This window comes from Helianthus annuus, chromosome 17 (assembly GCF_002127325.2).
Source record: "Helianthus annuus cultivar XRQ/B chromosome 17, HanXRQr2.0-SUNRISE, whole genome shotgun sequence".
In the NCBI taxonomy this organism is placed as follows: domain Eukaryota; kingdom Viridiplantae; phylum Streptophyta; class Magnoliopsida; order Asterales; family Asteraceae; genus Helianthus; species Helianthus annuus.
Genome location: NC_035449.2, coordinates 58,477,359 through 58,549,447, shown reverse-complemented (window position 1 = coordinate 58,549,447; position 72,089 = coordinate 58,477,359). Strand labels below are relative to the sequence as shown.

At 38.0% G+C, this 72,089-nt stretch overlaps 5 protein-coding genes and 1 long non-coding RNA gene across 10 annotated transcripts; 3 read left to right on the top strand and 3 right to left on the bottom strand.

The window, feature by feature from the left end:
• Positions 1-23,502: 23,502 nt before the first annotated feature.
• On the bottom strand, positions 23,503-30,550 carry LOC110926170 (RING finger protein 10). Its single transcript, XM_022169923.2, has 9 exons — positions 30,296-30,550; positions 29,989-30,035; positions 27,841-29,040; positions 26,923-27,011; positions 26,676-26,778; positions 25,259-25,363; positions 24,179-24,296; positions 23,934-24,077; positions 23,503-23,839 (listed from the first exon to the last, which is right to left on the bottom strand). The coding sequence occupies exons 1-9, from the start codon at positions 30,465-30,467 to the stop codon at positions 23,703-23,705; spliced, it is 2,115 nt and encodes a 704-aa protein (XP_022025615.1). The 5' UTR covers positions 30,468-30,550; the 3' UTR covers positions 23,503-23,702.
• Positions 30,551-31,170: 620 nt separating this feature from the next.
• LOC110922426 lies at positions 31,171-34,657 on the bottom strand. 3 transcript variants are annotated; one of them, XR_002583144.2, is made up of 8 exons: positions 34,523-34,657; positions 33,448-33,510; positions 33,286-33,371; positions 32,913-32,989; positions 32,734-32,826; positions 31,690-31,886; positions 31,493-31,543; positions 31,171-31,380 (listed from the first exon to the last, which is right to left on the bottom strand). It is a non-coding gene; the product is annotated as an uncharacterized LOC110922426 (long non-coding RNA). The 3 variants fall into 3 exon arrangements; XR_002583145.2 differs by having other exon boundaries at positions 33,286-33,359; XR_002583146.2 differs by having other exon boundaries at positions 33,620-34,632.
• A 1,853-nt stretch (positions 34,658-36,510) lies between these two features.
• LOC110924264 lies at positions 36,511-37,821 on the top strand. Its single transcript, XM_022168294.1, has one exon. The coding sequence runs from the start codon at positions 36,511-36,513 to the stop codon at positions 37,819-37,821; it is 1,311 nt and encodes a 436-aa protein (XP_022023986.1).
• Positions 37,822-46,956: 9,135 nt separating this feature from the next.
• Positions 46,957-49,124, top strand: LOC110921035 (nuclear polyadenylated RNA-binding protein 3). 3 transcript variants are annotated; one of them, XM_022165300.2, is made up of 3 exons: positions 46,958-47,472; positions 48,299-48,622; positions 48,731-49,124. In XM_022165300.2, the coding sequence occupies exons 1-3, from the start codon at positions 47,062-47,064 to the stop codon at positions 49,001-49,003; spliced, it is 1,008 nt and encodes a 335-aa protein (XP_022020992.1). In that variant the 5' UTR covers positions 46,958-47,061; the 3' UTR covers positions 49,004-49,124. The 3 variants fall into 3 exon arrangements, with proteins under 3 accessions (XP_022020990.1, XP_022020992.1, XP_022020991.1); XM_022165299.2 differs by having other exon boundaries at positions 48,728-49,124; XM_022165298.2 differs by having other exon boundaries at positions 46,957-47,472; positions 48,299-49,124.
• A 3,594-nt stretch (positions 49,125-52,718) lies between these two features.
• Positions 52,719-55,007, top strand: LOC110921036 (cytochrome b-c1 complex subunit Rieske-4, mitochondrial). Its single transcript, XM_022165301.2, has 2 exons — positions 52,719-52,993; positions 54,184-55,007. Exons 1-2 carry the CDS (start codon positions 52,813-52,815, stop codon positions 54,813-54,815), a joined length of 813 nt encoding a protein of 270 aa, XP_022020993.1. The 5' UTR covers positions 52,719-52,812; the 3' UTR covers positions 54,816-55,007.
• A 361-nt stretch (positions 55,008-55,368) lies between these two features.
• LOC110921274 (protein COFACTOR ASSEMBLY OF COMPLEX C SUBUNIT B CCB1, chloroplastic) lies at positions 55,369-57,439 on the bottom strand. The gene is made up of 4 exons (XM_022165566.2): positions 56,965-57,439; positions 56,002-56,132; positions 55,777-55,929; positions 55,369-55,704 (listed from the first exon to the last, which is right to left on the bottom strand). The coding sequence occupies exons 1-4, from the start codon at positions 57,274-57,276 to the stop codon at positions 55,518-55,520; spliced, it is 783 nt and encodes a 260-aa protein (XP_022021258.1). The 5' UTR covers positions 57,277-57,439; the 3' UTR covers positions 55,369-55,517.
• Between the last annotated feature and the right edge of the window lie 14,650 nt (positions 57,440-72,089).

Here is a 72,089-nt window from a genome sequence, read left to right as displayed (position 1 = left end):
ATGACCTAGGAAGCGCGTGCGTAATGCCCGAGTCTGAGACAAAAACACGACACCTAGAGTCGAAAATGACGAAAAGTCCACTGTGAATAGTTGAAATGTTTTGGTTAGTAAATGTCTAGTAGCCGCAGACGATCCATCTCGTGATTTTTACGTGTTGTATTGTTGATTTTATATGTTCTACCTGTTTACGTGTTTTATATTTCCGTTGGATATTCGATTTTGTTATCAATCTGCACGACATGTACTGCTATTTTATCTCAATTCAATTCCCAGCTAAAGCAATCTAGGCGATGACAGTGTATTATATTACGATGTACGACTAAGCTAGATGATATGATGTTACTCGATATACTATACGAACGACACTCGACTTGTGAATTATAGGTTTCTGTTTTCTGAATGCCTCTGTGCTGAAAGTGCGTATGTGCTTAGGAAATTATGTGCCCTACCTGCTTATGTGCTTATGTGCTTCTGTGATTACGTGAATTTTGTGTATTCTGTGCTTTTGTGCTTATACGTGCTACGTGATGTATGTTACGGCGTAATTCTAAGCTTTAGTAATCTAAGACGTGTGAGATGAGATTCGAATTCGTTGAGCCCATGGCGATGTCTATTGCAGACCATGTCGTCATCCATGTCTCCCCAACGTCTCACCCGTCAGGAGAAGAGAGACCGACGTCTTGCTGCGATTATCTCCAAAACTGTGGCGAAAGCTGTCAGTGACGTGTACGAGAACGCAAGCAAATCATCCGAGGAATCTCGAATTGTCGTCCCCAAAGATTCCAACAAGGCTGTTTTCAGCTTTAAACAATTCAAAGCGTGTGGACCAAAGGAGTTCACCGGCGTGGATGGCCCAACAGCCATGTTTCGTTGGTTTGACTCGGTGGAAGTCACCCTCCGACAAAGCGGATGCCCTGATCATCTTCGTACTCTCAGCGCTACCGGTGTCTTCCAGGCTCGTGCGTTGGACTGGTGGACCGCGGAGCGAAACAAGCGCGGGAACGACGCAGCATACGAGCTAACGTGGGAGGAACTGAAAGCAATCACTGCTGCTCCTCAGCAAGCCGTACCGGCTCTAGTTGCGCCAGTGGCAAGTGCACCGCCAGCCAAGCGTCCGTATACAGGACCCCACCCTGCATGTCCTACTTGCTCCTATCATCATCCGGTGGGTGTCGCCTGCCGTTACTGCGCTCACTGCTAGGTGTACAACCACTATACCACGCAATGTCGCTATGGTCCTCGCCAAGCCCCTACTCAAGCTGTTGCCAACCAAGCTCTACTTCTAGCCCCGCAAGGTCAGCCTGCAGCTCAAGCACCGGCAGCAAATGCTCGAGTCTGCTATAACTGTGGCGATCCCAATCATTTCGCCAACAGATGCCCGAACAGGGTTGTCAAGCAGGAGCTCCAACAGCAGCCTCAGCAACAGCAGCAGCAGCAGCAACAGCAACCAGCAGCCCGAGCAAGAACATTCAACATCAATGTGAACCAGGCTCAAGCAGACAACAATGTGGTTAATGGTACGTTCCTTGTGAATGGTATATATGCCTCATGCTTATTTGATACTGGAGCCGATAATAGTTTTGTATCGTTCGAATTCGAGAAGCTCCTTAGTCGTAAGCGCTCTTATCTATTGTCGTCGTTTGAAGTCGAAGTCGCTACTGGGAAATCTATCGTGGTTAATTCTATGCTCCGTGATTGTACCCTCGAGCTCAACAATCACATCTTCCCAATCGACCTTATTCCGATGCAACTCGGAAGTTTTGATGTCATAGTAGGCATGGACTTTCTTCGCGAAAACCATGCTGAAGTTGTGTGCTTCGAAAAGATGATTCGATTCTTACTCGCAAATGGTGATCAGCTGTGCGTTTATGGTGAAACTGCTACGAAAGGTCTCAAGCTCATGTCGTGTCTTCAAGCTAGCAAATACCTTCGCAAAGAATATCGAGCCTTCTTGGCCAATATTGTAGTAGCGGAGGAGGAAAAGAAAAAGAAAGTTGAAGTCAAAGATGTTCAAGTTGTCCGAGAGTTTCCTCAGGTGTTCCCTGATGATCTCCCCGGATTACCTCCAAGTCGTGATATCGACTTTCGAATCGACCTTATTCCTGGAGCTAACCCTGTAGCCAAAGCCCCTTACCGACTCGCTCCCTCTGAGATGCGAGAACTCTCGAACCAACTCCAGGAACTACTCGAGAAAGGCTTTATTCACCCGAGCACTTCTCCGTGGGGCGCACCAGTCCTTTTCGTCAAAAAGAAGGATGGGTCGTTCCGGATGTGCATCGATTACCGGGAGTTGAATAAGCTAACTATCAAGAACCGATACCCCTTACCCAGAATCGACGATTTGTTTGACCAGTTGCAAGGTGCTCAGTGTTTCTCCAAGATCGATCTACGCTCAGGATATCATCAGTTGCGGATTCAAGAGGATGACATACCTAAAACCGCTTTCCGTACCCGATATGGCCATTACGAATTTGTTGTCATGCCTTTTGGTTTGACGAACGCACCCGCGGTTTTCATGGATCTGATGAATCGCGTGTGTAAGCCCTTCCTAGACCGTTTTGTCATCGTGTTTATCGACGATGTCTTGATCTATTCCAAGTCGAGGGCCGAACATGCGCAGCATCTGCGTTTGGTTCTTGAGTTACTTCAGGGGAATCAACTCTACGCCAAGTTCTCCAAGTGTGAATTCTGGTTGGAGGAGGTTCAATTTCTGGGTCACATTGTGAATAGTCAAGGTATACACGTTAATCCCGCGAAGATCGAGGCAGTTAAAGGTTGGATTATATCACGGCTCCCCGACCCACCCTGGACGGAGTAGGGGGCCGTGAGGCAGTTCCCGGTGATACCCGTGGTATTTAATTTATGCGACAGCGGAAGTCTTTGATTAACAGGATCTTTTCACCGGAAATTACTTGTTTAGTATATTACCCAAAGTTTAAGGGATAAATCCCAAAATTTACAATAAGTTGATTTCACACAGAAATCTTTATTTTTCCAAAACATGTTTTATTTATTTACAATGAGCCACTTCCCTGAGCTTGATAGTGCTTTACTGCACTTTTCCTGGATCACACAGATCACCTGAAACATGTTTGAAAAAGGTTTTGTCAGCGGGGAAATACTGAGTGAATCATTTTGTTTTCTAAAACGACCCGTTAGTTATAAATTACAGTATTAAGAGCGATTACAATGTTTCTATCAACCAATTATCAAGAATGGGTATTTGTCACTCGACCGGATCTGTGACTGTGGTCATACCACTATTGGGTCCCGTCGCCCCAATAATGACGGTTTACTCACACAGAGTAATAATCACTCACATAGAGTAATACTCACTCACATAGAGTGATAGAAATAGTAATGTGCACAATACCCCACATACCAGTTGTAATTTGGTGATTACAAAGACTTAATCCCTGTAATTATAACCTTTGAAAATAATTTGAGGTATTGTAATACTTACTCACAAACTGTGAGAAAATAGTTAAAAAGAAGAATGACTCACATTGCAGATTAACGAGCAAATAGATAAGCCTACTGATTAGCCTTGATTAAACCTAATTTAACACAATGTACACACAGGCAGGTTAGTAACTAATACAGCAATTACGTCAATTCACGAGATTAAACCTTCACAACGATTAATCAGTGCAATACTCGATAATTCAATCGGATTCACAACGAATAACAGAGCATAGTCCGAATTCGAACAGCACTCTAATATTCAAGTCGAAATCACGACGAATAATCAAAGTACAAGCTCAATTGAGCAGCACCTGGACTATCATTGGATAGTTATAATCGATCGGACGTTGAATCGTAATAGCGATCGAGTTATTACCCTGATCGCGGCAGCGTTTTGATAATCGTGTGTGTTGTGAATCTGTTTCGACTATAACTCAGTGCATAAGGTGAGTTTGGACGTCGAAGTAACACCAAAATTCAAGTGCCAACGTCCCCTATTTATATCTGAAAAATGTGCTCCCTCGCGCCACGCGAAGAAGACATGTGTACCCGTCGCGTGGCGCGACGGGTCTATTTCTTAGCCTAGGTTGTTTCGTGTCCTAACTAGCCTTGCTGAGTAAGTTAAACGAACAATTTTCGTTTCTACAGCACATTTACAGGATAAATGTCTACTAGGGTTTAACCCACCTGAGTTTTAGGGGCCCTGATCCTGATTCCGATTGTTATGAAAATTTTAGGGTTTATGCAGAATCACTTGGGTTTCTCAATTAGGGTTTCCTTAATAGCTAATTACCATCCTAATTATGGATTTTAGTGGCAGTTGTTACATCCTCCCCACCTTGAGAAAAATCTCGTCCTCGAGATTTATTGGAATAAATGAGGATATTTGCGCTTCATTTCTGATTCTAGCTCCCAAGTGTATTCTGGTCCTCTCCTTGAATTCCATTTGACTTTGACCAACACCAGTCGTTTATGTTTGAGAAATTTGACTTTTCTATCTTCGATCTGTAGTGGTTTCTCTATAAACTTTAACTTTTCGTTTACCTCTACATCTTGAAGAGGTACTACCAGGGACTCATCTGATAGACATTTCCTGAGATTGGATACATGAAATACATCATGTACTCCAGATAATTCTTCTGGTAGTTATAAACGATACGTAACTGGTCCTATTCGTTGGCTTATTGGAAATGGTCCTACGTATCTGGGACTCAGCTTTCCTTTCTTACCGAATCGTACTACTCCTTTCCAAGGAGAGACTTTTAAAAGTACTTTATCTCCTACTTGTAATTCGAGCGGCTTGCGACGATTGTCTGCATAGCTTTTCTGGCGATCTCGAGCTGTTTTCAGTCTTTCCTTGATCTGAGTTATTTTGTCAGTAGTTTCTTGTACTATCTCAGGACCTGATAATTGACTTTCTCCGATTTCTGCCCAACATACTGGAGTTCTGCACTTACGTCCATACAGTGCTTCGAATGGTGCAGCTTCGATGCTTGAATGATAACTATTGTTATAGGAGAATTCAATTAATGGCAAATGGCTATCCCAATTACCACCAAAGTCAATTACACATGAGCGAAGCATGTCTTCTAACGTTTGGATTGTCCTTTCACTCTGTCCGTCTGTTTGTGGATGATATGCAGTACTTAGATTCAGTCGAGTTCCCATTGCTTTCTGAAAACTTTTCCAGAAATGAGAAGTAAATCGACTATCTCTATCCGATACGATGGAGAGTGGGACTCCATGTAGGGATACTACTTCGTCCACGTACAGTTGTGCTAACCTTTCCATGCTAAAGGTTTCCTTTATTGGTAGGAAATGAGCTGATTTGGTTAATCGATCGACAATTACCCAAATAGCATCATTACCTCTTTTGGTTTTGGGTAACTTAGTAACAAAATCCATTGTTATGAGTTCCCATTTCCATACAGGCATTTCTAACTGTTGTAGTAGTCCTGAAGGTTTCTGGTGTTCAGCTTTAACTTGTGAACAAGTTAAGCATTTGGATACGTATTCAGCTATATCCTTTTTCATTCCTATCCACCAGAAATTATTTCTTAAATCTTGGTACATCTTATTGTTTCCTGGGTGCATGGTATACCTAGATTTATGAGCTTCTTCTAAAATCTTATTTCTTAACTCTCCTTGCTTAGGTACCCAAATTCGTTTCTTATGGAATTTCCAAATTCCATCGTTTCCTTGTTCTAGTTCTTTTAGGTAACCTTTCATTCCTTCAGCATCATCTTGGATTACTGTTTTCTGAACTTCTTTAATTTGTGCCATTAAATCTACTTGTAGATTTAACCTCAGAGCACGGACTCGTTTCTGTTTCTCATGGTACTTACGACTTAAGGCATCTGCAACTACATTTGCCTTTCCTTCGTGATATTGGATATCACAGTCGTAATCGCTTAGCATCTCCATCCATCTTCTTTGCCTCATGTTTAATTCTTTTTGCCCAAATATATATCTTAAACTTTTATGATCTGTATAAACAGTAAACTTACTTCCATACAGATAATGTCTCCATATCTTAAGGGCAAAAATTATGGCTCCTAATTCTAAATCATGAGTCGTGTAATTTTCTTCGTGCTTTTTCAATTGTCTAGAAGCATACGCAATTACCTTCTTGCGTTGCATTAACACACATCCATAGCCTAATTTTGAAGCATCACAATATACTTCAAAGTCTTCTGTTCCTTCGGGTAAAGCTAAGATTGGTGCATTCGTCAATCTATGCTTTAAAATCTTAAAGGCTTCTTCTTGTCTAGGTCCCCATTCAAACTTAGCAGCTTTACAGGTTAACTTAGTTAAAGGTACGGCTATCTTAGAAAAATCTTTGATAAATCGTCTATAGTATCCAGCTAAGCCTAGAAAACTTCTTATCTCCATAGCTGTTTGTGGAACTTTCCATTTCGTAATGGCTTCTATCTTAGCAGGATCTACATGGATACCTTCATGATTTACCACATGACCTAAGAATTGTACTTCTTGCAGCCAAAATTCACACTTTGAGAATTTGGCATAAAGCCTTTCTTTTCTTAACAGAGTTAAGAGAACGTGTAAGTGTTCACAATGTTCCTTTTGGCTTTTGGAGTAAATAAGTATATCGTCGATGAAAACGATCACAAATTTATCCAAGTATGGTTTACAAATGCGATTCATCATGTCCATGAATGCTGCTGGGGCATTCGTTAATCCAAAGGGCATGACTGTAAACTCATAATGACCATACCTAGTTCTGAAAGCGGTTTTAGGTATGTCTTCTTCTTGTACTTTCAGCTGATGATATCCAGATCTTAAATCTATCTTAGAGAAATACCTAGCTCCTTGCAATTGATCAAAAAGATCATCAATCCTAGGTAGTGGGTATCGATTCTTAATTGTAACCTTATTCAATTCTCTATAATCAATACACATTCTCATCGATCCATCTTTCTTTTTCACAAACAGTATCGATGCACCCCAAGGGGATGAACTTGGTTGTATGAATCCTTTGCTTAATAATTCATCTAATTGCTTTTTCAATTCTAACATTTCGGTAGGTGCTAATCTATAAGGTGCTTTAGCTATTGGTGCAGTACCTGGAATTAAATGAATTCTAAACTCTACTTCCCTATCAGGTGGTAATCCAGGTAATTCTTCTGGAAAAACGTCTGGGTATTCTGAGACTATTGGAATATCCTGAAGTTCCTTATCTTTAGTGTTAATGATTACTGAAATCATATACACCATTTCCTGTTTCCTCGAATAACTAGCCAATTTCATTACTGAGATAAATTTCAGTGGCTTTCGAGGTTTATCTCCAGTGATTAAAATTACTTCTCCTGTAGGGGTTTGAATTTCTACTGCATTTTTGTCACATAGGATTCGTGCATGGTTGGCTACTAACCAATCCATTCCTAGTACCACATCGAATCCGGCTAAATTCATTGGTAACAGATTTGCAGAAAACTTATGGCCTAATAATTCTATTTTTCCTTCTTGCCAGATTTTATCTATGTTTACAGAGTTTCCTTCTGCGGTTTCAACTGTGAAAATTTTCCTAAGAGTGGTTAACGGTAACTTAAGATCTTGACAAAATGAAGTATTAATAAAACTTTGGTTTGCACCAGAGTCAAATAATACTTTTGCAAATACGTCATGTACTAGGAACGTACCGGCTATCACATCTGGAATGAGTTTGGCCTCTTGTGTGGTTAGCTGAAATGCCCGCGCATTTCTCTTGGTTGCTCCTTCAGCTGGTTTGGTTTGGTTGGCTACAGGTTTAGCTAATTTAGGACATTCGGATTGGAAATGACCTCTTTCTCTGCAATTATAGCAAATTCTTGTTTTCTTCCTGCAGTCTTCTTCCCGGTGTCCTTTGGTTTTGCAAAAATTGCAAATTATGTTGCATTGTCCATAATGCTTCTTTTTGCGATTTCTGCAGAAAGGAGGTGATGAGGATTGCCCTGTTCCTCTTTTCTTGATATTACCCACACGGAATCCTTGGGTAATCTTTTGAGTTAATTCTTTCTTGCGATCTTCCTCTCTTGTGCGTACCAACTCATCCGTCAGGGTATTAGCTAATTCTACCGCATCGTCAATGGTACGAGGTCTCGCAGCTTTAACGATGTTTCGGATTTCACTAATTAACCCCCAGATGTAACGAGAAATAAGTACCGGTTCTGGCGAAGCCAGTGTTGGCACCACCCTTGCGTATTCAAAGAATGTCGAAGTATAGCCTCGGCAGTCTACACCTAACATACGATGACTCAGGAACTTGTTTGCCATTTGTTCCTTCTCGTATTCGGGACAGAATTTTCTTTCAACAAGACTCTTAAATTCTTCCCAACTCATGGCATAAGCTATCCTTCTTCCTTTTGCCTGGAGGACCGTGTTCCACCATTCTAGTGCTCCTTCCTTGAACAGATTTGATGCATACATCACTTGATCCTCTTCGGCACATTTGCTTATTGCGATTACTGCTTCGGTTTTCTCTAACCAACGCAGTGTTGCAGTTGCCCCTTCGTTACCTGCAAATTCAGCGGGTTTGCAAGCAAGAAATTCTTTGTATGTGCAACCAGGCGTTGCAGCTTTTATTCTTTTAGGGAGTGGGGCCTGTTGCGGATCATGATCGTCATGATTGCCGCCTCCATTTATGCTGTTACTGCCGTTATCTTCTGGAATACGTTTACTAGGAATTAATTGTGGTTCGGCAGGTTTCTGAACGGCAGCCACAATTTCTGGAATAGCATGAGCTATCCCTTGGGCGATAAAGTGCTCAATATCTTGTCGGGTTATATATTGATCTTCATGTTCTTGCTCAGATTGATTTACTTCATTAATTGGTTCATTGTTAGCGTTTTCCATCTGCTAATTGGTAAAAATTATTAGTGTCTAACTTATCAATGACAAAATTCACATAGATAAACACATAGATTATCACAACATACAAGCATAACCAAAATTGTCGATTTCTCAACTTTTACTTTGTTATGGTATATTGTATATGCATCCATACACACCGTATTTTACAGAGTTTTATTGCCTATTTTACAGAATTTTAAGTTACTATCATACAATACGGCTTTCTGTGGTTTAACTGACGGTTCTAGTAACGATGCTCTCTCTCATCGTACTTCCAAGTTAGATGCTCTCCCATTTCCCTGATCCTATTACCTGTACCTATCAGTTCTTCACCGAACTGACGGAGTTCAGCTAGGTTTTCATTACTCATGGGAGGATTTGGGAGTGGTTCTGGGTCAAATTGTGGAAGAAAACTATAGGGACTATTAACTATATTTTGGAATTGCCAGTCATTAGTCCACCATTCCTCCATTTGGCCTAATGGTCTGGTGTGAACTACTGGGTCTGGAATAGCTAGTCCTAGGTTTAGTGGGAATTGAACTGTAGCCGGGTAAGAGAAGAGATTATCGTTGATAGGCTCTAAAACATCACAATTTTCCAGTAGGCGATCTATTTCGTCCTGGAATGTGATTTCCTCAGACCGTTTAGAGCTTTCGCCAATTTCTATTCCCTTTTGTTTCAGATCTATTCCTATTTCCTTTTCTGGTGGTTTCGAACTTTCTCCAGTTTCTATTTCTTTTCCCTTGTTCATGCTCACAGAATTTTCTATTTTAGGAAGTCTCCTAGTGGTTGGTTTCCTACGGCGTACTTTCCTCCACCCTACGTATCTTCTCTTCTTTTTAGGTTTGGCTTTTTCCAACGGTGGAGCTTTGAATTCCACAGGTTCTTCTATGTCAGCAATGTAACCAGTAAAGTCGTGAGAGACTTCGATAGGCACTGGATATAAGTTGAGATTCTGGAATGCTTCCGACATCTCATTCATGCTGCATAGCATATATGCAAAATACAAGAATGCAATGTTAAAACTTTGGAACAAAGTTTAACAAACAAACACTGAAGTTTTATTGCATACCAATTTATACAAAGGACAACAGAAATAAAACACACTAGGACTTTATTTATTTACTGGATTGTGATTTCTCTTACTAGACCCAACTTATCGAATATTTAGAAATTGGCATTTTCTGCTACAGTAGCTAGCATATAGAGATTTGCCCATTTCTTGTCTATTTTATCTTCCCAAGGTGTACTATGACCCAACTCTTGGACTTCTGGGTTAAACCTAACTCTCTTGGTTCAGGGTTTCTTTTTCTCCTGACTCTTTTTAAGTATCGAATCCCTATTTTCTCTGGGGAAAGAGGATTTTCATAGTTTGCCTTGCGGACAAAGATTCCTTCTTCTAAATTTACTGGGTTTTTAGAAGAAGATGCAACATCTAGTTTATGGTAGATAGCAGACAGCTTTTGTTTACCCATACTGTAATTATCAAATAATCAGTTAATAAAACAAATAATCACAGAATGGTAACTAGTAGGATTAAGTATTTTGTCAAATACTTAATTCCGTAATGGGCTTAAATCAGTGGCTCAATCAGTGGCTCAATAGTTATTAATTATTAGCTCTGATACCACCTTCACTGTCACGGCTCCCCGACCCACCCTGGACGGAGTAGGGGGCCGTGAGGCAGTTCCCGGTGATACCCGTGGTATTTAATTTATGCGACAGCGGAAGTCTTTGATTAACAGGATCTTTTCACCGGAAATTACTTGTTTAGTATATTACACAAAGTTTAAGGGATAAATCCCAAAATTTACAATAAGTTGATTTCACACATAAATCTTTATTTTTCCAAAACATGTTTTATTTATTTACAATGAGCCACTTCCCTGAGCTTGATAGTGCTTTACTGCACTTTTCCTGGATCACACAGATCACCTGAAACATGTTTGAAAAAGGTTTTGTCAGCGGGGAAATACTGAGTGAATCATTCTGTTTTCTAAAACGACCCGTTAGTTATAAATTACAGTATTAAGAGCGATTACAATGTTTCTATCAACCAATTATCAAGAATGGGTATTTGTCACTCGACCGGATCTGTGACTGTGGTCATACCACTATTGGGTCCCGTCGCCCCAATAATGACGGTTTACTCACACAGAGTAATAATCACTCACATAGAGTAATACTCACTCACATAGAGTGATAGAAATAGTAATGTGCACAATACCCCACATACCAGTTGTAATTTGGTGATTACAAAGACTTAATCCCTGTAATTATAACCTTTGAAAATAATTTGAGGTATTGTAATACTTACTCACAAACTGTGAGAAAATAGTTAAAAAGAAGAATGACTCACATTGCAGATTAACGAGCAAATAGATAAGCCTACTGATTAGCCTTGATTAAACCTAATTTAACACAATGCACACACAGGCAGGTTAGTAACTAATACAGCAATTACGTCAATTCACGAGATTAAACCTTCACAACGATTAATCAGTGCAATACTCGATAATTCAATCGGATTCACAACGAATAACAGAGCATAGTCCGAATTCGAACAGCACTCTAATATTCAAGTCGAAATCACGACGAATAATCAAAGTACAAGCTCAATTGAGCAGCACCTGGACTATCATTGGATAGTTATAATCGATCGGACGTTGAATCGTAATAGCGATCGAGTTATTACCCTGATTGCGGCAGCGTTTCGATAATCGTGTGTGTTGTGAATCTGTTTCGACTATAACTCAGTGCATAAGGTGAGTTTGGACATCGAAGTAACACCAAAATTCAAGTGCCAACGTCCCCTATTTATATCTGAAAAATGTGCTCCCTCGCGCCACGCGAAGAAGACATGTGTACCCGGCGCGACGGGTCTATTTCTTAGCCTAGGTTGTTTCGTGTCCTAACTAGCCTTGCTGAGTAAGTTAAACGAACAATTTTCGTTTCTACAGCACATTTACAGGATAAATGTCTACTAGGGTTTAACCCCCCTGAGTTTTAGGGGCCCTGATCCTGATTCTGATTGTTATGAAAATTTTAGGGTTTATGCGGAATCACTTGGGTTTCTCAATTAGGGTTTCCTTAATAGCTAATTACCATCCTAATTATGGATTTTAGTGGCAGTTGTTACAGATTACGCCTAAGAATCCGTCAGAAGTTCGCTCTTTTCTTGGATTAGCAGGTTATTACCGACGATTTATCGAAGGATTCTCCAAGATCGCAGTGCCGCTTACCACCCTTACTCACAAAGACAAGCCTTTTGTGTGGGGAACTGCACAAGAGACTGCCTTTCAAACCCTCAAACACATGCTGTGCAATGCACCAATTCTTACACTGCCCGACGGAAGCAACGACTTCGTTGTCTACTGTGATGCTTCGAACCTTGGTCTTGGCTGTGTTCTCATGCAACGAGACAAGGTTATAGCTTACGCATCTCGACAGCTCAAAATCCACGAGAAGAACTATACAACCCATGACCTTGAGCTAGGCGCAGTTATCTTTGCGTTAAAGATTTGGCGACACTGCCTGTATGGTACAAAGTGTACGATCTTCACCGATCACAAGAGCCTACAACACATCTTTAATCAGAGAGAACTCAATATGCGTCAACGCCGATGGGTAGAACTCCTCAACGATTACGACTGTGAGATTCGTTATCACCTAGGCAAGGCGAATGTAGTTGCTGACGCGCTCAGCAGGAAGAATTACGTGCTAGGTGTCCGAAACATCCAAGCGCAGTATAATCTCGAAGCTCTCATCCGTGAAGCTCAGCATGCTTGCTTTAATGAGCGTACATTGAAGAAAGAAAGAATCTATCACGATGGAGCTCACCTTGTGAACAAGGCTAATGGGATATTCTACTATCTGGACCGAATCTGGGTTCCGAGGAGGACAGATTTGCGAAAGATTATCATGAATGAAGCCCACAAATCCCGATACTCCATTCATCCCGGTGCAGACAAGATGTACCAGGATCTTCGCTACAAGTACTGGTGGCCTGGGATGAAACGAGATATCGCTCTCTATGTTGGTGGCTGCTTAACCTGTGCAAGAGTTAAGGCTGAACATCAAAGACCTTCCGGCTTACTCGAACAGCCGCCGATACCCGTATGGAAGTGGGAGAGCATAGCTATGGACTTCATAACTAAGCTCCCGACCACGCCATCAGGTCACGACAGCATTTGGGTTATAGTCGACCGCCTAACCAAATCAGCCCACTTTCTGCCAATACGAGAAGACTATAAGGTGGCCAAACTAGCCCAAATCTACACCGACGAGATCATTAAGAACCATGGTACGCCTCGAGACATCATCTCTGACCGTGACGCTCGGTTTACTTCAAGATTGTGGGAAACATTTCAAGCGGCTCTTGGTACGACGCTGAATTTGAGTACCGCATTCCATCCACAAACCGACGGGCAGACTGAAAGAACGATCCGTACTCTGGAAGACATGCTTCGTGCGGGTGTTATTGATTTTGGTGGTAGTTGGAGCAAACACCTGCCATTGGTCGAATTCTCGTACAATAATAGCTACCATTCCAGCATTCAAATGGCACCTTTCGAAGCCTTGTATGGTAGGAGATGTCGTTCGCCTATTGTATGGCACGAGATCGGTCATTCCCAATTAACCGGTCCCGAGATTCTACAAGAAACGACTGACAAGATCCACCAGATAAGGGAGAACTTGGAAAAGGCTCGGGAAAGACAGAAAAGTTACGCCGATAACCGACGCAAGCCTCTCGAATTCGAAGTTGGTGACTACGTACTCCTAAAGGTATCCCTTTGGAAGGGTGTAGTCCGATTCGGCAAACGAGGGAAACTTGCACCTCGATTTGTTGGACCGTTCAGAATCCTGGAAAGGATCGGAAGGGTGGCCTACAGACTCGAATTACCGGAGGAACTCAGTAACGTCCACCCGACTTTCCATGTGTCAAACCTTCGGAAGTGTATAGCCGATCCCGATACGGCCATACCACTTGACGATCTTCAGGTCAACGAAACATTGCACTTCGTGGAAAAGCCAGTCGAAATCATGGACCGCCAGACCAAGCAACTCAGACGCTCTCGCATCCCGATCGTGAAGGTCCGATAGGAAGGCAAGCGAGGCGCGGAGTTCACTTGGGAACTCGAAAGCGACATGAAGGCCAAGTACCCGCAGTTGTTCAGATAGATCTGAAGCATCAAATTGGTAAAATCACGGCGATGTACGGCTCTCAGCCTAGTTTCGGGACGAAATTCCCTAAAGGAGGGGAGGCTGTAACACCCCGTGTTTTCCAAAAATCAAAGTCAAAGTCAAGTGTTGACTGTTATTGGAATTAAAGATAATTTAAATTTATTTTATTTAGTTTTATTTTGATTTTCGTATTATGTTGAGTAAGTGTTGTATAAGCAAAGTAATCGATCGATAATCTAACCGCGAACCGACGATCGACTGTGAATAATAGGAAGTAACAATGCGATAAAGTTAATCAATCAATAATCAAGCTAATCGAATCAATCATCGAACTCAAGTGTGGGAATTTTTGGTACTTTATACGTGTGTGTGTGCCTTACGTGTTACTTGTGCATGTTTATTTTACATTGTTACGCGTGGTGAATCAAGCAAATCGAATCGAAACTCGAAGGATAATCAAACTCAATTGAAGCCGAACCCGAATCGTAGTGTAAGGATGCTTGTATGTTAGATATAGTAGTTGGGACTAAAAGTAATTTGAATAGAAACTCTATCATACTCAAATCATCGTTCATCGAAATCGAAATATCAAAAATCGTCGCGAAACGCTCAAAAAGGGACATTCTGATCGAACAGGACAACCTGATCGAACAGGCTAGCCGATCGAACAGGCTGTTCGATCGAGCAGCCCATTCGACCAGGAATGCTGTTCGAACGAATGGACCTTTCCTCTTTTGGAAGCCTATAAATAGGGCTGTCATTGTCATTCTTTCCACTTTTGGAAAAGCTCTGACCGACCAGCCTTTGTTCTTCACTATTTCTCAGATTTCTCTCAATCCGGTAAGTGTTTCACTCTAAATCTTGTACGTTATTGTTCATTTATCGATTCTACACCTTTCTATCTTTCAAAACTTGAATTCCAACCATGAAATCACCAAGATCTAAGTGTTCTTGGGTGGTGTCATCATGGTGTTCTTCAAGAACATCAAGTTTTGGCATCATTCCACTATGAATAGCTTAGATCTAACCGATTTCCACATAAATAACCTAAAATCTACCAAAGATCTTAACATTTCACGGTGGAAAAGGATTGGAAGATGGGTTTTCATCAATCTTTCAACTCTTTTACACTCAACCGGTGAAAACGGAGCTTGAACCGACTTACACAATCATTCTAAACAAACACACGGTTCAAGATTCGGATTCTACCTATGAGGTTTACCGATTTCGGGTTAAACGTTAAGCAAAAGTCCTAAACCGTTCTCTGGCCGGACTTGGGTGATTCCTGCCCGAGTCAGTGAACTAAGTAAGGATTCCAGCTTGGTGGTTCAACTCGTTATCAAACTACCTCGAGATCACAACAAGTTAACGGGAATAACCAAGTGTTAGAAGATAGGCTAACCAGGTCAGAAAGGCTGGCCGAACGGTTAGGCTGTTCGATCGAACAGCCCAACCGAACGGACAACCCAGCCGATCGATCGGGCCAGCCGATCGGCTAACACATGGACCCACAAATTCACAAGTGTGATATTGACGAAGTGATGTTCGATCGATCGAGCCATTTGATTGTAAACATTACTCATCGAATCATGAGATATTACACTTCAACACTTAGCCTTTTTGAAACATTGGAATGTCACCCGATCGAGCATGCCACCCGATCGAGTGACACCCTGCCAATTGATTACACTAAGGTGTCTAACCGATCGGTTGGGCTAACCGATCGAACACTTTGATGTTTTCAAATGCTGCAACTAAAACTTCAAAAGTTCAAACCATCATACACAAACACTTCCTTCCTATTAAAGGAAGAAACAATCCACTTGAAAGGAGCAGCCGATCGAGCCTGCCGGCCGATCGAGTGGGAATGTTCAAATGGACTTTCAAACCAGACGAACAGCCCCCCGATCGAACCAGCTGTCCGATCGAACGGCCCATTCGATCCATTGACACTTGTTTGCATTTCCGCGTTACTCATCGTTATCCTATCGAACTATTCAGGCTAACTTACTCTCAGCGCTCCCTTCAATCCATACCAAACCACTGTGAGTATACTCGAACCCTTTTTGCTTTTAGCACTTTTGGGTGTTACATACGTTCAATTATTCAAACACATCAATCACACAACTCAATACTATCTTATCGATGACCAACCTACGCATGCTATACGTGATCTAATATGACGCCTGTTTGTTATGTGTGTACTATGAATGTTGTCTACCTGCCTTAACAATGATAGTACTATAGTCTGGACTCGGCGCCCGTTCATTCGGGGGTTGTTAGGGACAATTCAATTTGCGTGTGCGCAGTGGCGACCATGCACTCGAACTGCAGTAGCAGTCAACTCGAAGTCACTGGTATTGATAGAATTCATGTCGATTAGCGAACATGCTGCATTATTTTACGTGAACATGCTGGTTACTCGAACACGATTCTAAACTCTATATGCTATATCAAACTTGTGTACTCACCTTTACATTATATGTATTGACTTTATTTTAACGTATGTGACAGGTGCTTAGGATGTCTGATTGCTAGTTATGTGGGAGTCAAGACATAGGGGGATGTCTAGAAATCAAAAAGACAATTTATGTTTTGTTTATTTGAATCTGAGTCGTCGGAACAGAATATTTGTTTAGATGATAATCTGTAATAACTTGTTTATCGTTTGAGGCACGGTATGGGACGTGCTATTTAAATTAAATGGTATTAATAGTTGTTATGGAAACTTCTGAACAATCTGTTTCGCTCAGTGCCATGCCCCGATGTTTTCCGCCATCGGTTGGGGTGTGACATAAACACCCCTTTATACTTTGGGGGTATGTATAGCCATATATATACTAGCTTATGCATATCATTTATGACCCCACAGTGACCACCTTTAGGCATATGAGTTAGTTGTCCTATTGAACTTAGATCTTGGGATCTCCAGTCAACTAAGTTAGGTGTCCTTCACATACCCTTTTTCATGGGCTTCAGTCTCATTCCACAACTTGATCTCTAATAAACCCTCAGGTTGTTGGATCCATAACATTAACAAATAACTTTGCGTATTTGAGATCAGTTGTCATGATGTGTTCTTAACTCGTAAGTTAATTTTGCCTATTGTCAACTTCCAAGACTATAACCTCAGTGGCCATCTGAATCTGGTTATAATATATGTCTTTGTAAGATACGCTTATCATTTAAGGCAAACACATCTCCATTATGCACTACGACCTTTGTGTCCTCCACATAGTCGTCTGTTCGCAATGTTAGATTTGATTTGATTACAAAATCCTTATTGCCAAAATTTTATGATACAAATGCAAGACACCCCTACATTTAAGTGTTATAGGATATCATCTAGATGGGGTAATGAAAACCATTTTATACATACCCTTATAGGTTGTTTCTAAATGGATCCTCCCCCACATTTCTTGCCATTTGATCAACATTTCTGTAACTTCACTTATGACGACATTTATACACATATGATTGAACAAGATCAACCTTATTCTATCAGTGAATTCAACTCACATTGCATTAGCTTACATAAGCTTCTGAGCTAACCAAAGCAACACATGCCATTGTCATAAGTTTGTCACCAACTTAGAATAATTCTAATTTAACATCTAGAATAAGCTTAGACAATGAGTTCTCCTCATTAGCTTTTCGAACAAACTCTTAAAAAGTTACATGTCTTTTCCTTATAATGAATGAAAATTCTCCCTCAACTTTGTCTATACACAAATTATTTTTGTGTTCATACACATTTGAATGTTTAGAGTTAATTAGTCTCCGCCAAGACCCATAATTAACCAAGTACTAGTCTAGCATGCTTTAGACTACAATACTTTAGCATGTGAACAGAAGATGCATCATTCTGATTCTTCACAGCCCTAAGGATATCATAATATCACTTTGCAACATTCATCCCTTGTTAAGACAAAATAATGAGACTTATTCATAATCCTAAAACATCAATATTTAGGAAGGTCTCACAAATTATTGTATATAGCACATAGCTAAATTTCATCATTCATTTAAGGAACATAACTTGTTTACCTTTGATCTCCAACATTCTACCATTGACTCATAAGTACTTAAACATAAGTATTAATCCAAGTCACTTGGTGAACACATTCATCACCATCAAGATAAATGTTTCTCATCTACAATCACTATTATGTGTGAGATAGAGTCAACTAGATCGACACTCAACAACATGGAATTCATAATTTGCCATAAGTGATTTGCACACATCTATTGTTATTCATTAGGAAATATGTATATTTAGGATGCTCTCCTAAATGAAGGTAAAATCTCCATATAGATCTAACAATAATCAAGTGGTAGACGCATCTACTTATAAGTCTCGCACGATTTATTAAAGGTTTACAATAACATATAGTACTTTTACTTTCATATGTTAGAATTCACACTTGTGAATTTTCCAATAACTTCTAATGAAGTATGTCGACATGAATGTCGTTAGTGTATTTCATCTCAATACACTCACTACGTTCTTTCATTACTCACTCATAATGTGGTTATACATTTGATGTTTCGTTCTTGACTTTTAGTCAATGTATCAACTCTCAAGTTGTTTATGTCCAAGTATTTTCATGTACCATCCATTTAAAACCATATTCTTTTATACAATGTATAACCGACGTTATAATTATTTTCCATAAAATAATTTATACGTCACAACCATTAGTGATTTATTTCTTTGTAAAAAATTGCATGTGTTATCCGAAGATATTGAACACAAAACAATAAAATACATTGGAAACTAAATCATAAGTGCCAATCACTTTTGAAATTTAAACGAAAGTATAGACAATATGTAGACATCAAATAGCAAAGTGCTTTTATCTTAAACACTTTATAATTTGACCGAAATCTTCTCAACAATATCGTCCCATGGCATGTCTTGAGGTACTCCCTCAACAAGTTCCCCATTTCATCTTTAAACTTTAAACTTGGACAATTATGCTCAAAACAACACCAAGTTGTTACAAATACTACATTTAAGTAGTAAACCTGAACAGTTAAATTTGTTCACAACAACACCAAATTGTTTTTCACCAAATAACATTTTCTAACACGCATGTTAGAAAAAAATGTTATAACAAGCACATTATAGAATCGAACGTTTACATAAAACGTTTTCCAAAGATATAGTTTATAAAATAAACCATTTCTCATCATCTTTAATGCACACGTAGGCAATTAAATGTTTACATAAAACATTTCTGTTCATTATGAACAATCTCTAACCTCATATTCGTGATACACATTTTCTAACACACGTGTTAGAAAATTTAAGTCAATTTATATATACAAAACATGACCAAATTAGAGCATTAAATGTCATCATTAAAACTCATCAAATGTCATCAATAAAACTCTACTCAAGAGTTTCACCACATGAAGAGTTAAGAGTCTCAATAATTATAGACTTAAACTCTAATAAAATTCATCAAATGTCATCAATAAAACTCTACTCAAGAGTTTCACCACGTGAAAAGTTCAGAGTCTCAATAATTATAGACTTAAACTCTAATAAAACTTATCAAATGTCATCATTAAAACTCTACTCAAGAGTTTCACCATATGAAGAGTTTAATTAGTAATTAAAATTTCACTCAAATAGATTTAGAAATCATAAATTAAAGTTGGTGATAATTCCCACACAAATACACCATCACTTTATGGTGATTTAATATTTGAAGTCAATCAAACATCAACTTCAATGTATGACATTTTATTTCTAAATCATACAAAGCATTAAAATCAATGCTACAACAAATTACTTATATAAAATGTTTACATAAAACATTTCAAAGCATCTGTATTTTAACCATTTTTAGCAATCATGTTAAAATGAAAGAAATTCTAACGCGCACGTTAGAAATATTAACATTTTATACAAAATGTTAATTCGACTTGCTAAAAACACATATATGGTTCAAATAAATAAGTCATTTCTAATACACACGTTAGAAACTAAACAATTAAAAAATTGCTTCCAAACTAACGCGTTTCATGAACGTTTCTAACACACATCTTAGAAGACAAATGATTACAAAAATCATTATAAGACTTATTTGTTCATATCAATCCATGGGTGGATGAAGAGTTTACTTTAAATAGAGACTTAATTAGAGATATAAAAACTCTAATCAAGTAACATAAAACTCTTATTTAAAGACATAAAAAATTCTACTTAAGAGAATTTAACGTTTACAAAAAAACGTATGGTTTACACCAATAATTCCGGTCTAATACACATGTTAGAGAATTTAACGTTTACAAAAAATGTATGGTTTACACTAATAAAACCGATCTAACACAAAAGTTAGAAAAATTAACGATTTCCAAAATCGTTTCAAAACCAAACGTTGGAACCAAAACTGTTTGTTTTGTACCACGGTATAGGATTTAAGATTGTATCTCAATCTCAAAAAATCCAAACACAACAAGTTGTACTACATACATATTTCCCAAAAAAAAATTATAAGAGCATAACCTCTAAAAATATTTTTTTTATTCTATTATAAATCCTTTCGTAAACCCAAAATCCTTATAATAAGGTTTTTAAGATTGTACCAACAATCTCATGAAATCTGTTTTAAGTTTGTAGGAACTAGGTTCAACTTTTTATAAAATATAACTACAAAATATATAATAACGAGACTCTCGTTCTTCGTAGGAAATACCATAGTACAATACTGGTTGCAATAACTAAATAAAAAGAATATAAAATATAATTTTATATACCAATCTTGATTTAAGCCGCATCTCTGGTGGGTCCTTCACGCGCATTTGATAGCATCCTAGACTCGAGTATTCATCACCTTGAGTCTTGAAAAATACTCTTTGACTGCAACAAAGAGCACACTAAAACGTTGACGAATTTGGTTGAGGCACGTGTTCGAACACGCTTCCCTTAAAACAGATTTCGCGCCAAAGACGACGCGTCTGTCTCCCAGGGTACAACAGCCGAAGCAGTATGTACTGCCGGAGATGGCCACGCACCCGAGGTTACACCAGATAAAATTATAGTGTTAGAACTTGTGGAAAGAATGATATCAAGATGATGAAATCGAATAGAGAAAACATATCTCTCTAAGTACCCAACACATGGGTCTTCAAGTATCTCCAAGAACTCTTCTAATTTTTTCCTTCTAAATTTCCACTTTCAATTCTCTATTTGTAATTGCTTCATCAAGTTAGGCACATAACCTACTTTGCATACAAGAGATATGGGGTAGAGAAGAGTCTCAATTTATTAGAGATTTTATTAGAGAATAAAACTCTAACAAAAACTAATAAATTGACATAAAAACTCTACTAAAAGTCTCACTTTATTAGAGACATAAACTCTAATAAAAACTAATAAATTGACATAAAAACTCTAATTAAGAGTTTATCACCCATATGAAGAAGAGTCTAGTAAATAATTATAATTTCACTAAATTAATATCCATTCACACCCTCTAAATTTCCAACAACTGCTACAACAACCCCCATATATGATGATGATCATCATGAAGATAAAAGGGAAACTGAGGGTGGTGATGAGAATACTATATTCTCAGATGAAGATATAAACGAAAACGATATTGAAAGATGGGATTATGATTTTAAGACACTTTAATATCACATTTCCAGATACAATGGGGAAAAATAATTAAAAGGAATATTGCTGAGGTTTTGGAAGTGTCGGGACAACATCTAAAACAAATGATTGAGATAAAAGAAGGTTTAGATTGTCCAAGGACGGTGGATGAACTGATTAAAGCTATAAAAAAACATCTACACCCTGCTGAAGAGACCCCAAAAATGTCTGTATTTGATAAAACACCAAACATCCCCCAACAGAAACACAATACAGTGAGGGGTTCATGGCTGAACTAGAAAAAATTGAAGGGGAGATGGTGAACAAAATTGTTGACCAGCAAGGTGTAGTGTTTGATAAAGCGCCATGTCAAGAGCCACCATCTACAGCTGGGAAAAACCTCTTGCAAACTTTTGAAGAAGAAGAGACACCCCATAAACCCCAAGATGAAAACGACAACAACACATCACCACCCAAAATGCCAAACATGTCAGATGTGCAGGAGAAGGGTGACGAGGACAAAACTTCAGACATCATAAAGTTGATGCAAGATAACACAATTTTAAACCCTGAAAAGCTACCTGGTGATGAAGAAGCTGATCAAGATGATGAAGAAGATGAAAATATAAAGGAAAAGACTATGGGAGAAAAGGAGAAGAAAGATACAAAAATGAGCAGGCCATGTTTGTCACCTCATGTAAGGAGGCAAGTGGTTATACATGAACCAAAGAAGAACCATGAAACCAACGTTGCCACATACATCTTCACTGGATGTGGTGAATACCACTTATCTAAAATAAAAACGCCAAACTTTGCATTTATCACGTTTACATGTATATGCATGTAAAACACTCAAAACGCCATGTCTTATAATAGAATGAGTTTGGATCACTAAAATGCCATATGATGTTTTTTTCCAGTAATATCGTGTTCAAGATGGAAGGAGAGTTAACGCTCGCAAGGGTGTTTTGTGAGAGCATGATACCAGGATTAGATGCACACATCGGCATTATTCAATGTTGGGCACATATCCTGAACTATGAAGAAAGATACAAGGCTCCAGAATCACCCTCAAGGTTATTTTGCACAGAAATAATGTTGGTAACTCTTTTACTATATTTAATTGATGAAATTATATTAGGACTTTGTTTTGTTGTTTATAATGTGGTACCTCAATATTACAGAATCGTCCGGTGTACGACGAAACGACGAAAGTAAGTTATCGATACAAAGAATTCAACAGAAACATGGCAACGGTTTTGAAAGACGTCCGTTTCAAAGAAGACAAGAAAGATAGATACATACAAGATTATGAATTGGTCTTCGTGCCAATAATATGGGCAAGACATTTCTATGTTGTCTGCTTCAATATAAAACACAGCAGAGTTGATGTATTGGATAACAGCGCTGTAGAGGATGATCTCAGCATCAAAGACAAGCATGCTGGATGGATAGAAAAGTTAATAAGTATCTTAAAAACTTTGTATATAAAAACTATGTTGACAAAACGCCATACTAATATACGAAAAGAATGTGAAACTGTAGCACGGTGCTTTTGTAAACTACTTGCGTCTTAAAAAACACCCGAAGAATAAATTTTTTTTTACTAGATTCAAAATCAAAATTGTGAAAATATCTTCATAATTTGTTGTCTAGATAGGTACCTCAGGCTTTGCCAAGATATAAGACAACATTCGGAGTTTTTGAGCAAAGTGGGAGGGGGAGGGGAAAGAGAAGTTGATCAGTCTGTAGAAGAGGAAAGCCATGATTGTGAGAGGGGAAGGAGAGACGTTTTTTGAACTCATATAAAAGAAGCTATTCAACAATACAGTTGTGAATGATGGATAGTTGGCAATAGTAGCTAGTGAGTATGGAATTCCAGAAAAAAAAAAAAAAAAAAAAGATGCTAATTAAGCATGACATCAGGCATTATAGTATTTTACTAAACAACACAAACAATTACAACTTCATAAATGTTCAGTAGACAAACATGTCTTTTTTTATCCTGCTGAGATTCAAGTCCATAACACATGAACCAAAACGAATACAAAATCAACCTGATTATCTATTTATTTACTTCTTGTCCCCTATTATATTAATATCGACGACCACCCGAGGTTGATAACAGTACTTTACTAGCCTTCTTCCCTTTCTTCCCCGTCTCACTCGCCTTGCTAACTTCCACAGGTTTTACTCGCGATATAACATTTGCAAAAGATGTCGTCTGCGAACCTGTATATAAAAACAGATAACACCATCTAATCTAATACGCAATATTTTTCTTAATACACGAATCTTATTAAAACTTGTAGCACATCATGATTACCAGTTGAAAAACCACTTGATACGTGCGCTTCCTCTGTTCTAAGAGTAGGAGAATCATGCGCTGCGGCAAAACCAAGCCTAGTAACATTTGAGAACAGCGGTCTATCCACCATTGTTGGAGGGTTTGATGATGAACTTCCCAAAGCTTCGTATCAAAACACAGTTAGAAAAGGTAAATATGAAGAATAATACTTAAAATAAGAAGAAGAAGAAGAAGAAGAAGAATATGAGTAAAATTGGTATTACCTTCAAAGTCATCCAAGGAGAATGCAGGTAAATAATCATAGGAAGTTTGTGTATCGTATACTACTGGCACATGCTTTGCAGCAGCAGCAGCTTCTGCTTTAACTTTTTCCGCGTGCTCCTTGAATCAAGTAAATGTATGATAAGTGTTATGCAAGTGCTTCAATGTTTAAATCGAAAATATTAAAAGAAAATGCTAACTGAACATACAAGTATATTATGACTTCGATTGTTTCCTTTGATGAAACAAATTTACACAAGTGGCACATTTCACATATTCATAGAGAGAAAAAATTGCATGTTCTATGTGTAAAGATGGCAAAATGGGTCGGTCCAGCTGAGTGATACCAGAAACGGTATTTATACTTTTTTTGAATATTAATAACTAGCTAGTGGGATTCTCCCGCGCTTCGCATCGGGCTTTTGGTCGGTATTAATTCGGAGTATTAATACAATACTGGCACTCATGCAGTATAGCAATCTACATCGAACAAAACCATAAAAAAGAACATTGGTACTAAATAAATCATTGTATACTAAACGTTATAAGCGTAATACAATATACAGTTAAAAGTAATATAATATTACAATACTAAAATGATAAAAGCATAAGAAAATAATAAAAGCATAAATAAAAATGAAAATAAAAAATAAAAGAAAAAGACAGAAACCGTAAAAGAAGAAAACAGAAAATAATAAAAGCATAAAAACAGATACAACAAAAAAGAAAAAAAATATATAAGAAAAAGACAAAAACTGACATAGGGTTTTTTTATCTATATAGTAATGTGTTATATATATAGTAACAAAACCATACTATTAAATTAAAAGTCTAAACTTCTTTCTAATAAAGCTATTAAGAAGGTTTTAAGCATTTAAAAACATTTCAGAGGATTTTCAACCTATTTTCCCTTTTTCGTAAGATCTTTTACGTGCATACGTTTGGCCCAATTAAGATAAGTATAAACCTAAATCAACCTATTTGTATACAAATAAATCAAATTTACCACCTTTACCAGCATCAGTGTTAGCAATATGTAAACAGAATATTGTTATGAATTTAAAGTAGTAGCACGTGCATACCTTTCTGGCAACACGCTTCCTGTGTTTTTCCCTATTTTTCAACTCATCCTCAAATGGAGAAAGTGAACTGGCAGGCAATATTCCCGAGAGATCGATTTCACAAAGCTAGAAAATATTTCCACCAATAAGACAATCATTGCAGAAGAAAACAGTAGTCATATATAGTATATGCTTCAACAACCCTTTGTTCATAACTAGAGCTGTAAATGAACCGAAGGTTCAGCGAACTGTCTGTAGTGGGAAGTTCTTTATGTTTGTTTGTTTAATAAATGAACAAACACGAACAAGAAACTTTGTTCGATAAGTTAAATAAAGTAACATGAACAGAGATTGCGTTTGTTCGTTTATGTTCGCGAACGTTCGGTAATGTGTTCTTCATTTGTGTTCGTTTATTTAAAGGTTTTTTAAAATTATATTTTTATTTTATTGGCTTTAGTTTTTAAAATTCGAAACCATAGTTGTACTATATGCCTCCACCAAGATCCCTATTTTGATCATTTCATTATCAATTTGTGTTATAGCTCGACAAAATTCTTAAGTTTTGTGTTAGTTATGTTCATAGTTATCGATACAAATAGCGACAAGGTACCTATATGCTACGCAGTGATGGCGATGAAATAGTGTTCGCTATTTCGTGTATAGCGATAAGCTAGTAGAAATTTTTAAAAACAAAAAAAATTAGATATTTATAATTTATATATGCACTTTTTATGCATAAGTTTAGAAGCTCAAGGACCAAATGTAAACTAGTGAAGATAGAGGGGGTTAAATGTTTAAATACACAAACTAATTTTACACTTTTTATGTAATATATTATAAGTTTTAGGGACTAAATCTAAACTAGTGAAAGATAAAAGGGTTAAATGTTAAAATACTTTATTTAACCCTAAAAGCCTAAACAGGCCGCTACTTCTTTCTTCTTCCTGGTTCGTATCTTCTTCTCACTTTATCTCACTGGTTCCTGGCCAAAAAGCAGCACCGGTGCCGGAATTCACCGCCGGAGGTCGATATTTAGTCGATACGTGGTTGATATTAACCTTGAGGCGGCATACAAGCGCCACACAACGCTATTCGCTATAGCGTCCGCTATGGACGCTACTAATAACTATGATTATCTTATCTATTTATTTTTTGGGTTTAAATAAATATATAACGTTCGTTTGTGTTCATTTATGTTCATAAACATTTGTTTAGGTTCGTTTTGTTCGTCTACGTTTGTTAAGTATTCAGGAACAGTTCATGAACATGTTCATTTCCTTAATGAACGAACACGAACAAGAAATCTCGTTCAGTGAGCGTTCGTGACCCGTTTGTTAACATGTTCATTCCTTAATGAACGAACAAGAACAAGGCTGTTCGGTTTGTTTACAGCCCTATTCACAACAGTTTGTTTTCTGATTAATGTTTGGCAACATACCTGAAATGTCGTTGTTAAAGAAAAATGACTCAGGTAGCGATATCGCCTCCTCATGGCTTCTGATTGTGTGATTGTCTCCAATTGCAAAATCTTGCCGCTAATCCTGCAATTCATGAACTTAAGTTTCAAAACATATGTATTTCAGATTACAAATATAACGTCAAGGGAACAGATTTTTCTTTTTTGAAAGAAGAAAAAGAATAAACAACGCAAAATTTGATTTCTAAAAACTTAAGAAAATACCTACCTTTGAGGAAGCCTATCATGGCTTCCATAATGGTGCACAAGACACCTCATGTTTAATGGATGGAGTATAAGGTGCTGACCATCAGCTGCCTGAACGAATCAAAGAAGCAGAGTAGGAAATTAGCGTTACTACATTTTAAGTAAGTTAATAAATTACAAACACCTTAAAATATTATTAACAAGTATTTTAACCCGCCGCGCGTTGCGGCGGCGTCGAAACTTAAAGTAACTCGAACTTATACCGTCAAATATTTGACCCGACTCGTTTTCAAACAAAATTTACGTCAAAACATAGACCAACTGAAAACACACATGAAAATAAGCACGAAAACGTGTTATATTTGACCTGACTCATCACCGAGAAAACTTACGTCGAAACAAAACCAACTTGGATTTATAATGAAACGTACTTAGAAACAAGCACTCAAGAAAATAGTATTTTTTTACATTAAAGAATGGTGCCACGCGTTGCGACGGAGTCGAAACGTAATGTAACTCGAATTTGTACCACCTAGTGAAAACGTATTATATTTGACCCGACTCGTTTCTGAACAAAGCGTAGACCAACAAAAAACGTACATAAAAAAAAGCACGAAAGCGTATTATATTTGACCCACTTACATAAAAATAAGCACGTAAAGGGGGGTCAAAATGACATTTTATAATGTGTTTAGAAAGCTGAGAGGGTGTAAGTGGCAATGCTAGAAGTTGAAGGGTTGAATACACAAAAAACCTTGGGTTGATAGCATTTATGTAAATTTGACAAAGAAAAATATTAAAAAATAGAGGTGTCTTAGGTAATAGATACTATTCCTAACTCCTAAGACACCCTCTTTTGTTATATTAATAAACTAATAATACTAATTCTTCATCTAAAAATGCTTTTAGTGAGAGGGGATAACTTGTAAAACCAAGTTACCTGATAGAAGTCATATGATCCTTTCATCTTCTTATCGGCAAAACTATCAGATGGCATTTGCATACCCTTGTTATCCTCATATGAAGACGACAAGATTTCACCTTGCCCATCAATCAGTTCATCCACAGCAGCAGTTTGATCCATCAAAGGTTCATTAACATCAACCGATTTCGAGCCACTCGCAATAAATGATTCATCACTAATACTAATACCAAAATTTGACTTTGATGGAGAACCCGTGTGAAAAGAACCATTGTTACGGGAGTGGGCCCCATCAATATTCCTTCTTTCCTTCCAATTTTTTTTTCTTTCTTCAAGTTGTTCCATTGCAGCACAGACGTACGGAAGCCTTTCCAGGTCATCAACAAGCCCTGATTCCGCTCTAGCAAGCCAACTATCTAGCTCCGACATGGCTTTCCTAACCGCCAGCTCAGCATCCGCGGTAAAAGTGAACTTCGAAAACGCGTCATAAACTTCCTCATGTTCCTCAACACTTTCTTTCTGTTTCGCCGTAAGAGTTAACGAATCTTTATCACGCGTTAGGAGCATAAACTCAATAACATCTCCAACACAATGCTGCTTGACATTCTCAATGTAGATAGTATACAAGTCTTTCGATGATATCATCATGAAACATAACGGACATTTCTTCCAACACTCGCGTTTATCATCATCTTCACCAATCAAAAAGTATTGCAATATACACGGGAAACAGAAGATATGACCACATGACGTCATCTGTGGACACAAAAGCTCCTCCAAACATATCGGACATGTTGTAGGGTGCGGAGTGAAATACTTCAAACATACAATATCCTCCCATTGCAACATCTTATCTGGATCCATGGACTCAGGACCACGGTTGCCGGAATCTAACAAGACAAATTTATAATTTGCTTGAAGAAACAAATCTTTATTGTAAGGCTTTCGTTTCGGTAATCTTCTTGGAGGATTGGTTCTGGCCTGAGGACGAGAAATGGGATCATAGTGAAAATTCAGCAAGTGATTAGCGTTAACTCCCTGCGATTTTCTTCCTGCTGATGACGGGGTCCCCGCTTGATTAGACCGATGTCTCTGATGGCTGCCAGGTGAGCCTCTACGTTCAGGAAACCCCATACTGGATTGGCCTGAGCCATTGTGTTGATAATGTGCACCAAATTTTTGGCGGGCTGGAATCTTCTTGCCGGGTAGTTCTTTCACCTATAATAATACGGCAATTACTGTTATAAGTTATAGGTTCAACAAAAGAAAATATTAAATATCTTGTCAAAGAGGCAAACCGCACTCAAGGTGCATAGGCCCTGCCCTGAGCTTGGTTTTAAAAAGCGATAGGCGCACAAAAGCGACGAGGTCTAAAATTGAGGCGGGAAGCACAAAACGCAAAAGCGGTGGGCTTTCCGTACCCGAGGCGCAAGGTGTTTATATCATTTTTTTACATATCCCTTAGGTTTTAACTTCCTTTAACCTATATATAGCTATAAATAAGGCTTTTATACATACTTACATGTACAGGTAAAAAAACCCAAGGTACAACTTTTTTCTGCAGAAAAACGCCTTAGATACATGAGGTGCGCGCCTCAAGCCAAAAAGCCCCCCAAAAACCCAAAAATCTGCGCCTTTTGGGCGCTTCTTGTAATTACACAAGGCGCTGAGAGAAAAAGCCCCAGAATATGCGCCTTAGTGTGCCTCGCGCCTCAGGCGCACTTTTTAAAACCAAGGCCCTGAGCCTACTCACATCGCACAAAAAAACGCAATCTTTTTAAAGGAGGCTCATAGCATAAAAATTTCATTTTTATGAGTTTCCGACTTGTTTTAGGCTTGTGTAGGGCTAGTTTAGACTGTTTTAGGTTGACCCGAGGATTGTCTACTGGTTTTTGACATGTTCAAACAGGTTCGAACAATTTTTTGGCAAAAATTTGGCCAGAAAACGCGTCTGGTCTCCTAAAAGCAAGGCGCTCTCCCTGCGCTTCTGTGCCTAGTGCGCTTTCAAAAATATACGACATTCAAAATTATTACATAAACGTAATCTTCAGAAGCAAACTAGCCAACGACTAATGACAGCAGTCGTTATTACTTCGACAATGTGATTACATCAAATTCATAAACTTTCCAACTAATTACAACAATTAGAAGCCCGCAAAACTTTACCTTTTTGGAAGATCCACCAGAAGGCTCGGGTGTTGGAGACACTGACTCTGCAAATTAATCCAAAACGTAATAGCAACATCACATTAGTATACACCCAATTTTACATTAAAAATTATCAAAGCAAAACTTCTAACCATAATAATTTACCATAACTAAATCAATAACTAATACAAAAACGACGTCGTTAGCATCCCGTACAAATGATGATTTAATTGACCTAACGTGAGTCAAAGATAATGTTTTCTAGGATTACAAGGAAGACAAGCAGAAAACAGAAGCTAAAAGGCATAAATTATATGCAAATAACCTGTGAAATTATCCTGCGAATCAGCAGGATCGGAGATATGAAGAGATTGGAGGGTGTGTGATGGGTCGGGTTGAGGGAGATCGGATCCATGATTAAGAAGATTAGGGTTTTGAGAGTGAATGTGAGAAGAAGACGACGATGAACCAAGATTTTGAGAGGGCAAGATGGACATGAAATTTAGCGAAAAAGGCTTGTGATTTTGTTAGGGTGCCAAAAATCGTGTTCGAGATGAGGATTTATGTATGTATGAGGTTGGATCCGAATAACGGTGGCATCTCCGCCCTACCGACTATGTTAGTTTTACAAATTTGCCCTATAGTTTATTTGTTTCGGTTTTATGCCCATTTTGATTTTGATTGTGTCATAAAAGGGGCTTATACTTTTTGTGGTGTTGTTTGAATTCAAGTCTTTGATACTTAAATCACATCATGTTTGTTTGGGTTTAGACAACTATGGGTTATTCCAAAAACTACTGGTGATAAGGACTACACGAGTGGAAAAATTACAACTACTGGAACCAAGTGTATAATTATTAAACCACTGGAACCAACCAGGCATTTAGTCTAAACTTTTTGTACCAACTAGTGTAGGTGTAAAGTTTATCATTATGAATGTAACCTTGGATGACATATGTTTTGTAAGTATAAAAATGTAAGATTTGGGATCGAATTTCTGTAAATGTTTAATTAAGTTATAAATTATTAAGGGGTTACACTCAAGTGTAGCATTATGGTTAAAGATAATAGTTAACAAGCATAATATATATGTAATACACATATAAAAGCTAGTTTTTTTCATAAAATGTTGAGTCATAAAATATACTTACACATTAATTATCTTTTATATACAGAGAGAAAATATATCTTGCTTTTACATATACTACTAGGTTTATACCCTGCGCGCGTTGCGGCGCGCTACGTAGCGTTGGTTCAAGATCGCATTCTTGGCTTTCTTCATCTAAAGTGGATCGAGCAAAACCAAAATAAAAAATTTGCAGCCTGTTCCGGTGAAGATTCACAGTTCACCTCTTCATCACCGAACTCTTCTTTTGCGACCAAATACTTTTGCCAAAGATACCCTATATCCTGTACATGTCAAACACACAAAAGCATTTCAAGTTTGTGCCAATTTGACTTTTGAGGTCAAATGTATAAATTTTGACCAATTGGTTCTTTTGACTTTATTATTTAAGGTTACCTTCCTTTGACACTTGCTGAATTCCAACTTGCACTTGGAATATTTTGCCATCTATCATGAAGACCAAAGTCACTAAGAATCAAATTTTGAAAAATCAAAAGGTATAAATGGATAAAATTGTAACATTAGAGTGGCTCAACTAAAGGTAATATTATATTAAATTCTTTTTTTTTTAATTTTAGACTGTAATGTAATACCTCATCGTATAGAATAAGAGTAGGTGGTTTTGGTAAGAAGAAAAAGCTCTTTTCAAGCGGATAAAGAACGCCATCTTCGGCTTTTAACGATGACTTCACAGCGTAACCGTCTTGACAGCTACGGAATTTTCCGGGACTTGTGAGTTTTGTGCCTGATAAGCCTCTCAATACCATTGTAACACTTCATAAATCAGTCCCTGTTCATTTTAAATATTAAAACCATCTAAGAATAAACGAAAGTTGGTGTGAAAGCTCATATAAGATGGCAAGATGGGCGAGACAAACGGATCGGTATAAGTCAAAAGGGGTTCGGAAAGAAGTCGAAACGGGTTTGGGTCGTTGCTCAAACCAGGTCAACTTGGACCGGCCCGCAAACAACTTGTTATCCATTTCTTGTTCAGTTGTATATGTAATGTGCTAAACATGTTTACAAATAGACTTTAACTTTAGGAGATTTTCATGCAGAATACACTGCAGATGACTTTCAATCTGTATGACCCGTTTGAGCCAATCTATTTAGTTAAATGGGTTAAATCCTTTCGCATGGCCCGTTGGGGATAAAAAAAAAATATCCTAAACCGACCTTTTTTATAGGTAAACGGGTCAAAAGTATCACTTCTTATCATAGTTGTTAATAGCGTTACAACGAATAGAATAGCGTAGCGAAGCGCTCATAACACCTCCATAGCGAGTAAATAGCGGAATTTCAGGGCTTTTTTGTTCTAATATAAATAGCGATAAAATATACGTATACAATAGCTGAATTTTAGGTTTTTTGTTAAATATACGTATAGAAACACCGTGTTTGGATGTAATATACATATAAAATATTTCTGAAATCTTCTTCTAGTGTATCGCTACTAAACATAAAATAGCGCCCACTATTTCATCTCTATCGCTACGTAGCGTATAGGTTGCTTGTCGCTATCATCCGCTATTCGCTATAACAACTATGCTTCTTATGTCCTATATAAATGAAAGAAAGGGAGACTGGCAATTCATTTTAATCACAGCAAGAATTTATAACTTACATAAAGAAATTACCTTATAAGTTGGCTCTAGCTTGTCCTTGTATTTGGTAGCGAAAAGATCTTCATTCATGGTCAATGTGCTTTCCACCACATAATCTGTTTCAAACTATGGCACACCAAAACAGATAATAAATACATTTTTTTTTTCTCAAAATAAAGCAAACCCAATCATCAGGAGCAATTGCAACATACCTGCAACGATACATAGTTTGACCCTTACGGATAGGTGGATCAAGGGTAACAACAACAAATGTATGTGGTTGATTTGACTGCATTACAACACGGAAAAACGTAAATAGAATATTCAGTAAACGTTTATCACTCACCATACCCAGATACCCTTTCCAAAACCTCTTTGTCTACTATATATAGTCAAAAAATCATATGGTCGAATGATTTATTTATTTCACAAATGCAAACCCCCTCTTACACCCTTGACTAAAACGACTTGAAATCAAAGTCGACAATTAACAGACGAAACCAACAATAGCAAACCTTAATAACCTAATTACATAAAAAGGTTGATTCAAACAACAATCAACCAAAAAAAAAGATCGAAACTTACCTCAATCGTTGGGAAAACTCTGACTAAACCCTAGCCGCCGAACTGGGTCACCGAACTTTTAAAAAATAAAAACACTGCAAATGAATCTAAAAGTCACATATTAACCACAAAATCAAAATCAAAGCTTATTATCAGATGTAAACATGAAAAAAACAAACAAACCTTTCGGTAACGAAGCATCCTCTTTGGTCTTACCAACAATATCCATAGGCCCCATCTTTGACTCTTCAAATTTAACAAAAAACACACACATAATCATCAGATCTGAACCAAATTTCAACAAAAACACACAGATCCAAACAATAATTGAAAAAATAAGGATATGAAAACTCACCGAGAAGATCTAAAACAATAATTGAAAAAATAAGAACAATCATATCTTTTACGATTGATATGATATATTGATATACCATACATGCTGTGTTCTTTTTTTCTTTTTTGAATGTATCCTGTGAGTTCCAGACCATTGTTAATCCTTAGTCATATTCAAGTATTCAACTCTCTCAATTGAACCCATACAGACCCATTGAAAAAGACCCACTATGACCCAACAGGTTACCTTCAACCCATTATGAGTTTATGAATTATGACCTAAATTTGGGTTTGTTTTGCCTTATACTTCAACCAGTGAAGTATTCCTTTTGACTTTTGAGAGCATCTTATTCGGATAAGATATCGGGTGCTCTAAAATGAGTGATATCGATATGGTGTATGTTTTCTAAATCGACACTACAAATGTGGAGCTATGTAACTAACCGAAATTAGAAAATATGATGATGAGACATACGAAACAAACTTGTTAGCATACACTCGATCTATATAACTTGCACCCCCTCATTTCAAAAACCCTAGATCAAATATGCGCACACCAAACCCCCATTTCCCTCTGCTCTCTCTCGATCTCACACCGGTGATCGGCGGGTTTCTGTGGTACCGGCGCCGCTATGGTGGTGTCGGCCACCATCTCCAGTGACAACCACACTCACACCCCCCCCCTCCGATGATCTCCAGCGACGGCAGGCAGAGCCGCCACCCCTCACGCCGGCGGCGGTGAGTGTCTCGACGACGACGGCGGTGTGCAGCTTTTCCGATGGTCGACGGGCGAAGGGTCTAGCAGCCGCTGGTTTCTTTTGTCAAACACACTCTACAAACCCTAATTCAGTTCCTCTCAACCTAATACCCAGCTTCAACAGAAAACCTAGAAGACGAAAGAGAAGGAAACTAATTTGATACTAACCTGATAGCAGCAATGGTTGCAAGAGGCGAGAGCAAGCAAGAGAGCAGAATGGTGAACGATCTAGAACAAATCCCCTGTTGTAAAGAGTAGGGCTTCTTTGAACGATCCAGAACAAATTCCCTGTTGTAAAGAGTAGGACTTCTTTGTTGAGGGGTATTATGGTCTTTTGAGTGGGGCACCGACATTTGTGTTTAAGAATATATAAACTAGATAGAACCAAAAAAAACTTCATAGCCTAATCAATAAATCAAAAGCACAAAGAGTGATGTGAAGTGTCTGAGGATGTAGAAGATTTTTTTAAGGCTTATGGGGAGATTAAGGGGGTCTATGTCGCCAGGAAAAGAGATAAGAGGGGTCTCAGATTTGGTTTTGTCAGTTTCAGGGGGATTCAAGATCCTACAGAAATGGTGAAGTGTCTGAACAAGGTAAAAATGAGGAGTTTCTCTCTTAAAATCAACCTGGCAAGGTTTGCTGTTGAAAACTCTGAATTCTTCCGGAACCAGGAAGTTAAACATAATCAGAGACCTGTGCAGTTTAACGTCAGGGTGCCAAATGTGTTCAACTCGAATCCGGTGGGAGCGGGGCTATCAAAGACTCGCTAGTGGGAAGTAGCTCGAGGAAAGAAGACAGAATGGTTGAGGTTTCGGCTCATGTCAGAGGTAGGAGTCACGGGATCGATAGAGCTGTGGTGGGCAGGACATTAGACTTAACAATGTTGAGGAAGCTGGATATCGAGGTCAAAAAAGTTGGGTTCTCTTATTCAGAGATTAAATATTTAGGAGGGCTTAGTGTTATGATTTTTTTCGATGAACAAGAAGAAGTTGCGGTTTTCATTGAGTCGATGGTTAAGGAGCGACTTATCTTCTCTTCTCTTCTCTTGTCCGGTGGGAGGGTCAAGTTTTACCGTTCATACGAATCGCATGGCTCAAGATCATAGGTGTGCCCTTGCATCTGCTGGAGAATGAGGTTTTCGACTCCATCGGCAGATTGTTTGGTAAGGTTATTCACCCTTCCCAGATCAGCGATGATTCCGGTGACCTTACTTTCGATATTGTGGGAGTGCTAGTTGGTGATGGGGTGGAGATTGATCAGGAGGTCACTTTGCTTTGGGAAAACAAAAGGTTCAAAGTTTGGATCAGGGAAGAATCGAGAGATTGGATTCCATATTTCCTTAAGGTAGAAGATGGTTCATCCCAAGTGGATAATTCTGAACCTTTTTCGGTGGGAGTAGGTATCGCTACCGGTACGTCTTCCGGTGAAGGAGAGAAACCGGTGGAGGAAGTGAGACCGTCACCTGGCAATCCCGATACGAGCATGCAGGATCAGTTACCACGTGATGAGACTTTTGGGTTCCCTAGGTGGGAAGATGGATGGGAGGATGGAGAGAATAGGGACCCTACAATCCCTAGGTTCTCTTCAACAGTTTATGCGACAAAAAGGAGCAAGCTGGTGAGGGCCCACGAAAGAAGTAAAGGAAAAAAAACCATTAATGTTTTTGTTAGTGACACTGGTGTGGACCGGCCCAGGAAAAGGCCCAGAGCTGATAACCCAATCTATGAGGCAAAGAAGATGGATCTGGGTCCAAATAAGGAGGGAGGGGTTTTTAGTAACTCTAAAAGTTTGGGGGGGTCAACAAACATTCTTGATAGACCAGAGGGCAATTTTGATCTTAATATAAACCCGGTCCCATCTCTATCTCATTCTGGAATAAGTGGGGTGAATGCACAGATAGAAAAAGAGGTTGGAGAGGTAGCAGAACCTAGTGGGTGCTCCGATGCAGCAGTGGACGGTAGTAATCCCGCTGAGGAAGTGGAGATAAACGAGACAATCGAGATGGCTCTTAAGCTCAGAGCAGATCTTCAACAACATAGAGATCTTGTTAAGGAAACAATTGCTAAAGAAGGAATCCAATCCGGTAAGTTATGAACCTCTTATCTTTAAATATTAGAGGCCTATGGGTGGAAGCCAAAGCAGGGTAGGTGAAAAATATGAGAAGAGATTCGGATGTTTCTTTTATTGCCTTTCAAGAAACTCAATTATCGGATATGGGGGAAGTCGACTCGGCTAAATTCTGGGGTGATAATGATTTCGATATGGATTGGGTTGCGGCCAATGGTAGATCGGGAGGTTTATTGAGTATGTGGGACCCGAAGATTTTCAAGAAGGTCGAGACGATTAAAGATCAGCACTACCTTCTGTTTAGAGGGATAGTTTGCGGTTCAAATAAAGAAATTAACTTGGTTAACGTATATGCGCCTCAAAGAGTTCCGGAAAAATCGCTTCTGTGGGATAAAATTTTGGGTTTGTTAAACTCCTACCCGGGGCAGTGGGTTATTATGGGGGATTTCAACGTTGTCCGGAGCCCGAAAGAAAGAAAGAATTCTAGTTTCAAGGTGTCCTGTGCTAGAGCTTTTAACGCTTTCATTAACGAAGCTGGGCTGTTGGAATATGAGATGATGGGAAGAAAATACACTTTCTTGGTTGAGAACGGTTCTAAAATGAGTAAGATTGACCGCTTTCTTGTTTGTTTCAGTTTTTTTAGTGATTGGCCAGATGCTTGCCTGAGGGCTCTGCCTAGAACGCATTCAGATCATAACCCTATTGTATTGACAACGGCCAAAAAGAATTTTGGTGCCCGTCCGTTTAGAGTTTTTAACTCATGGTTAGATAAGGAAGGATATGTGGAAACGGTTGAAAAAGCGGCGACGGATTTTATAGGGATGGAGGAGCCCCCGGATGTGGTGTTAAGCAAAAAATTCAAATTTGTGAGAGATTCTATTAAAAATTGGAGGGAGGTTATGATACATAGAGAAAATGAGGAAGAGGAAACTCTTAGAGAAGAATTGGAAAATCTGGAAGTTACGGCTGAAGTTAGGGATCTGGAGGAGGACGAAGTCTGGGTTAAAGCTGAATGTAAGAAAAACTTGGGGATTTTAGAGCGTAACAAAACTAGAGACCTCAAACAAAGATCTAGAATCCGATGGGCTATCGATGGTGACGAAAACACGTCCTTTTTTCATGGGGTGGTAAATAGAAGAAAAGCCTCTAATACTATACATGGATTGTCTATAAATGGAAGTTGGGTTCAAAAACCCACAGTCATCAAAGGGAGGTTCTATCATTCTTCAGGAACCTTTTTTCTGAATCTCTCACAAGTAGACATAGTTTGCTTTGTCCAGGGTTACGCTCGCTATCTGAAAGGGAGAGGTCTAATATCGAACTGCCGCTCTCTGAAAAGGAAATTAAAGAGGCTGTTTTTCAATGCGGGTCGGATCGGGCTCCCGGCCCAGATGGCTTAAACTTTAAGTTCATCAAACCTTTCTGGCATCTTTTTGAAAGGAATTTTTATGAAGTTTTATTAAGGTTCTACTCTACAGGGGTGATCAACCGTGGGTGTGGGACTTCTTTCATCACTCTTATTCCTAAGTGTAAAGATCCTTCTAGTCTGAAAAATTACCGTCCAATCAACCTTATAGGAGTTATAAGCAAAGTGATTTCGAAGATCTTGGCGAACAGATTGAAGAAAGTGGTGGGGAACATGGTATCGATGTCTCAATCGGCATTTGTAAAAGATAGGTATACTCTGGATGGGCCACTTATGCTAAATGAAGTCATGTCATGGCTGAAATTTAGAAAGAAAAAAGCTTTTTTCCTAAAAATCGACTTTGAGAAAGCATATGATAAAGTCAATTGGAATTTTCTTATTTCGGTGTTAGCTCAAATGGGGTTCCCGGATAGATGGTGCAAATGGGTTAGAGGTATTCTTGAATTTCAATGTCAAAAAGGTTTACGACAAGGAGATCCGCTATCTCCTTTCATTTTCCTCATTGTGATGGAAGTTTTGTCGAAGCTTATCTCAAATGCTTGTGACTTAGAGATGTTTAAGGGGATTAAAATCCAAGATGATGGGCCTATTCTCTCACACTTTCTCTATGCAGATGATGCTCTCATTATAGGGGAATGGTGTGAAGGTAACATAAAGAAAGTTGGCGAGAATTTTGAGAATTTTTCATTTGTGCTCAGGCCTTCAGATCAATCTTAATAAATCAAATTTATTTGGAGTTGGAATCGCTGAAGATGATTTGGATTATATGGCGGGAATTTTGGGATGTCAAAAAGGATCCTTTCCTTTTACATACCTCGGTATCCCTATCGGGGCAAATATGAATCGAGTTAACAATTGGTATCCGGTTGTGGAGACATTTCAAAGAAGGCTCAGCTCTTGGAAGGCGAAAACTCTCTCGATCGGGGGTAGGGTGACTCTCATAAAGGCAGTTCTTGAGAGCCTTCCTATATATTTTTTCTCCATATTTAAAGTTCCTGTTAAAGTGGTGGATACATTGGAGGCTCTTATGAGGAAATTCCTTTTGGGGGGGGGGGGGGGGGGTAATGACATGGTTAAAAAAATACACTGGGTCGCTTGGGAGAAAGTGGTGTTACCTAAAAAATGGGGGGTTTGGGTATTTGTAGGCTTAAAACGATTAATGACTCCCTTCTCTCCAAATGGATATGGAGGTTCAAGACAGAACCCAATAGTTTATGGAGAATAGTGATCGAGGCGTGCCATGTAGTAAAAAAGAGATGGTCGGAGATCCCTTGTAATCAGAGTATTACCGGAATCTGGAATAATATCGTCAAAGCTGAAAAGAAAATTATTATTAACGATATAAAGGCCGGTTGTCTTATGAAAGGAAATGTGGGAAACGGGAACAATATTAGATTCTGGATGGACTTTTGGACAGGAGACAAGCCTCTTATGTTCAGATGGCCAAGGCTTTTCAAGCTGGAAATTCATAAAGAGTGCAAAGTTTCTGAAAGGGTTGTGGTTCAAGATGGCTCTATGGCTGGTAATTGGAATTGGCATCATCAGCCTTCTTTGCCTAGTGAGATTATTGAGCTGCAGGAGTGTAATAATTTTGTGGTTTCGCTTAAGATGGAGGTCAAAGAGGATTCGTAGGGGTGGCTTGGGGATAAAGACGGGAAGTTCTCGGCGGCTTCGGTTAGAAAGCTTTTGATCAAGGAAAGAGCGGAGTGTCCACTTCAGCCGCTCGAACGGTGTAAATGGCTTCAGTAATGAAGTTGGTCAGTTATTCAAGAAAACAAGAAATGGTGTATATGATTTCTGTAATCATTAACACTAAGAATAAGGAACTTCAGGACATCCCGGTAGTCTCAGAATACCCAGATGTCTTCCCGGAAGAATTACCTGGATTACCACCCGATAGAGAAGTAGAGTTTAGAATTCATCTAATTCCTGGAACTACACCGATAGCCAAGGCACCTAATCGATTAGCACCCACCAAAATGCTAGAACTAAAGAAACAGTTAGATGAATTACTAAGCAAAGGGTTTATACAACCTAGTTCATCCCCTTGGGGAGCTCCAGTGTTGTTTGTTAAAAAGAAGGACGGATCCATGAGAATGTGTATCGATTATAGGGAATTAAACAAGATTACAATTAAGAATAGATACCCATTACCTAGGATTGATGACCTTTTTGATCAGTTGCAAGGAGCTAGGTATTTTTCTAAGATAGACTTACGATCCGGATACCATCAATTGAAGGTACAAGAAGAAGACATACCTAAACTGCTTTTAGAACTAGGTATGGTCATTATGAGTTTACAGTCATGCCCTTCGGATTAACGAATGCACCTGCAGCATTCTTGGACATGATGAATCGAATCTGTAAACCGTATCTGGATAAATTTGTAATTGTCTTTATCGACGATATACTTATTTATTCCAAAAGTCAGGAGGAACATTGCGAGCACCTGCATGCACTCTTAACTTTGTTAAGAAAGGAAAAGCTTTACGCCAAATTCTCGAAGTGTGAATTCTGGCTGCAAGAAGTGCAATTTTTAGGTCACATGGTGAATTATGAAGGAATTCACGTAGATCCTGCTAAAATAGAAGCAATCACCAAATGGAAGGTCCCGCAAACGGCTATGGAAATTAGAAGTTTTCTAGGCTTAGTTGGATACTATAGACGATTTATTAAGGATTTTTCTAAGATAGTTGTACCCTTGACTAAGCTGTCCTGTAAAGCAGTTAAGTTTGAATGGGGATCTAGACAAGAAGAAGCTTTTAAGATATTAAAACAAAGGTTGACAAATGCTCCAATTTTAGCCTTGCCCAAACGAACAGAAGATTTTGAAGTATACTGTGATGCTTCAAAATTAGGATTTGGATGTGTGTTGATGCAACGCAAGAGGGTAATTGCATATGCCTCCAGGCAATTGAAGAAACACGAGGAAAATTATACGACTCATGATTTAGAATTAGGAGCCATAATTTTTGCCCTTAAAATCTGGAGACATTATCTGTATGGAAGTAAGTTTACTGTTTATACAGATCATAAAAGTCTAAGATATATATTTGGGCAAAAAGAATTGAACATGAGGCAAAGAAGATGGATGGAAATCCTAAGTGACTACGATTGTGATATTCAATATCACGAAGGAAAAGCAAATGTAGTTGCAGATGCTTTAAGTCGTAAGTATCATGAAAAGCAAAAGCGAGTCCGTGCTCTCAGATTAAATCTGCAAATTGATTTAATGGAGCAATTAAAGAAAGTTCAAGAAACATCAATCAAAGACGATGCTGAAGGAATGAAAGGATATATAAAGGAACTAGAACAAGGAAACGATGGAATTTGGAGATTCCACAAGAAAAGAATTTTGGTACCAAAACAGGGAGAATTAAGAAATAAAATTTTAGAAGAAGCCCATAAATCTAGGTATACCATGCATCCAGGAAACAATAAGATGTACCAAGATTTAAGAAACAATTTTTGGTGGATAGGAATGAAAAAGGACATAGTTGAATATGTATCTAAGTGTCTTACTTGTTCACAAGTTAAGGCCGAACACCAAAAACCTTCAGGACTACTACAACAGTTAGAAATGCCTGTATGGAAATGGGAACTCATAACAATGGATTTTGTTACTAAGTTACCCAAAACCAGAAAAGGTAATGATGCGATTTGGGTAATTGTGGATCGATTAACCAAATCAGCTCATTTTCTACCGATGAAGGAAACCTTTAGCATGGAAAGATTAGCCAAATTGTACGTAGATGAAGTAGTATCCTTACATGGAGTTCCACTCTCCATTGTATCAGATCGAGATAGTCGTTTCACTTCCCATTTCTGGACTAGTTTCCAGGAAGCAATGGGAACCCGATTAAATTTAAGTACTGCATATCATCCTCAAACAGACGGACAAAGTGAAAGGACGATACAAACCTTGGAAGACATGCTTCGAGCATGTGTAATTGATTTCGGTGGTAATTGGGATAACCACTTACCCTTAATTGAATTCTCCTATAACAATAGTTATCACTCAAGTATCGAAGCTGCTCCATTTGAAGCACTGTATGAACGCAAGTGAAGAACTCCAGTTTGTTGGGCAGAAATAGGAGAAAGTCAATTATCAGTACCTGAAATTGTGCAAGAAACTACTGACAAGATAACTCAAATCAAAGAAAGATTGAAGACTACTAGAGATCGCCAGAAAAGCTATGCAGACAATCGCCGCAAACCACTAGAGTTTCAAGTCGGAGACAAAGTACTTTTGAAAGTCTCTCCTCGGAAAGGAGTAGTACGATTTGGTAAGAAAGGAAAACTGAGTCCAAGATACATAGGACCATTTCCAGTAATGCAACGAATAGGACCAGTTGCTTATCGCTTACAACTACCAGAAGAACTAGCTGAAATACATGATGTGTTTCATGTATCCAATCTCAAGAAATGTCTATCAGACGAATCCCTGGTAGTACCTCTTCCAGAGATAAAGGTAAACGAAAAATTGAAATTTGTGGAGAAACCACTGCAATTAGAAGATAGAAAAATCAAATTTCTTAAACATAAACGACTAGTGCTAGTCAAAGTCAAATGGGATTCAAAGAGAGGACCAGAATACACTTGGGAGCTGGAATCAGAAATGAAGCGAAAATATCCTCATCTATTCTAAGTAAATCTTGAGGACGAGATTTTCCTTAAGGTGGGGAGGATGTAACAACTCTCACTAAAATTTATACTTAGTATGTTAATTGTCTATTAAGGAAACCCTAATTGAGAAACCCAAGTAATTCTGCATTAACCCTAAAATTTTCAGAACAATCGGAATCAGGATCAAGGCCCCTAAAACTCAGGGGGGGGGGGTAAACCCTAGTTGGTAATATCCTAACAGTTTAACGTGTAACTTGAATTTTCATGCAAAACCAACTCAGCTGAGCTACCTGGACACGAACCTACCCTACCCTAAAAATGTTACCCGTCGCGACACGCGAAGGAGACAAGTCTCCCTGTCGCGACACGCGAGGGAGTCAATTTTTCAGTATAAATAGGGGGTTGGCACTTGAATTCAGGTGTTAGTTCGACGTCCTAATTCAAATTATACGTTGAGTTATAGCAGAAACAGTCCTACAAACACACACGATTCACGAATCGTTGCCGCAAAACAGGGTAATAACTCGATCGCTATTACGATTCAACGTCCGATCGATTGAAACTATCCAACGATTGTTTGAGTGCTGCTCAAATTGGGTTTATACTTTGTTATTCATCGTGATTTCGACAGGATGTTTGAGTGCTGCCCAAACTCGGGCTATACTCTATCATTCGTTGTGAATCCGCTGGATATTTAAGTATTGCACTTTGTCAATCGTTGTGAGGGTTTAATCTCGTGAATTGTCATAACTGCTGTATTAGTTACTAACCCAGTTTGTGTGCATTGTTATTTAAATTAGGTTAAACAAGGCTAATCAGTAGGCTTATATACTGCTCGTTAAATCTGCAATGTGAGTCATTCTCTTTTTATCAACTGTTTTACAATACCTCAAATTATTTTCAAAAGGTTATAACTACAGGGATTAAGTCGTGGTTATCTTAATCAATGGCTAGTGGGGTATTGTGCACATTACTAATTTCTCACGGGGTTAGGCTAATAAGCCCTAACACAGGTTAGGCATATAAGCCCTAACAGTGATAATCATCACTAATTGGGTGACATGACCCAATAGTGGTATGACCACCGTCACTAGGAGGTGACACGGTGCCATATAACAATAAGATAGAAACCATTGTAATCGCTCTTATGCTGTAATTTATAACTAAGTGTCATTTTATCAAAATGAATGATTCACTCAGTATTTCCTCGCTGACAAAACCTTTTTCAAACATGTTTTAGGTGATATGTTGTAAACCAGGAAAAATGTTGTGAAGCACTACAAGCTTAAAAGAGTGGCTCAATATAAATAAATAAGAGAAACATGTTTTGAGAAATAAAGATTTCCCAGTGAAATCATGTTAATGTAACTTACGGGTTTTATCCCTAAATTATGTAACGGACATTTTTAATATTAAAAGATCATGTATTAAAGACTTCCGCTGTCGCCTAAATTAAATAACACGGGATTCCTGTCTCACGGCTCTGGACTAGGTTAAACCGGGGCTAGGGCCGTGACATAGAAGGGCACCGGTAGAAGCGAAGACATCAAGTCGTTAGGATTCTTATGGCTGGATAACAGGTCTAAATATAAGGGTTTAGATCGGGATGAATGGTGTAAATATCCTATGTATATGTTGTAATTTTTTTCCTGGTTTTCGGTTTTGTTTTGGGGGAGTCACTGGTTTTCTAATGAAGTTTACTTTTCAAAAAAAAAAAACAAAGAGTGATGTGACGTTGCATAAATAATCAACATTTGATTAAGTAAAGGGTGCTACTTTCTACACCCCCCCTATTTACTTTTTTCACCCCCCTCCTCTCACATACTTACAGGTGGGGCCTGCGTGGGACCGACAGTTTTCCTCTCACAAGGGGGGGTGTAATCAGGAAGGAGGGGGGGTGTGTATAGAATGGGCCTTTTGGTTATGTTGTTCTTACTGGTAATTGGTTTAGCATCTAATTATCATTTCAATGGAACTAGTTGGATTCCCTTCTTCGCGGCGGGTTTTGGTCGCCATCGACTCGGTTCGTTAAAGTATAGGTATGATACATGCACTAGGTATAACTACCAATAGAGATACGCCCAAAAGGATATCGGCGTGTGTTTTACATTGATAGAAAACTATAGAAACAAATGCCAGTATTGATATTATTTGATGGACTCCATTACAACTCTTTTTTAAAAAGTAATTAAAAAACAAAGAAAAAAGCTAAAAATATGATTGGTCTAAATAAATAAATTACTGCACAAGTATTTTGAATTTATAAACTATAAGAATAAGAATTGTTGTGTCATATGTTTAGTTTTTAGTATTATATTATAATATATACTGAATTACATCGCATTAGCTACATTAAAATTGATTTTTTTTTTTTATCTTTTTCATCAAAAAATTTTCCTTTTTTATTTTAGCTACATGAAACCTAAGCATTTTTATTTTGTTTTTATAAATCAAATAGGAAATATAAAATACTTTCTTCTATGTCTTTTAAGTATAATTCATAATTATATACTTAAAGTACTTTCTTTTATGTATTAAATATGCCAAACAATTTGTGTGTTATGTTTTTTATACTTTTAGAATAATTATAGTTTTATCTGATTCATTTATATTTTATGACTTTACTCGAGTTTTATATATGATGTGATGTATCGCCACATCATGCGGGATATTTTACTAGTTAAAACAAAAAGGTGAAATTTCAATGCTCATTGTGTAATTTACTCTTTTCTTTACTTGTTAATTGTTATAGGATTTGTGTGGGTGTTTGGTTTAGCTTATTTTGAAGCTAGTTTTAAGTTATTGTCTTATAAAAAGTTAATAAGTTATTTTGATAGTGTTTGAATAAGGGTTGAGAACTGAGTTTTTTTATTTAAAAAAAGTAAATTTCCATTTTAGTCCCTGAGGTTTGGTCTAAATTGCCATTTTAGTCTAAATAGTTTTTTTTTCCTCTGGGTCCCCTGACTTTTACATTTTCTTGCCATTTTGATCACATTGCCTAACTCAGTCTAAAAATTTGGTTATAACCAGGGGTATTTTTGGCATAGCTATTGTGTAGTAAACTAGTAATAACCATGGGTAGTTTACAACATATTTTATAAACCTCATAATAATTTAATACAAAAAATACCCCTGATTATAACCTAGTTTTTAGACTAAGCTAGACAATGTGATCAAAATGACCAAAAAAAAGGAAAAGTCAGGGACACATAGGAGAAAAAAAAACTATTTAAACTAAAATGACAATTTGAAAAAAACTGATGGACTAAAATGAGAATTTAATTTACTCTTTAAAAAAAAAGAAGAAAACGTGAAGTTAAAAAAAGGAGTAAATTACAAGTTTTGTCCTTTATGTTTACACCAAATTACAGGCGTTGTCCTTTAGCGCAAAAGTTGACAAGTTCTGTACTTAGTGTTTCAAAATCTTGCACGTTTTGTCCTTTAGGTCAAACCCAGTTAGATTTTTTAGTTAAATATAGTCATGTGCCTTGCACATGAGGGTATTCTTGTCATTTTATATTCCCATGGACTATTGAGTAAATAAATTAAAACAAGGGACTATTTGTGTAAAATATAAAAAATAAAAACCTTTAATTTATATCTCTCTAAACTCTCTCTCTCTCTCAGTTATCTTCCTCTCTCTACTTATTTGTTATCTCTCAAAGAAATTGAATAAAAATCAAGTTATCCTTAAAAAAGATTTGGAAGAATCTGCAAAAATCTACAACAACAATGACGGTGGTGGTGGCTTCAAGATCAGCGGCGATAGAGACGGCGGTGGTCGGTGCATATTTTTTGATGATCGGACTGTTGTGGTGGGCGGAATCAGATCTGAACGGGGTGGCTGTGGGTGATGAACTGTGATGGGCAGAATCAGATCTAAACAGCAAGTTCAATTTAAAGAATAAACAACTAAAACAACTGTTCCTTACCTTTTTCACCGCCAAAAACCTGATGGACAGGTTTCTCCCTACCGAACAACCGGTTACTCTTTGATTTCAGAGAAAAAGATAACGACGGAGCATCACGATGCTTCTTAACATCATCATCATCATTAAACTTCGTTTTCTTCTCCAATTCAGAATCTGACGACGAGGACGAAGAATTATCGCGATGAATCTTGTCGGTGATGTTTTAAACGATCGATTCGTCTGTGGTCTCCGATTCATAATCTAGACACTCTTTGGTGGGAGGTGGGTGAACTCTGAATGTGAGAGAGTTTAGAGAGAGAGAGAGAGGGGGGTAGAGTTGTAAATATCATTCTGCTTTATTTTATTAAATTCAATATTAAAAAACTAAGTTAAATGATCAAATTATCCTTGTGTAATATGATTTAACCAAAAAAATCTAACTGGGGACATAACGTGCAAGATTTTAGAACATTAAGTACATAACTTGTCAACTTTTGCGTTAAATGATAACACCTGCAATTTGGTATAAACAAAGGACAAAACTTGTAATTTACTCTTAAAAAAAAGCTACCCAAACACACCCTGTATCTAAAAGCTGTAAAATCGCTCACCGACTATCATGAGCACAAACCCTAAACCCTGAATCAAAATCTGCCCGTAGAAACCAAACAACATCCATGGAGGACAGCTTCAATGCTCGAGTCGACAAAACTTTCGGATCTCTCCAAGCTTCTTCTTCTTCCTCTTCCCAACCTCCATCTTCTCTGAATTCTCTCTGGTCCCTCACCGACGAAGAAATCGAACGAAACAAATGGCTACAAGACAAAATCGATCCCCAAAAAGACACCGATGAACTCATTCACCGTCTCAACAACCCTAAACCCTATTCCCCCTTTCTCCAAGGCCTTGTTTCCCAACCCCGCACTTCCAATCGAGACCTGGAGTCTGATATTCAAGAGCTTGATGACGACGAAGATGACGATGATGATGAGAACCGGAAGTCGCAATTGTCTAAACCGGAAGATCACAGCAATGAGGAGTGGGATATTCGAACTTCTGTTGGTATGGATTGCACTCTCGATAACGAGGTATTATTACCTAATTTACAAATTATGTTAATTTGGTAGCGACTTGAAATTCTCTTCGGTTTAGGGTTTCTGTTACAGTTTGATTGCTAACATGATGCCTAATTTTCAGTTAGGGTTTCTGTTACTTTTTGATTGATTTTATGCTGCAGGAAGAGCTTAACATAATAACACACTGTTCAGTTTAGGGTTTTTGTTAGCTTTTGATTGATTCCATACCATTAAATTTTTATGCAGGAAGAGTTTAACATGATAATATGTTATTTTAGTTTAGGACTTTAGGGTTTTAGTTGCTTTATGATTGATTTTATTCCATTAAATTTGATGTAGGAAGAGATGAACGTGATAACATACTCTTCAGCTTAGGGTTTCTGTTTCTTTTTGATCGACCTCCTCGCCCCTTTAAAGCTTAACATGAATACATGATAACATACTCTTTAGTTTAGGGTTTCTGTTACTTTTTGGATCGAATTCATTTCATTAAAATTTTATGCAGGAGGAAGTTAACATGATAACATAATCTTCAGTTTAGAGTTTCTTTTAGTTTTTTTATTGATTTCATACCATTTAATTTGATGCAGGAAGAGCTTAACATGATAACATACTCTCTAGCTTAGGGATTCTGTTAATTTTTTATCGATTCATTCCGTTAAGTTTGATGCAAGAAGAGCTTAACATGATAACATACTCTTCAGTTTTGGGGATTCTGTTGCTTTTTTAGTCAATAAACTATAAATTTGATGCACGAAGAGCTTCACATGATAACATACTCTTGAGTTTAGGTTTTTGTTACTTTTTGATTGATTTTGTTCCATTAAATTTGTTGCAGGAAGAAGAAGATGCATTTGACAAAGTGGCTGTAGGCAAGGAAGAATCCGCGGATCGATTTTACATGAAAGATGTTAATGATTATGAAGTTGATATAGATCCCATCAACGAGCTTCCCAGATCATTTACTGATGTAACCAGGGACCCCCGAGCAAATCACACAGCAGCAAAACTCAGACTCAAAGAAGATGATGAATCCGCTAGAAAATTGTGTTTGCAGGTGTCGGAGAACAACATTCAGGAATCAAATCAAATTGCTACCGAATCCAAACAACAGATAGTGATGAATGAACCTCCAGGATCAAGTTCTAGCGTTCCTGATCATGTACGCAATCCGTCAAAATACACGCATTATACCTTTGATTCATTGGATAATGTTGATGAAGAATCTAATCGAAAAGCTTATATGGATTTTTTTAATTTAATGAAGAAGGGGTCTGCTGCCATGGAGATAGAAGATGGTGTTTCCGCTGATTCTCTAACGTCAGTAGTTTTTACTCCAAGAAAGAAGTCAGGTGATGTTTCAATGAAGAAAAGTAAGGTAGATGGACATGAAGACAAAAAAGCGGTTTCCATTAGTATTGCTGATAGTGATGAGGTTTGCATGATGGATGAAGATGAGCTGGAAATAGCAACCGATAAAAGTAGCAGCTTGCAGAAAAGTGGTCGCAGATATCGAACAAGAGGCAGTACTAGTGTTGAATGAGGTATTGTTACTTTGCACCAAGTATTGTTTTTGCCAAATGTGCTACAATTGTTTGTGTATTCGTTGAATTGTGTTTTAAGGAGTTTTATACAATGGTCTTGGGATAAGATGTGGTTCCTAATGGTCCAAAGTGTACAGGGTTACAAGCACATATAAATGCTCAGAATCTTTCAGGCTTACCAACCATCCCTCCAATACCAATCACAATGCAACACAGGTTATCTGAATTTGACACAATCAACAAGAAGTAGATACAAGTTAATATTAAAAAAAATTACAAGATCAGTACAAAATTACAATGTTACATATAATTAATTTGTAAGTATTTTATAAATAGAGTAAACTTCCGTTTTGCTCTCTGTGGTTTGGTCACTTTAACGGTTTTGCCCCACCCTTTAAAAATAGTCATTTTCCTCCGATAGTTTGCTATGGTTTTTCCATTTTGCTCCCTGCGGGGAGCAAAATGGAAAAACAGACAATTTGGATGGAGTTAGAGGCGGGGAGCAAAATGGAAAAACCATAGCAAACTATTGGAGGAAAATGGTTATTTTTAAATGTTTGGGGCAAAACCGTTAAAGTGACCAAGCCACAGGGAACAAAACGGAAGTTTACTCTTATAGATATAAGTTTACTCTTATAAATATAAATGTATCGCACACCTGAGGTTCAGGACCCAACCACCTCGTAGCATCTCTGTCTTAAAACCAAGATTTTAGTGCATATTGATGGCTAAAATATAATTCTAAAATGAGGTTATTGTTGAGAAGGTGTCATTATTAGTACAAATAGATCATGGCATATCCTCACATTGGCAAGCTTTGAGGGTTAATGAGGAACTGTACTAGATCGATTTTGTGTAATGTGGACCTTTGGCTAATCTCCCTCTCTCACCGTCCTACATTGTGGCATTTGTGGCAAGGATGCCATGTGGCCTTCAATGTATGCATGTGAGCATTGGATTGTTGGTGACGTGCTTGTCTGTGAGCACTGCATTTGTGAGTTATGAGGTTACCTGGAGGATGGCAGAAGTGAAAAATAATGCCAACAATGTCATTAAAGGACGACAAAAATTGTTGTCTACTGAATAGCTAAGAGTGGAAGCTGTTGATCAAACACATGTAGTAGAGTAACAGGAAGAATAAAAGAAAGACTCACTAGAGCATGTGTTATACCTGGTGAGGGGAGCAGTTATACTTGGTGAGTGGTGAGAGGGATTAACTCACTCACTCACCATGTGTAATACACTCAATTAGTAAGTGGTGAGTGATTTTTATTGGGTTATTGATTATGAATGTTTTATGTTTCCATTTACTAATTTACTAATTTAATAATATGATAATTAGAATCAAGCCCCGTGTTGTGACGAGGGTGTAAAACCGTGCCATATAGCACCAATGTTACACCGCTGCCAATGACCACAAACACTGAGTCGATCTAGGCCTTGGGGGTTTCGACGAGCCTGACAAACAGGGAAAATAGACGTAAACACATTGAACCACATATGCACGTTGCGCCGTCTTAACTCGCGAAACGTAAAAACAATGAACCACACACGTATGTTGCATCGTGTTAACTCACATAATTTAGAAAGAAACATAAGACGAAAAATTGCGCATTATGAAAAGTATAAGGGACCAAAGTTAAAAGTAAAAGAGTTGTGAGGTTAATATGCAAATAATTAAAAGTTTTGGGCTAAAATTAGAACAAATTTTGTGGGGTTAAAATTGTAAAAACTTTTGTGTTAAGAGTAAAAAATCAAATATTATTTGAAAACCCCCCAAAGCATAAAGTATAACACTCTCATCCACAAATGTTGCTAATTAATGGCATATAAATTATTTACCAATGACCTTTTAGCCTAGTGGTTAAGGGGGAGGTGAGAAACTTTGCTTCTCTTGAAAGTCCTAGGTTCAAGTCCATGAAAGGGGGATTTTAATACTAATTTGGTGATACTAACATACTAACTACTAACCCGGTTAGCGACATCCTAACTGTACGCCGTTCAAAAAAAATATAAATTATTTAGTGTAATATTATGACTCGGAAAAGCGTCCACAACTCTATTAAATACAGATTAACAAAATGACAATATCAAGATTTTTCATTGTATCAAAATAGCTTTTATTATTCCTACATAAGTCCGGATCGGTTATACCTACTACTTTAGATCAATCATGTTACTGATTAATGCAACAAAACTACAATATTTGATGATGTAGGTAGGTTTACCACGAAAAAGATAATATATTCAGCCTACCACCTCCTAATACTTCTCTCAGATGATTAAAGGTTTAAAAGCATCTATTATGATGAGATGTTTAAAATAACAACCCATGTGAATGGTAATATTCCATCGAATGCGAGTCCCCATGCCCATTGAAGCATATGGTTGAGTAAAGGAAACCTAATATCCACTAGGTAAAATCCTTACTCGCCTAAAAGGGTAAACTCTTATCTACGACCAGGAAAAGAGAATTTCCCCTTACTCCTTTTAGCCTCTGAGTTGGCCGCCCAAGCTAGCTGGGTTTAAGGTATCCGCTATATATAGATGATGTCTTTAGGTAACATCTACAATCTACAGTTCCCTCACTTACACTCATCAAACTCTCAATTCCAATTACTCCCTGTGAACATCTAACTAATTCTAACGGTTTATTGTTTTGTAGAACCCCTTAATCCTACGAGACGACTATACCATCCCTTGTTGGTTATTTATTGTTTCAGTATACTCCGACACTATTAATCAAGAACTTGATCAAATAATTATTTTTTTCAGTATAAATTTCGTCGAAAAGGGAGCTGTATCGACAATATAGTATTTTTTAGTATCGCAAGCTATAACAAGCGAGAGTACGTAGGGGTGTTCAAAACTATCCGTATTCGAAAATCCAATCCGAAATATCCGAAAAATCGGATATCCGAAATCTGGATATCCGAATTTTTCGGATTCGGATAGTGATTTTCAAAATTTTCGGATATTTCGGATATCCGAAATATCCGAAAATTTAATTTTCATTTTTTTCGGATATTCGGATATCCGAATATCCGAAAATATCCGAAATATCCGAAAACTTATATTTGGATATCCGAAACTATCTAAAATATCCGTTTCCGAATATGAAAAAAAAATAATAAAAAAATAAAAATTAAATAAGAAGTTGGATTTTCGAATATCCGATTCACTATCCGAATCCGTATCCGAAATTTCGGATATCCAAAATTTCGGATACGGATTCGGATAGTGAAATCTGGTATCCGAAAATTTCGGATATCCGAAATTCGAATATCGAATTTTCGGATATCCGGTTTTGAACACCCCTAAGAGTATGTACCGGTACTATGACGAACCCAATCAATATTGTTTGAGCTACATCGGTACCAGTACCGATATTTGTTTCTATGGTTTTTGTTCAGTGTAAAACGTGTGTCAATACCCTCTTGCCTCTTATGCACATCTCTTTCGATTACTACACCGAGTGTAATTATCTTACCGTTATTAAAAAAAACTTAACCGAATTGATACCAATCATATATTGGACACGTAACACAAGAAATCCCACTAGCACATATTTAAAAACGGATTGGTGTTACTTGGCTGTAAAAAAATGCTAGCTAAAAAAATTTAACGGTTAAAATCTAGTCTCCAGTTATAAAAAGCTTAATAAAAAAATTTAACGGTTAAAATCTAGTCTCGAGTTATAAAAAGCTTAGATTGCACAAACGCCACGTTGGTGTTCCGTGTACGAAGCCTTTCTAGAGAACGGGAGATAGGCTCATCCCATCGAACCCTAAACCTGCAAACAAACAGGATGTTGAGAGCCGGAACCAGGAGATTCGCCTCTCTCACATCTCCATGGAGGCACAAAAACTCTGCCTCCGTCACCGTCATCTCCGATAAAACACAGATCGATGACGCCGCTAACCACGATCTCCGATCCACCTACCTTTCATCCCCTGTTAACCAGTATTTTCATCTCATGTCGTTAAGAGGTTTGTTACTTTTATCCCTTTTTGTTACTATTCATATTTCCTCACGGTAATATTAGCCTCTTTTAGACCTAGTTTTTCAAATCTGAAATTGATACGGATCACATCCTGTTTCACCATGAAATTTCAGTGGTTTGATTATCTGATTGTTTTTATTTCTAGGTTTTTTTTTTGTTTTTATTTGCATAGTAAAGATGTGTTTTTTTGGGGAATTTTTATAGCCCTAGTTTGTGTGTTTAGGGTTTCCTTTTGATATCAGACCTGTATATGGTTGATAGACCATTGGATTTGATATAAGTTTAGCTAAAAAAGTAATGTTGTGATATTGATTAAAAGAAGATTTGGTTTTTAACTAACTTTTGTGGAAACAAGTTACATACATAGTGTTTTAACAGCTATGAAAGCATCATTATTTGTTAATTTGGATGTCAAATAAGTTGTTCTAGGTTAACATCATTTCATCGGTGTCTATTGTCAAGTTTTGATGACATTTTGACATTTATATATGTAATTCAAGCACACAGGAACCGGAAACCCTAGTTTCTTGAATTGGGCTTCTTTGAACATTTTCATGGTTATGCTAATAGACTGTAATTACTTTAGTAGAACACTTGTTATCAAGAATGTAAGAGATTTCTAAAGAGAGTTTAGTTTTTTAAGCATTTCTATAGGATACAAGTCTACAACGAGTTTAGACTATATGTAATGGATGCGTAAAGAGGATAATAACAACATGCTGTAGATTATTGATGTACTACTTCCATACCGTTAAAATTACAAGTTAATTCGCCACTACCGTTATACAAGTGTTTGACATTATGTTTGGTCACTTTTTAATGACAAAATAAAGAAATGTTGTGGACTCACAATGGCTATCAGCCCACCCACCTAGATAAATAAAGACATACATGATATAAGGAAATTAACCCAAACATATACAGCTTATATTTATTATATTATAGGAACTGCTTGTGCTTTTTGAGCATAATAGAATTTTTATATTTTATGCATGCACTTCAGTACATATAGGGTTGTTGCTTAAATTTTTTAATACGCTCAAAAGTAGAAGTGAAACATTATACAAGCTTTTACTTTTTCAGGGACCTTTCATAATTAAGATGATATTCTCTTAGTTCCATTTACTTTTAATTCTATAGTTACTATACAATTATATTCATGTATGATCATTGCAGGATTTGCTTCAAACTCGGTTACTCCAAATTTTGAGGACAAAGTTCCACCAACGGTAGCAGCCATTACAAACCCTACTTCAAAGATTGTATATGACGAGTACAACCATGCTCGTTATCCACCTGGCGACCCAAGCAAACGTGCATTTGCATATTTTGTCTTGACAGGTGGCAGGTTTGTGTACGCTTCATTGATTCGGCTTCTGGTCCTCAAATTTGTTTTGAGTATGTCTGCGAGTAAAGACGTTCTTGCCCTTGCCTCTCTTGAGGTTGATCTTGCTAGCATCGAGCCCGGGACCACCGTGACCGTCAAGTGGCGTGGAAAGCCCGTATTTATCAGGCGCCGGACTGATGACGACGTGAAGCTGGCTAATAGTGTTGATGTGGCATCTCTCCGGGACCCACAAGAGGATGCGGCTCGAGTGAAGAACCCTGAATGGCTGATAGTGGTTGGTGTGTGCACCCATCTGGGTTGCATCCCGTTACCAAATGCTGGTGATTTTGGTGGGTGGTTTTGTCCGTGTCATGGTTCTCATTACGACATTTCTGGCAGAATTCGGAAGGGCCCCGCACCTTATAATTTGGAGGTCCCGACTTACACTTTCTTGGAAGAGAACAAGTTGCTGATTGGTTGAGTTTTAAAATATCTAAAGGTGTTGGGCGTATTTAATTTTCAGGCCAAAAGGTCGGTGTTTTGGCGGTGTTTAGTTTATATGTTTTTGTAAGATGGGAGTATCCATTTCATGTTTGCGTGAATAAGACTTGTTACTTCATTTGAAATGATGATGATGATGATATTTAGACTGATCATGCCAATCTTGAGATGATGTTTGGATTTGTGTTTTTAATTCTTTGAATAAGTAGTTGTGGTTCATGGCAATCGAGCCCAACATACGCTATTCGAACCAACACTAGTCTGAAACGTCTAGACCAATGTTGGTCCGAATGATAATTCTACCATACGAGTCAAAAGCCACTGTGTCATGCTTAGATATAAACCAACACACCTATATCCTACAAAAGGGTACATGTGAATATGTACCCGTACGTTCATTAGTGACCACATGACATGAACGATGAAGATGAAGTCGACTGATGTCTAAATTCTCTATACTAGCAAACATTTACGATTGATTACTATCTTTATTCTCGTCATTTTACCAAATACCTATTCTCTCACTGGAGTCGTATCAAGATGGGAGTATGATTATATTCAACTTTAAAAGAGCCAAACTAGTTTTATCCTATTAACTATCAAGCCAGTTTTTAATTTGATATCGTAGATGTAATAATACAAAAGGAATTGATCATTGGCACAAAGAATAAAGGGTATAATCTCATCTCTCGAAAATGCCTTTAACGTAAACCATGCCTTTCTCACTCAGCTTCAACTCCTTTCTCATCTGGTCAACCTGTTGGTCATCACCTTGAACAATTATCTCCGACAGCGTCCCATCTTCCGCCACAATCATCCTCACCTTGATCTGCTCTTTTCGTGATGCTCGCTTCCAGTAATACGCCCCTCTGTTACAAACCTCAATGTCAGCTCTTTCCAATTTTCATACACATATTAATTCACATGTGAAAACAACTTACGCGAGTGGGCTCAGAATGGTGAGGCCAAACCAGTTGTTGCCGAAGTCTGGGACGGTGATGGTAAGCACGAGAGCTACACTACCCAAACTGATACACGTGCAGAACGTTAGGAGTGCTGCTTGGCCTCTGCTTGGAACCATCACGCCTTCGAATCTGTTGCAAACTACATTTAGTAATACTGGAACTGGAAATTACTCGTGTTATGGATTTATGGTGAGGGCTTACGTGATGGTCTCTCCTCTGTCCACCACTGAGAAGTTGTTACGAGTGAAGAACGAGAGGATTTCTCCGGCGACTTGGTTAGGCGTTTTCTTCGTTCCTGCGATTTCTTCTTCCACAAACGTCTTCTTTACAACCTGAACGAGTCATTTTCGTTAAGAGGTATTCATAAACAGCTGAAATTGACTGAACCGTCTAGACATAAGACACTTGGCTGGTACGGTGGTTTGAACAATACATGGTATGGTTCACTGTTCGGTTTTAACGGTTTGGCACTTGGCTAGTATGGCGGTTTGAAATATACATGCTTTGGCTCACGTTTCGGTTTTAAAGGTTTGGCGGTTTACTATTTAAAACTTGGCTAGTATGTTTTAACTCTAAAAGAGTTAACTGTCATTTTCGTCCCCATGGTTTGTTCACTTTTGCCATTTCAGGCCAATTTTCAAAATTGCACAGTTTTTCTCCCTGTCATACTGGAAACGTGTCATTTCAGTCCAAAAAACTAACTCCAGTTAGAATAACTCAGTTAGCTTAGGTGTAAAATGGTCATTTTACAGAGTTTTTGTTTTCATTTTTTTAGACTTCAGGTTTTAAAATAAACTTCATAGGTAAAATGAAAAAAATGGAACTATGTAAAATGATCATTTTACCTCTGAGCTAACTCGGTTATTCTAATTGGGGTTAGTTTTTTGGACTGAAATGGCACGTTTCCAGTATGTCAGGGAGGAAAATGGTGCACTTTTAAAAATTGGTCTGAAATAGCAAAACTGAACAAAACGAAAATGACAGTTAACTCTAAAACTTGAAACCAGCTGTTTAATATATATTTTTTTTTTTGGGAAATATAAAGTTATGCACTTTTTCAAACAGCAATTTTTTACACCTAAACATCATCTAACCTTAATTACTTAACCAAATTATTGGTTAATGCAATTTGGTAATCAGTAAGTAACCAATAGAGAAAAGAACCTTAGACTTGACGGAACGCTTGATGAGGGACCAAAGTCCGGGTACGGAGATGACAAACAAACCGAGAGAGGTGTAGTAGCTGGCGGTTGAATACCCAACAGCAGCAGCAGCATCTGCAAGTAGAAACAAAGGTGTTTGAACAGCGACTGTTGCAGTCTCGTGAAGCGATGCTGAGATTGCGGGTGGTTTGTTCTTCTTTGATGCCCCCCATGGTTGTTGACGATGGAGAGAGGGAGATGGTCTTCTGGTGATTGTTAGTTTGGATGGGGGGAGGTTGAGAGAAGATGGGAGAAGCAGCTTCGCTACCGCCATCGCTCTTTTTGATTGGTTGGACCAGGATTTGCCCAGTTTCCTTTTATCCTTTTTCTTTTATATTTTTAAGTTCCTATTTTTCATATATTTTCTTGTTTCTTATAAAGACAAGTGTATAAAAGCCATTTTTTATACCCACTAATCCTATACACACATTTTGTCCGACGAGCATATTTTTCGACACACTTGTACCACTATGATATAAAGGAGTTTTATTATGGTATATGAGATATTATGAGTTAGGTTGATAAATTCAACAAAAAAGATAAAAAAGATAGAAAGATAAAGTAAATTGTCATTTTAGTAGATTTTATTAAAATTGTAACTTAGGTTAAATATTTTTTTTCTTGTCATTTTAGTTCAAATAGTTTTGCTTTCTGTAATTTTAGTCCTTAACTTTTGTCATTTTTTGTCATTTTCATCCAACCCACTATCTCCATTCAAAAAATTTAGTTAACTTAGGTGAATTTTGGTCAAACCACATTTTTCTTTCTTTTTTTTGCAGGTGCGATGGTATGGGGATGATGTTGTGCCGGTTTACAAGGAATATGATAGCGGTGGTTGTTGGTTTTATGATGATGGCAGTGGTGTTGGTTAATTAGACTTGATAAGAGAACGTGATTGTAGAAATTGTATTTTATATATTATGAATGAGATTACAAGAGGTATAAATAGATTACATATTTACATAAACAACCCTCTACTATAAACTAATCATATATTTGTCTAATATCCCCCCGCAAGCTAAGGCCGAGGTTCGACCTATAGCTTGGACCTTAAAAGTAAAAACCGTTGTGAAGGTAAAGCCTTGGTAAAGATATCAGCAATCTGATCCTGTGTAGAGATAAATCGAACTCCCGGTTTCCGTTGGGCCACCTTTTCTCGAACAAAGTGAAAGTCAATCTCAACGTGTTTTGTTCTAGCATGGAAGACCGGATTTGCAGATAAATAAGTAGCTCCCAAGTTATCACATCACAATGTAGGAGTAGTTGTAACAGGAAAACATAATTCGCGTAAAAGCGCCTCGATCCAAGTTATCTCAACAACAGTGTCTGCTATGGCTTTGTACTCTGATTCTATAGATGACCGAGAGACGGTCTTCTGTTTACGTGCAGCCCAAGAGATAAGATTTTTACCCAAATAGATGGCATATCCCCCCGTGGAGCGATGGTCATCCGGGCAACCAGCCCAATCAGCATCGGAGAAGGCATGAAGAGAGGAAGCAGAATCATGGCGTAGTAAAAGACCAAGATCAATTGTGCCCTGAAGATAGCGTAATATTCGTTTAACTGCTGACCAATGATTTACCGTAGGAGAATGCATAAATTGGCAGACTTTGTTGACTGCAAATGCAAGATCCGGCCACGACAATGTAACATGCTGCAGTGCCCCAACCATTTTTCGATATCGAACCGGGTTGTCATAAGGGGAACTGTCACCAAGTGTAAGATTAGCAGATGAGGTCATGGGAGACGGGACTGGCTTAGCATTAGAGAGTCCTGCCCGACGAAGCAAGTCCAAAATATATTTTTTCTGAGACAATAGAATGTCTTTGTTGCGATGTACAATCTCAATGCCCAGAAAATAAGACAGATTCCCCAGATCTTGAAGAGCAAAGGAGGTGCTTAAGCGACGAACCACATTGTCAATAGCAGCTGAATTATTGCCTGTGAGAATAATGTCATCCACATAAACCAACATGTCTAATAAAGTGTTGCCCGAGGAGTATATAAACAAAGATGGATCAGTTTTGGATCCTCGAAAACCAATATCGCATAGAGCTGTAGAGAGCCGATGAAACCACACCCGAGGTGCCTGTTTAAGTCCATAAAGGGACTTGTGAAGCAGACATATGTGATCAGGTTTCTGTGGGTCAACAATTCCGGGCGGTTGTTGTAAACAAACAGTCTCTTTGAGATCCCCATGTAAAAACACATTTTGTACATCCAACTGTCGTAAAGACCATCCTCTTGTAACAGCAATGGACAAAACTGTACGAATTGTAGTGGCCTTGACAACTGGGCTAAACGTATCATGATAATCTATACCCGGTTGCTGACGAAAACCCTTAGCAACCAAACGCGCCTTGTAACGCGTGACAGTCCCTGTTTGATCCTGTTTCATTTTATACACCCATTTGCAATCCACAATATTAGTATTAGGACTATGCGGTACTAAAGACCATGTGCCATTTCTAACCAGAGCCGAGTATTCATCAGCCATAGCTTTCCGCCAGTGGGGATCTTTGTTGGCAACATCGAAAAAGACGGGTTCGGTAGCAGGAGTGTATGTATGATGAGCTGAGGGAGTGTATCGGTCAGGTTTCTTTGGGTTTGGGCGGAGATTTGGTGGACGTGTGCGACGAGGCGGTGGTGGTGGAGGTGGAGGTGGAGGTGGAGGTGTAGGAATGGGCGAGGATGGTTGGACCGTGGGTGAAGACGGGGAATTATGGGACGAAGGTGATGTAGAAGCTGATGAAGATGTTTGGGCGGAAGGGTCATCAGCGACTGATGAGGAGGCTGGTGAGGATTGTTGGGCCGGATGGGGTAATTGATTCGGTGAGGAAGAATGGTGAATGGAAGGCATCGCATTTGGGACAGGATAGGAGGAGTAGTAAGGAGGTGTGGGTTTGTGGTTCGGTGAGAGAAGGTGGGTGATGGCTGAAATGGGAAAACATGTTCATGAAATCGAACATGACGAGCAACATAAAAGCGGTCTGTTTGGGGATCAAAGCACCTGTAGCCATGATGTAAGGTGCTATAGCTGAGGAACACACACGGGATGGAGCGGAAATCCAGTTTGTGAGAATTATATGCTCGAAGATGTGGGTAGCACCGACACCCGAATACTCGAAGAAAAGAATAATCTGGTTTACGGTTAAAGAGATGTTCAAATGGAGAAATATGTGAGTTGGAACGAGAAGGCATCCGATTAATTAAATAAACTGCGGTCCCAAAGGCAAAGTCCCAAAATTTTTGTGGAACGTGAGATTGGGCAAGTAAAGTGAGTCCTGTTTCAACAACATGACGGTGACGCCGCTCAACGACACCATTTTGTTCGCTTGTGTGTGGATAGGAGAGTCGATGTATGATGCCACGTTCTAAAAAGAAGGGAGATAGTTTGCAAAACTCGCCTCCCCAGTCTGTCTGGACTGATTTAAGTTTTGTTTTAAATTGTCGTTCGGCCATTGTTATGAACTGTTTAAAAGTAGCAAACACAGCAAATTTAAGTTTTAATGGGAAAAACCACATGAATTTGGAATAATGATCCACACATAACAGAAAATAATTGTGACCATCATAGGAAGAAATAGATGCAGGTCCCCTTACATCACAAATAACTAAATCCAAAATATGTGAACTGTGATAATCAGATAAAGGTAAAGATAGTTTGGAAGATTTTCCCACACAGCAAGAGTCACAAACATAACTACAAGGTTTATCAGAAACAGGTAAACAATACTTGGAAAACATAGTATTTAAAAGTTGATGATGAGGGTGTCCAAGTCTTTGATGCCAAGTCTTGGAGGAAGCACGAGCAGTGGAGAAAGCAACTTTGGGAACATCTTGAATCCGTGGAAGACAAAATGTATAGAGACCATCATTGCTAGGACCCGTGAGGAGGGTAGTACGTGTAAATTTGTCCTTCACAGAAAAGAAATCAGTGTGAGATTCAAAAAACACATTATTATCACGACAGAATTGTTGAACGGAAAGGAGATTTTGTTTAATTTGTGGAACGTGAAGAATATTTTTGAGTGTGAAGGTTTTATTTGGTGAATAATAACGAGTTGAACCAATATTAAGAATAGGAAGAGGCAGACCATCACCAACATGAAGATTATCCCCACCTAGATATGGCTCAGAATAGTCAAAACTAGAAAGATCAGAAGCAACATGGTTAGTAGAACTTGTGTCCGGACGGTAAGATGAGGAACCTTGAGAGCGAACATCTGAGAAGTTTGCTGATGGTGACTGTCCCCGAGTTGTAGCAGGGTCCCTGTTTGGACAGTGAGAAGGGATGTGACCAATGCCACACCGGTTACAAGTCCCATAAACCATAGTTTGTGTAGAAGCCCATGGAAAGGGATTGCGGTTCTGGTTGTAGGATGAGCTTCGGGTCTGGTTGTAGGAGCCCCGACCACGTCTATTGTTTTGACCTCGATTACTGTGTTGACCCCGGTTATGACTAGGTCGATTGGTGTAGTAGGCTTGGGCTGATGATGGAACAGATGGTACTTGATTAGGCTGAAGACTAAGTTGGTTGACAAGTTGCTGGAGGGCCTGAATAGTGGGGTTGGGGCTGGGACCGAGAAGGCCAGGTGCAGGGGAGGTAGGGTTGGTGACGGCTGAAAAGGCTTGAGTAGGGGGTACGGGTTCGGTTTTCCTTACCAGAAAGTCATGGTCAGCAAGTAGGTGATGCGTGTGAAGTGTGATATAATTTAGGTATATATTTTAAGCCCTTTTACACTTTTTTAGCCAAGTTTTAAATTTATAAAACACGATATTTACTAACACTAAACACACATATGGGCAAGTGCACTCATCGTGAGCGTAGTATAGTGTTGGTAAGATAACGAGGTCGTCCAAGGACACAAGAGCTTTTAGTACCGGTTTATCCTCAACGTCTAATCAAATCAAAATGTTAGAAAAAGGTTTTTAAACTAAAAAAATAAAACTAACTAAAATGCTGAAAATAAAAATAAAAGTAAAAACAGATAGACAAGATGAATCACTTGGATCCGACTCGTGTGTAGTGTAACCTTTGATTATTTTCGCACTTTTGCACTTGTTTAAGAGATTATCTTAGTTATTGTAGTAGGCCCCTCTTTTGAAGGTGACGTTACCCTCAACCCAGTAGTTTGAGTCAGCAAGGATACAATCCTAAATGGTCGGATTATTGAAAGATAATTAATTAAGTTATTAATGCATAATGTGGTAGGCCCCACTTTTGAAGGTGACGTTACCCTCGGCTAAGTAGTCTGAGTCAGCAGGGATACAGTCCTAAGTAGCCGGGTTAAAGTTTTAATAGTAGTTTAACTTATGAGGGGATCAAAGAGTTTGGACCCCCGCCATCCAATACCGGTGGGTATTGGAGGAGGTCCTACTAAATTTGACCCAGGTCCTTTGCAGGATCTATACACTGAACAATGGCAAGACTCTTACCAAACTGTTCCCTTAACCCCCGACCAGGTAGCCAACATACCTCCATATAGACCGTGGAGATATGAATGGTGAAAATCTTTTATTTTATATAGACAGTAAAATAATGCCAAGACACCACGGACAAACGATAAGGAAGAATCACCTTCAACATAAGAAACTAGTTGTTAAAGTCATTAATATAAAACCAATTAAAAAGTGCTAAAGATTAAAAATAAAAAGTATTACACTAAACACTTGTCTTCACCAAGTGACGTAAGAGACTTAGGCAAACATGACCTTTGATTGTCAAGAACTCTTACGATCAATCTTGGATCCCGAGACGACTCACACACTCTATGATGGACAATGGATGATGGTGGTGGATGATGGTGTTGTGATGGTGGTGGGTGGTGGGTGAAGTGTGAGAGAGGTGGTGTGCCAAGGGATGAATTGCAAGAGCTCCAAGCACTCCTATTTATAAGCTGAACAGAAGCTCGGGCACGGCCGCGTGTCCATTGGGCACGGCCCCATGTCCATCATCCTCTCTTTCTTCATTAAATGCAGTTTGTCTGCATTAGTTGACCACGCCCCCGTGTCCGCTGAGCACGACCCCGTGTGCAGAAGCGTATCTGTACTATCAAGATTTGCCTGGATTGTGCGAATCTTATAGTTGACCACGGCCCCGTGTCCGCTGAGCACGACCCCGTGGTGGGCAATAGAAGCTTCTACAACTTTGTCTTTTCTGCTGACACTTGGGCATGCCCCCGTGCTCATTGAGCACGGGGCGTGTTCAGCCCTCTGTTTCCTTGTTTTGCTTGGGAAGATGCTGTCGGGAGGCCGGGCATGCCACGTTTGTTCATTTTCTTGTATTTATGTTAGATTGAGTTGCCTTTTTGCTTCTTTTGTTTATTTGAGCTCATTTAATCCTGAAAATACAAAAGGAAGACAAAAGCACACTTTTTCCAACATTAGTATTAAAAAAGGGTTTGTTTTATGCCATAATTGATGTAATTTATATGTTGCATTTTGTGCACATCAATAGTGCTTGTAATTTACTGAAAGCAGGAGGAACTTGGCGAGAAACAATGTTACCTTTGAGACTATGATATTCTTCTCGTAGGCCAGCAATAACTAACATAACGAGATCTTTATCTTTGACAGTTTCACCAATATTGGCCAGGGCATCAGCATACTCTTGTGCTCATTCAAGATAAGATGACGATGATTCATCACTTTTCATTGCAATCTTCAAAAGTTGTTGTTTGAGAGTAAATTCACGTGAGATGGTATTTGGAGCATATGCTCGTTCAAGGGCTAACCACAGATCACGTGATGTGATAGTGTGTTGAACATGACCAAAGGCTGATTCAGAAATAGTTGACAGGAGAAGCATTCTGACATGTGCATCATTGGAGATCCAGTTGGTATAGTTAGGATTTTCTTGTGGCATGGGGTTAGGTTGGCCGGCTAATGGTAAGGGAGGCGTGATGGTTGCTGATGGACAAGGGATAGAACCATCCACATATCCATACAGATTGTTTGTAACCAAAAAGGGTTGTAGAATGGCTTTCTAGTAGCCTAGTTTGTGGGTGAAAGTTTGAATGCAAACTTATGGGAATTGTGGGTAGTTTTGGCTGCATCAGAGAAAGGTTGAAGAAGGGCCATTGTGTTGGCTGAAAAAGAGATAGAAACAGGGACTGTGCCGGCTGAGAAGAAGGTGGCAGCAGTCTAGGGTTTCAGAGAACAGGGACTGTGCTGGCTGAGAAGAAGTTGCCGGCAGTCTAGGGTTTCAGAGAAGAAAGCTCTGATACCAAATTAGACTTGATAAGAGAACGTGATTGTAGAAATTGTATCTTGTATATTATGAATGAGATTACAAGAGGTATAAATAGATTACATATTTACATAAATAACCCTCTACTATAAACTAATCATATATTTGTCTAATATGGTTGATGACGTGGGTGGCGGAAAAGTGGCCGGTGGTGGTGGAAATGGTGGGTGGTGATGGTGGTGGAGTGGGTGGGTGGTGACGGTGCAAACAGGTGGTGGCGATGATAAAATGTTGTGATGCGGTGGGTGGTGGTGGTCGATGAAAATGACAAAAGTCAGGGACTAAATGGTAGAAAACAAAACTATTTGGACTAAAATGACTAGAAAAAAAACTATTTGGACTAAAATGACAATTTTGGTCAAACCTCAAGGATTAAAATGACAATTTACTCTAGAAAGATAGATTAAAGTTTTATCTATACTATCTATAATAAGAGATTTGAGGCTGATGTAAATCTGCCTACGTGTCAACTCCTAAGCTATGCCACATGTACATGCTGATGTCATAATTTTGTTTTTTAATTGTAATATAATATAACATTTTATTATTATTATGATAAAGCCTTTGTTAGGAGGGAATTTTAAAAATGCATTGGGAGATGAAATGGGCATTTAATTCACCTGTGAGAAGTAATCATATCTGAACTCTCTCTTTCTTCTTCACTTTTTCTTCTCATTTCAATAGCTACAGGCGATTCTAGGGTTTATTTTCTTCATCTTCTATACTAACAATGTTATCCGCAAAGAATTCCGTCCATGAATCACCATCTTTGTCACTCAGATCGATGAAGATGATTTTGTCATCCGAGGCTACGATGGCGAGATCTGGCGGTTCTGATTGGGATTATGACGGTGACTCGGTTTATACTTTAGATTATGACAGTGATCTCTCGATCTAAAACTTCTGATAAGGTTAATCAAATTTGTTTTTTGTAGATTTATATCTTAAATTTTTCTTCTTTGATTTTGATGTGGCCATGATGGAAGCGTTTTGTTTCAGTATCTCTGGTGATGATGGGGAGCACAGACTCGCCGCCGCCGCCTTTGTGTTGTTCCGTGTTCATCTTGGAACCCTTTAGGGTTTCTGGATGGTGGTTGACGGTGGTGGCTCTGGTTTCAGTTGGTAGTGGTCTGTGGCTTGGTTATGATGACTTAAAAATTTTTACACACAATTCATGACCATGGCGTGGCAAGAATAGTGGAAGGCAAGTTTAAACCTGCAACCCTTCTTGCAGCCATGGTTTGTGAAAGTTCTGAACCATAGAAAGCACAGACCTCATGAACTTCATCATTCGTCCATCCAGGTGATTGATTTACATTATCCCCTTTTGAGTTTTAGTATGATGGTACATTGTTCTTTATTTTTAGGGTTTTGAGTTTTTTGAAATTTTGGGCGTTTTTGATCGGGTGAAAGTTTTATGAAATTGCGATTGGAATCTTGTAGTGGAACTATGGAACGAGATTTCATGGGTTTGAATTCGAAAGATTTAGTGGTGGTGGTGAAAGAAGAAGCTGTTGAAGTTTGTAAGGAATCAGGTGCGATTTTGTTCAATTTTGTTCAATTTTGTTCGAATTTGTTCAGTTTTTGACATGATTAGAACTGATTAAGTGAATTATGTAACAGTTTGAACTCAGGATTCTGTAATTTTGTTGTGATTTGGTTGATTTTGGTTGAAATTTATTTATTGCATGTGGTGTTTTATCTTACTTTGAAGTTTGCTTTATTTAAAAGCTTTATTTTAAAGTTGAATTTATTATTTTAACTAATTAGAACTGTCCACTTTTGTATAAATTAATTACCTTTTTGTAATAATTTGCTTAATTTTAGAAATTGGGGTTCTAATTTGTGGATTTTTGTTACATGTAATGTTTTCAAAGAGCTCTGCAGTCAACTGGCCTCTATCAGGTACAAGATCTTTGTTTTAAAATTGCTGATGAAAATTGTTGATGATTAAATCTGATTGATTTCTTTATGTATCAGGTGCAGATGTTAACTGTCAAGCTTGTGAAGTTTAGGTATGTTTATTACCAGATTTTGTAGTGGATGCATAAGTTTCTTTAATTAGGTTTTGTGTTTGTGATCATTAACCTAAATGGATTCTCAATCGTTCTAAAAATTGAAGATGCGCCAAACGCTCTGTACCGTTTTCGAGATCTCGACAGATATATGTTTCGTTTTGATTGTGCATTCACGATTAAGAATAATTAGATGACTTCCTGTCTACTTCAATAAGACTACAACAGTTGCATTGCAATGTCAAATCACACAAGCAGTTATATGTTTGGTATTACATTAACACGTTTATTTTTACATATGAGATCTTAAATTATAATTTTTAATTTTGTTCATGACAGCCCAGTGCTCATGTGAAGAAGTGTTTCCAATTATGGGAAGAAATATTGTTTTCTGCAAGTCGAACTCTTCTTACTAGATCTCAGGTTATTTAATATCTATATCTATATCTATATCTATATAATAAGAGTTTAGAAGATGACCTCACATTGTTCATGCTCATGTCATAAATTTGAATTAATCGATGTTCGGTTGATGATGATGAGATCGATGTCACCTAAGGGATGTTCAGCAAAAACGATATCAGCTTCTCATCTCTTATTATAGATTATATAGATTATAGATGTTCAGTTGATGATGTTGAGATCGATGTCACCTAAGGGATATTCAGTCAATGATGTTGATAAGATGCTTCTCACCTGAGACTAAAACTATGGTGTTTTTCTTGTCCTTTCAAGATGAGGCTATGATGATTTTGTAGATCTGAGTAAAAATTGAATGAAGATAGCATTATGGTATGGCAAGGTTGTAGGATGGCAGTTGTTCATGCAACCTCTCTTGCAGCCATGGTGTTGTCATCTTTATGCACAATCTGAACCTGTCATTCTGACAATACAAATGTTTTGCAAGTTCACCATGAATGACCTTCGCCGACGCGGTGTTGTTGATTAAGGTTTTGAAAAGGGATCGTGTATAATCGTTGTCACATCTATACAAGAAAATGGAGTTGGTTGGTCTGAGATGTCTATTTAGCTGAATCTGAGGACGCCGGTAAGTTTTCCTATTTAGTTGTGTTTTGTTTCATGTGGTCGTGTAGCTATGGTGGTTTTACCAACAGATCTTGCTGAATTAGACCCACTGTATGTGATGTTGCTACCGAGGCACTGTTATTATATACAATATTATATAGATTAAATCGGATTTATGACATCAGTATGGACAATGTGGCATATCTCAATGGTTGACACGTAAGTAAAGTGACCTCACTTTGTTTACGTGTCAACCTTTTAGATATGCCACATTGTCCATGCTGATGTCATAAATCCAATTTAATCTAAATAATATTGTATATAATGATTTTGTAAAGTGCGTTTTTCTTGTCCTTTCAAGATGAGGCTATGGTGATTTTGTAGATTAAAGTGTGATGAAGAAAGAGAGAGATGGAGATATGATTACTTCTCACAGGTGCATTTATTGTACAAATCAAGTTGAACGTCTCTACTCAAACCGATGAAGATGATTTTGTCATCTGAGGCTACGATGTCCATGCTGGCGTGTTGTTGCAACATATAAACCACCGTTGCCGGCTGCCGTTCGTGGCTGTCCTAAGTAGCGTTGGCTGTAATCCATGTTCGGAACATGATTATGAGATCGATGTCAACTAAGACCACATTTTTTAGATTGTAAGTGATATTCAGTCAATGATGTTGATGAGATGCTTCTCACCTGAGACAAAAACTATGGTGTTTTCCGATAATTCTAGGGTTGTTGGTGCTCCCAGAGTGTTTTGGTAGTAAGCTAGGGTTCTGGGCACTTTCCGGTAACTTAGATGCGTTTCTAATGAAGCAAACGTCGGCCCGAATATATGCGACGTCTGACATTTTGCAATCATTTGTATTAGTTTAGTAAACCATTTAGTGTTGACTATGATGGTGAATAAAAATGAATGCAAAGTGCATTTTTCTATTATCTCTTTCTTCTCATTTCAAACTCACAGTCGATTTTAGGGTTTATTTTCCTTATCTTCCACACGAACCATGTCATCCATATAGAAATCCGTCGGTGAATTACCATCTCTTGTCACTCAGACCGATGAAGATGATTTTGTCATCTGAGGCTACAATGGCGAGATCTGGCGTGTTGTTGCAACATGCCCTAATCGTTGCTGGCTGCCGTTCGCGGCTGTTCTAGGTAGCGTTGGGTGTAATCGATGTTCGGTTGATGATGATGAGATCGATGTCACCTAAGGGATATTCAGCAAAACGACATCAGCTTCTCATCTCTTATTATAGATTATATAGATTATAGATGTTCGGTTGATGATGCTAAGATCGATGTCACCTAAGGGATATTCAGTCAATGATGTTGATGAGATGCTTCTCACCTGAGACTAAAACTATGGTGTTTTTCTTGTCCTTTCAAGATGAGGCTATGATGATTTTGTAGATCTGAGTAAAAATTGAATGAAGATAGCATTATGGTATGGTAAGGTTGTAGGATGGCAGTTGTTCATGCAACCTCTCTTGCAGCCATGGTGTTGTCATCTTTATGCACAATCTGAGCTTGGCATTATGACAATACAAATGTTTTGTAAGTTCACCATGAATGACCTTCGTCGACGCTGTGTTGGTGATTAAGGTTTTGAAAAGGAATCGTGTATAATCGTTGTCACATCTATAAAAGAAAATGGAGTTTGGTTGGTCTGAGATGCCTATTTAGCTGTATCTGAGGACGTCGGTAAGTTTTCCATTTTTTCGTTTGTAGATCGATCATATAAATTGACGTTTGGACCCGATTCCTGTGTTTTGTTTTACAGGTTGTTGTGTGGCCAGTTTAGTCTCTGAATTCTCGATTGTTATTCACTCAGAAAGATAAGGTACTTTTACCATCCCTGAAGATGTTCTTGATCTGTTTGTTCTTAGTTGTCACACCCCGATATTTCCACGTATTAACGGTGGGCCCGGTGGGGAGTATCGTGACGTAGTTGATATCATCATAGTCAATAATCATAGTTTAATGCACAACGGAAGTCTAAAAGTAAAATATTACAAACCGAATTGAAAGTAACAAAGTATTACAACGGAATGTAAAGGATCCACATGTGGATCAAAATAAAAGAGATAATGTTCAACAGATTTTCAAGTGATAAAGCTTGCATAATTCTTTATTTAAGTCACTCAAGAGAAACCAGCCTATTCCGCCTAGTACCTGCATTTAACCTTTTGGAAAATACGTCAGTTTACACTGGTAAATACAATTAACTGACACTTTTGAAAATGTTTTAAGAAAATTGATTTGAATGCACAAGGCACAAATAATCTTTTATAACTTGGGATAATTATTTAAAAATAAACTTGTAAAGAATTACATGTTCGTTATACGTTCAGTAGCCCGGGCTGAATACCGGGTTAAAGATTAATAGACACACCACATAATGTATCCTGCGGTGAGTTATTCTCGAACAGGTGGGTACATTATTTTTACATACGCACCAGCAGGTGTATGCCTACACCCCGTGCTTAAGTCGTGGCCATTTCAATGAATGAGCCGAGGATATCCAGGCATGGTCATTAACCGCCCCCAAAGGCTTAAAACAAAGAAAACAGATTAAACGAGTTATCTCAATGATTTAATCTTCATATGATTAAAAATTCAATACCCGACAAAGCGGTATTTTATATACCGTACCCCAAGCCCGTATAAGGAAAAATAAGTTAAAAGTATTTACCTGAGCAAATTATACAAATTTATCCCAGCCGTATACAATCAGCAAGTGCAAATATCTTTTACTGGGCTCCTAAATCTGGAACGAAGGTTTTAATAACCTATTAGATTCCTAACGGGTCTTACTTAAGTTTAAACTTAGACCGGTTAGTTTTAAAGGAAGATATATGGTTTAAAACGCAAGATTTAGCGAAGACCGGATTTGAATGTGGTTTAGACCCGACAAGTATGAAGACTTGTATAATATGGGTAAACTAAACACATTCTGGATTTTGAGGTAAAAATGATAAGATTTGACCCGTTTTGATCAATTTATGCAAACTAGTCACATAAACCGTACCGAACGTGAAAAATGCATAACGGGTAAGCAAAAGAGTCATCTACAGGTTTCACAAGTTAATATGCCTTAAATATGTTGTGATATCAGTAGGATACCTTCCATTATATCCAAAACGAATTTAAAATCAATTTATGCCCCCGTATGGGTATTTTGGTCATTTTAAAGCTTATAAAAGAGATTAAATAATAATCTGAGGTTCTGGTCTTAAATGATCATTAAAAATATTTATTTTTGTAGGTCATATCAGTAGGGTATTGCATATATGTGAAATTTATCATTTTTAACCAAACTATGCACCGTAGGGGCATTTTGGTCATTTCACATAAGGTTTAAAGGTCAAAACTGGAAATCCGAGTTCAAAACTTTTGCTTACTATTAAAGTATAAAAATTTACTTAAAACATCAGTAGGTATTAAGTTTTATATGTCAAAAATAGTTTTAACCCATACTATGCGTTTAAAACGCGTAAAAAGTCGGTTTTAAGCGATTTTCAGGTTATATAAGAAAAGCTGAGATTTTTATCAATCCAGCAGTCTTAAAATACTTTATTTAACATATAAAATCAATAGCAAAAGGTTTGGTATCAAAATGTTATGTAAAACTCATTTTATTAGCAAAAAGGGTATAACCGTCAATTACCGAATCAAAGCAAGAACCCTATGTTATGATCAGTTTAAAAATAATTAAAAATCTTCAAAAATCCCAAAATATTATATTACATCAGTGGGTAAAAAGTTTGGTGTCGAAATTTGGGTTTAAATAGGCTTCATGCTAAATATACCGTTAAATTAATAAAAAGCTTTGAAATTACGATATTGAGCATAACTCCTAATTTAGACCTTAAACTGATGTCAAATTTTTAGGACAAGTTTATAAATCAGTAATAAAGGTTTTCGTCCTCTCACATTTTCAAAAATCTCGTTTTTACATTAAAAGGGCATAATAGTCAATTTTAGGTATTTAACGGAAACATGCAACGAACTAGGATTACAAAGGAACCACATTGTATAAACTCAGAGGGTTATACTAATATGTCATATGGTCCTAATGGAACCCTAAGGCATTTCTAAAACAAGCTACATCGGGTCAGAACTGAAAGTCAAAGCAAAAGTCTTCTTTTGCGACTTTCGGTTCCGAACCGAGCCTAAACTCAGAATTGTCGGGTTGAACATGCTTAGACATGTTCTTACATTATTTACCAAGTTATTTTAGTGTTAAAACAGGTTTCATAACTTCTACATTGCTAGTTATGAATTTATTTGCAAAATAGCTTTTTGTTGACTTTTTAATATTAAGTTTGACCCGACAATTGACCAAGTTAGAGTGATAATCAGGGGGTGCCCTTTTAAGGACTTATTACCCACATAATTACCAACTCATAGCTACTTTCAATTCGAAAAATGACTGGACCATTAGTGATTAATCACTAAGTCAAAGCTTAATTACGATGGCTTTGACTTTTGGTTATTAGACTAATAAAACATGAACTAGAGAGGCTAAGAACACTCACAATGGTCCTTAGCATGAATTAGGAGCTGATGGAAGCTTGCTTGAAGTCCAGAGAGCTCCAGAGAATAAGTTTAGAATGATTTTTGCAAGTGAGCCCAAGAACTAGCAAACAAGGCTCTTATATAGCCAAATAAAATTCACAAGATCACTCCACATAAGTCTAAGATTGACTCCTGATCATCCCAGGTGTCCCCTATGCATGAAATACCATTGGTACAGTCCCTGAATTCGAAAACCAGGCTTTTATGGC

Coding starts and splice junctions, on each gene's coding strand:
- LOC110926170 (XM_022169923.2), bottom strand. CDS start 30,467: ATGTCCATCTTGCCCTCTCAAAATCTTGGTTCATCGTCGTCTTCTTCT. Junction 25,364..26,675: donor CTTTAACAACGACATTTCAG/GTATGTTGCCAA, acceptor AATATTTTCTAG/CTTTGTGAAATCGATCTCTC. Junction 23,840..23,933: donor ATCAAGTGGTTTTTCAACTG/GTAATCATGATG, acceptor TTTTATATACAG/GTTCGCAGACGACATCTTTT.
- LOC110924264 (XM_022168294.1), top strand. CDS start 36,511: ATGAGAAGAGATTCGGATGTTTCTTTTATTGCCTTTCAAGAAACTCAA.
- LOC110921035 (XM_022165298.2), top strand. CDS start 47,062: ATGGAGGACAGCTTCAATGCTCGAGTCGACAAAACTTTCGGATCTCTC. Junction 47,473..48,298: donor ATTGCACTCTCGATAACGAG/GTATTATTACCT, acceptor AATTTGTTGCAG/GAAGAAGAAGATGCATTTGA.
- LOC110921036 (XM_022165301.2), top strand. CDS start 52,813: ATGTTGAGAGCCGGAACCAGGAGATTCGCCTCTCTCACATCTCCATGG. Junction 52,994..54,183: donor TCATCTCATGTCGTTAAGAG/GTTTGTTACTTT, acceptor TGATCATTGCAG/GATTTGCTTCAAACTCGGTT.
- LOC110921274 (XM_022165566.2), bottom strand. CDS start 57,276: ATGGCGGTAGCGAAGCTGCTTCTCCCATCTTCTCTCAACCTCCCCCCA. Junction 56,133..56,964: donor AGCGTTCCGTCAAGTCTAAG/GTTCTTTTCTCT, acceptor TGACTCGTTCAG/GTTGTAAAGAAGACGTTTGT. Junction 55,705..55,776: donor ACCATTCTGAGCCCACTCGC/GTAAGTTGTTTT, acceptor GGTTTGTAACAG/AGGGGCGTATTACTGGAAGC.